The 71,808-nt window shown below is 44.8% G+C and overlaps 1 protein-coding gene across 6 annotated transcripts; it reads left to right on the top strand.

Moving 5' to 3' along the window:
* Positions 1-1,864: 1,864 nt before the first annotated feature.
* On the top strand, positions 1,865-53,350 carry TBC1D24 (TBC1 domain family member 24). 6 transcript variants are annotated; one of them, XM_090023862.1, is made up of 8 exons: positions 1,865-1,937; positions 30,319-31,353; positions 33,773-33,790; positions 38,837-38,995; positions 44,979-45,042; positions 46,756-46,851; positions 47,581-47,815; positions 49,193-53,350. In XM_090023862.1, the coding sequence occupies exons 2-8, from the start codon at positions 30,335-30,337 to the stop codon at positions 49,345-49,347; spliced, it is 1,746 nt and encodes a 581-aa protein (XP_089879988.1). In that variant the 5' UTR covers positions 1,865-1,937; positions 30,319-30,334; the 3' UTR covers positions 49,348-53,350. The 6 variants fall into 6 exon arrangements, with proteins under 6 accessions (XP_089879988.1, XP_089879987.1, XP_089879991.1 ...); XM_090023861.1 differs by having other exon boundaries at positions 1,879-1,971; XM_090023864.1 differs by having other exon boundaries at positions 1,894-1,912.
* Positions 53,351-71,808: the final 18,458 nt, after the last annotated feature.

Here is a 71,808-nt window from a genome sequence, read left to right on the forward strand (position 1 = left end):
CCCCGCCCATTGCCAAAGCAGCAAGCGCAGCCAGTCAGGGGGTGCACTTGCACTCTCAGGGGATGCACGTGCACCACCTACACATCACCACTGTGTCCAAGTTTCCACTTCTTATAAAGCCTCTTTTTGTGATTTAGTTTACTGAAGAGTTTCCTGCTAAGCCAAGCTGGTCTTCTGCCATACTTGCTAGTCTTCCTGCACATCAGGATAGTTTGCTTCTGCACTCTCAGTAAGACTTCTTTAAAGTACAGTCAGCTCTCCTGGACTCTTCTCCCCCTCAGACTGGCTTCCCAGGGGATCCTGCCCATGAGTTTCCTGAGCAAGTCAAAGTCTGCTTTTCTGAAGTCAAGGGTCCTTATTCTGCTGCTCTCCATCCTTCCTTTCCTCAGGATGTGTGGGTTGAATGGCAAGAGGTAGGGCAGGGTGGCACTTTAGAGACTATGCCTGAGGCACATCAGCTTTCCTAGGCAATAACCTACTTCATCAGATGCTATGACTTCAGACTAACATGGCCATCCACCTCTCTTGGCTTGGACGGACAATACATGAATGCTCAACGAGCTCCTATCCAGTGAACTGGGGAATGGAAAGGATGGTTGCCAAAGAGAGCACTTCAAGGACATTCTAAAGATGTGCTTGAATGAAAGAAACCTCATAGCTAACTCTCATGTGTTTTTAGCCATAGCGAGAGAAGATACAGGTCTTTTCTAACAGCAATATGTGCTTGCGTAAGAAAAGCCTGCAAGTCATCTGTGCCCTCACCCACTTGACTCATCTACTCCCAGTGCCACAGTCGTCCTTACCCATGGGGACTCACTCATCACAGTGATGAGAATGATGCATTTCTTAATAATCTTTAGTGGGGTGGTTACTTATCTACTTGTAAACAGAAAGAGATTGCCAAGTCAAGTAAAATAAGCGCTATGGGTATTCTTAATATTCAGTAGGAACTGGTTTCTGACCTAGCCATTTCAAACTAAAAAAATGTTACTGAATAGCAAGCAATCCCTAGAACAATCATTTTCACTAAAGTATTAGATATAATTATCACTGATGTGTATTTTTCCTTTCACTATTTCAAAGCAGTTTACAAGGTTGAATAAATATTATTCATTTTCCCATAAATATTATTAGCTCCATTTTAGGGCTATTACATAACACAATTAAGGATGCATCCTCTGGCACCCCCAGATCAGTGATGCTTGATGCCATGCAAGGTTTGAGAAGGGATAGACTACTTTAGACAACACCGTTTGCCACAGTTTAAAACAAGATGCTGGGCTCAATGGACTGCTGCCTGACACAGTTTGGCCCTTCTTGTGGACTCACTATCACAACTTCTCGAGGGGATAGTGAGAGAGACTAGAGGTCACACAGTAAGTCACTGCTGCAGCCGTGTGCCATACTGAGGCCTCTTCCCTCATTCTCCAGTGCCCCATGAATGCCCTGCAGCTGCTCTCAGGTGGCATCACTGCTCCTGCATGTGACACTTCTGAAGCACTGGAAGAGTTGCACGTCCTGGTCCCTCAGACAGGGGGTACAGAGGAGCAGACCTGCCTCTGGTAAAAGGGAACTACCCTAGTTGCTGCCCACAGGCAGGGAGAGAGGGCATGGAGGGAGAGGAGATCCCTTCCTGGCCCCAGTGCCCGCTGCCTCCTGCCCACAGGCAACCCACATCCTGCTCTGGGGTGAGCCCCCCCTGGAGCTGAGCGGGGCAGGACCGCAGCGCAGTGACGGCGAAAGCACCCCGGCTCCACACCCTGGCAAAACCACCACACCGTCGATTCTTCCCGCGCTCGCAAACCTCGCGCAGGCGCAGAAGGCTCCCCGCGGGGCCGTTCCTGTGCGCATGCGTGCGCGCGCCTGTTCTGTGGAGGGAAAAAACTGGCTGTCGCGCTGGTCCCGACAGGAGGTGTGTTTGCGCCTGCGCGGGCCTGGTAAGACGTAGACGCTGGTGTCCGAGCGGGGCGGGTAAGGGCGGGTAGCGGTGCTCGGCCTGGGGAGGGGCGGGTGGGGCAGTCAGCGCCCGGCCCGGGGCTGCGGGCGGGAGAGGCGGGGGCTGGGCCGGGCGGGGGGCAGCGCGGTGCTGGACGAGCAGCGGGGCTCGCGGTGGGCGCTGCCTGGAGGAAGACGAGCGGGGCGTACAGGGGCCGCCTGCTGCTCCAAGCTCGGACTGGGGGCTGCACAGCGGGGGTTAGCCCCGTTTTCGGGCCAGTGCCGGGTCTGTCGCGGCGGTGTGGGAAGATAGGGCAGCGCGGGCTCGGTTGAAGATGTGGTTACTGCTTTGGCCACTCCAGCAGTTGGCATGAGTGTTGACACCATAAGCAGTCTGAAATGTTAGTGATTACCGGGCGTTTGTTGTAGAAACACAAGTGACAAGCACAGGCTCAAACTGAATTCCCTATTTCTGTGTTTTTATGTGATCAGGGGGTTGTTTGATGTCGAATTAAAATTGTCTGTAGCTGATAGATGATGGAAACCACTTCGACAAAACTGAAGTGTGCTGGTTAGCTCCTTAACATGTTGGTTTTAAACCCTGTGAAAATTCCCTGGTGTGTGGACTCAAAATAGGACTAAAATGACATTAGGCTCCACATCTCTGATCTAGAAAGCTCTAATGTGAGATGTTAGCGGTGAAGTGTGTGAGGACTGTTTCCTCTTCCTCTGTTACAGCAGAGCTTCTTCATTCTCTTACGTTAGTAGATTTTTTTTTTATAGCGGCTGATTCAAATCATGAGCTACCAATTAAATTCTGGTTGACTCTTTTTCCAGCTCTGTTTTGATTATAAACATATTGTCCAATATCTAGATGTGCATACGAGACAAGGACCAAAATAAGTCCAGAAAAAAAATTGGATAATGATAACTGTTAAAGCATGACTTAGAGTTTCAGAAATGCAGCAGAATTTTGCTAAGTTCCACAGTGAGCCCTTTGGGCATTAGCATATTACCAAATTTTACAAATTAATAATATGCTTAATAAATAAAACAAAAACACGGTGATTTGCAGCATCAAATAAGTAGAGTACCTCTTATCAAATGCAGTTTATTTTATTTGATATCTCTCTAGATTCTGGTACAGTGCTTACAACACATAGTCAAGCTGCATGTTGTTATGAGATGGAGAATTTGTGCATATAAATTATGTGCTGAGACTTACAGATTTTTCTGATATACTTGTAAAATATAACCATTTCCATTAGTGGAATGTCAAAAAGTTAAATTTAAATAACATAATATGCCATTTCATTTTGGTTCATATTGTAGAAATGTCCCTTACACATGGTGACTGATGCACTTTTTCAAGACAGCATGGGAATTCTTGACCCTCCTTATCATGTCTATTCTCTGGCTCTATGGTTCCAGTGATCAAGGCAGATGGCACAGCACCTACACTTAATTTAACCTGGGAAAGTAAATTGAAGATCTCTTAAGATTTGACTGCATGGCTTTTCATTATGCCTTTCTTCACACATTAGCTACTTCATTTTCTTTAATGCCTATCAAAAGCTTTACACAAGCATGCAAAGTTTGCCATTTGTATTTGGAATCAAAGATGAGCTATAATGATTATATTCTTCCCTTGGGTATATCTTTTAATGATAGAATTTGCCAAAGAACCTATGTTAAGTGACTTTCAATTAGATTTTGGCATCAGTTTGTCCCATTGTGTCTAGATTTTGCAAGGCATTTACATAACCATTGTTGTCTCCTGTTATATTTAATTACAAGGTAGTGACCAATACTTGTGGTTCTCTGTGATTATGTCACAGTAATGTCTCAAAACAGATTTTAAGCCCTGTGGCTATTGATAACATTTAGTCCTAATCTTCCTTTTTCATGCCCATTTTGTCATATACACATGGCCCCATTAATTATTACATGAAGTACATGAAGAAACTGGTACCCAAAAGTTTTGATTTGCAGCTGATCCCTTCGCTGTTGTAAGAAGTAAAACAGGAATCTTGACCAGATTCTCTCTTAAATGTAGTAATGTAGATCCTCATGAGCTAAGGATTTATGGTCGTTTGTTACTGCAAACCTGTTTGTGGCTTTGGATTTCCATACTGCCCCTGGGTCCAGTATAACAGATTCAAGTGTGATGTGACCCCTTGCAGCAACTGGTCATGTCTGGGTCACCTTTGGCAGTCCCCTGTGCTGTGGAGGATACGGCATGCATGCTGGATAGCTGGTTTCTTTCCATGCTGAATATCCTAAAGGTTGTCTTAAGCAGAATACCAGTGTAGCAGTTTATGCCTTAAACCTTCCTTCATTTGCTTTGCCTGAACGCTGTCAGTAACAGTGAGGAGCCTGTCATTGCAATGGCCAGTGTAAAGCAGTGAGGACTCAAGTTGCACATTCTCCTTTTCATAGCACTGACCTTGCTCACTGGGGCTCCAGCAGTGTTTCACATTAGTACCTTGTCATTACCTATTTTCAGGTAGTACATGATATGCATATCCATTGTCCTTTACAAGAAGCCTGTGGATAATGTTTCACAGTAACTGTCCATGGGGCATCTTTGTACTGAATGCCTATTCTGTCATTAATATTTGAAAATGTACAGGTGCTTTAAGTTGCTAGAATCCAAATGAAAAGGAAAAGAGCTCTCTGCTTTTCATATAGTATCAATAATTAAAATAGTGATAAACAGTAACGTTTGTAAATGTTAGCTAGAGTCTGAACTAACTTCTTATACTCTTCCCATTTCATTCTCTTTCTTTGTTTGCCTTTGCATGTCTGCTTGTCCAGAAATTGCTTCCTCTCCTTTAAAAAAAAAAAAAAAAAAATCCCATTGAGTCCTTTAACTAAACTGTAGCTCCATATCTTGTATTTATGTTTTCTCTCAGATTGTAAACTTCACGCAACTGGGAATGTATCTTACTTTGTTTACCATTTGTCATTGTTATTTATGGCAACCTGTTCAAGGCTTTTTGATTTCTGTGGGATAGTCATTTTTTTTCTTTAACAGTTTTTTATGTATTGAGTTGTATTGAGGTAAGACAGGCAATGTGTTCAATAGCTGATTAATTTTTTTTTCTAATTCAACCTTTGATCTTTGCTCCATGACAAGCTATTCAGTTTGAGTTGACTGCATCTAATGTGTGGAAAGGGCTCAGGTTAAGGACTATATTTGAGAGATATGTCAATTTTGTGGTGAAGATGAGCCTTTATTGAGGTATGAGTGGCTTTTTCATTTTAGTTTCTGTTGCTTGGAGACAAGTAAGATTAAACTGAAAAAAGCCAATCCTGTACTGAAATAATTTTGTCTACATAGAGAAACAAATGCACACACAACGGCTACTTAAGGAATATTTCTCCATTGTTTTTCCTTAATTCTTTTCATACCTACTCACCTATCACAGTTTTTCTGCCCCAGTAAAATAGTATGACGCTCTTAAACCTTTGAATTTTAAATTCCGTCTTTCAGTGTTTGGGGGAATATAATTCAGTACTGCAGCTTACTTTGTTCTTACAAACATTAGCTATATTTTATCTGCAAAACTAAAGCGTCAAGGGAAATCGCAGCAAGAATCCAAGAGTTGTAAAGAATTGGCTCCAGATATGGCTTTTCTTACGTTCATATTCATTGGGATTTTGCTGGAACCAGTGTGCTGTCAGGTGGTATCGTCTCCACGTTTCAACAATTAGTTTTCATTAGTAGGGTTTAACTACAAACTGTGTTATAGGGTGAATTTGTAAACCATGCCACTGTTGCTAAAACGCATAGTCTGCATAAATAATATGTAATAATTTGGTGTAAAACTGTTTCTTTGACATCTTCTGATTTGTGTGCTGTAATCGCAAAGAGTGCAGCTGTGTTTAGGAGGTAATTGAGTCCTAACATCTTGAAACAAGTTTGTCACCTTTGCATGGGAACTGTGGATCAGTTGCACAAGACTAAAAAGATAAAGGGGTCTGTTTTTCAGTTTAAATTGAAAGCAACTGACAAGACAGATTAGAAGTTTAAAAGATCTTTTTTAATACAGAAAACTTGAAAACGTTATGGTTCCTGTAGAGGTGACAAGCAAGGGTCCAATGTGTGTGAAAGAGAGGAAAGCTGATATAAAGAACTAGGCCATTCTTCTGTATGTGTGAAGGAAACCAAATGTGTGTTGAAATTTTCTCCTTTTTTAAGTAGTATCACTTTTAATTTAACACTTGATCTTTCCTAATCTTATTAAAGAAATAGTTAAATGACTCAAGTGTGTTTTGAGAACATTTTTCAGCCTTTCATTGTAGAAGCAGAGGTTTTACAGAGACTATTTTAATTAATAAAAACAAACCAAAATGAATTTAAAATAGTCTTATTTCATTTCCTTGATATAACTAATGCGTGTAGTTTTCCCATGAACCATAGTGTTTTCCTAAAGTCTGCATTTCTAATGTAAAAGACATATTTCTGGTTCAGTGACAGTGTGGTGCCTTTTCAGGCATTCTTTTTGCAAACTCACAAAAAAGGACTACAACATCTTTTTGAAGGGTTGGCTCTCAAAGTTCTTCCCTGTCTTCACGCTCTCTGCTTTAAATAATCTTGCTCTCACTTATCTCTTTCTTGGCTACATATAGTAGGAACTGTTGCTTTCGCTCCATCTGCACAAGAAACTTCTACCAATCTTAAATCGCTTAGGGCACTTACACACGTGCAGGGAGGCTGCTCTGACATGCTGTAAATCCAGCACGTTGGAGCAGACTTGATTAACTGAGTTTGCTGGACTGCAGAAATTAACACATTCCAGCAGCTTCCAGCATCACATGTATTGGTGTCTCCATGCTGAAAAATGGCAGTGGGGCCCTTTGAATGAAAGCTCGTTGTATTAGCATCCCTATGCTCATTCATGTGATGCTCAGGCACTTCTAATTAGCGTGGCTTGCTAATCAAAGTGCCCCTGCCCCTCACCTCCTTGGAGCATGTCTATAGAAGGTTTATGGCTAGTGACAGAAATTACACAATATAAGTGATCAGAAACTGGTTCAAATTTCTAGCACGATAGAACACTTAAACCATTTTCAAAATGGCCAAAACAAGTTTAAAATAAACCTGGATTGATGTAGTATCAGACTTACCTGATCTAGCTTAAATCGATTTATTGACCTTTTCTCCCAGATCCCCTCCAGATTCAAGTTTACTCACAGTCCCCCTGCATCCCAGGATGCTTTGCATCTCCCCCATCCCCCACCCCCCTTTCCCAGGGTGAGCGGGCTAGCCTTGGCCCAAGCTGTCAGCTCCAGCGGAGCAGGGAGGCATGCTCTAGCGGCCTTCTGGCCTGGGCCACTGCAGGCATGTGGCTATGTTTCCTGAATCACGTGTGAATGTCTGTTCATTTGCTTATTGGTTCAATCTATACAGTTTAAACTAACCTGTGAAGATTAAATTGGTTCAGCCTTGGGTTTTTTGACTGTCTGTACTTAGCAAAGTTACACCTTTTTTTAAGGCTTTGTTTTATAATGGTCAAAACTCTATATAGATGCAGTTCTGTTAGCTAAAAAATATTATTGCCTTATTATCTCTTATCTCATCTGGGGAACTAGTTTAATAAACTATGCTGGCAAAATTACTGGTTTATCTATATAAGCTGTATGTACTAGCAGGGTTTGTTAGTTTTGCTATATAGGCAAATATATATATATTAATGTAGAATAAACCTTTGGCCTGATTCCATGCAATGGAAAATATAGAATGCAAACAATAAAGCATACTTAAAAAAATGTTACCTACATCTCATGTCTCTAGATTTTTTTCCTACCATCATACACATGGTTGGGTCACTTTGATTAGTCATTCTTCCCCAGAAATAAGGAGACTGCAAAGTAGCCACAGATTAAACAATGAAAGTAGTAAAAATAGAAAACCTGTTATGTGGTTAAGCTCTTAGAGAACCTTAACCTTAATTTCCATGTTAAATTTGCATGTTTTTAGGAAGCTGCTGTGCAAATCAGATAGGAGCCTTACAGCATAACGTGATAGGTGAAAATGAAATCATAGTAGAGGGTGTGCTTTTTGTAAATGCAAGAACAGGTAAGCAAACCAGTCTAGATTGTTTGTGTGTCTCAGTATGTCCAAAACCAAGGTGACTATTCTGATCATGCGACTATGGGGGTGTGTTTAGATAATAAGGGTGTCCTTGATTGCACCTCTGTCGAAGCTTGATGTAGTGGGGACAAGCAAGATACTGGCAGCAGAGCATAAAATAACCACGTGCTATGCCTGGCCATTTAAAATACTCATTACCCAGGTTGGACAGTGTTAGTCACCTATAAAAGGTGACTTTATGCTGGCTTTTAACTAGAATGGATCAAATCCCTAAAATTCTGTATCTTAAAGTTAGTGGAGTGTGAATTTTCCCAAACCAAATGCTTGAAGAAAGAGAAATGCAAATAATGCTATGAAAAAATAGAGTAGCTATTTGTTCTCCATGCACAGGCTTGTTCTGTGACTGAAGCATGAGGATGGCAAGGAAGAGTGCCTTTCATGAAACCCTGAAGCAAAGAGAATACTAAATTCCTGAAGCTGGGATTAAAGAAATACTTGTTCACATGGATCCCTTTACTGGCTAGTCCCACTATAATTCTTGATGTATGTGCCCAATAGTTTCTCTGTCTTTTAGTGTTAGTGCAACTGCAGTTTGAATAAGGAATGCTTGTGTTTGGCCTTGCAGTCTTGTTTTGTCCAGAAGGTCATATGACTGCATGCTATAAAACCAGATATAACTAATTACTTTATATCAATGATTGACTGACTTGGATCATGTGTGTTGAAGGGAGCATATAATGATGAAGACTTACTGTGGATTCAACTACTATTTTGAATTATTTGCAATGAGAAATGGAAACTACCTGCAGTCTTCATTCTCTTGGACTTTGTAACTTGATGTTTGTCATTCTCTTGGCTCTTTCTGCAGTTTAAACTAAGGGGCATAATTAGCATTTCATTAGTTGAGCTTTGGAATGATACTATTAAAGGCTAATAATAGCTGTTCAAAACTATTGTCCTGGGAAGAAGAGATCATGGACTAAGGACCTATCAGCATCACGGTCTTTGCTGGCATGGCTGTTTTAGCAGAATCCCCAGTTGATAATGCAGCATTTCCTAACAGAGAATAAAGCAACACTTCTCAGAATATTGAAAACAAAACATACAAAAGCAATATCAGCATAGATGCATTTATAGGAAGGTTGTTGGTTTATAGAAAGATGGTTATTTTATTTTTTTTTATTTTATTTTTTTTAGGAGTTTTTTCCGGCATAGTTTCATCATCTGAACAACTGACCTCACACTCCCAGCTAGTATAGCTGTGCCAGCAGAATGCAGGCCATTACAAAGTGGATCATCCTGTTAGAGGGTTTCCAAGGAAGAGAACAACTAAAAAAACATTAGTTCAGTCGAAATATGTTGCAATAGTGTCCTATTTCATCGTTTCAAAACAGAACTGAATCCAGTGGCAGTTAAAAAGGTGTCATTTTTTAAACCAGACTTTAGGTTGGGAGTGGGCAAAATGCGGCTTGCAGGCCGGATATGGTACACCAGGCCATTCTATTCTACATTCTAAAAATGTAGAAAATTAATATTTGTCTGCCTGCCATTCAGCCCTCGATGGCTTGCCAGAACTCAGTAAGCAGCTCTCCACCCAAAATAATTGCCCACCCCTGCTTTAGGTTGTATGTTGGGAGTGATGCATAGTTTTGACAGGTCTGCTGATGTGTAGCAACCTCACCATTTTCTTCATATGTCTTCTAGTTTCAGAGCTGGTAGCAACAAATCTGAAAAAAAAAAAAAAGAAAGAATTCAAAGCCTATCATCCAGGTAGTGAACACTTCTCGAGACAGTCCCAGAAGACAGAAGGAGCTCTATACTTCATATGTAATCTTGCGAGTTCTATACAGTTTTTAACAAGGCCAATATTTTGAATAGGATGGGGTGGAAAAAGCCTAGCATGGATCTGTGGTAAGAGGATATCAACGAAATTGTTTGTGATTTAGACTCTGTAATTTACAATGCTATTGTATGGTATATATACTTGTGTTCATATAGATTCAGAGTAAGCTACTTATTATAAAGTGACAGAAAGAGCAGGTAAACACCACACTACTATTACAAGAATCTTACATTTCTTCTTTGTGTTTTATTGTACTAAAAGTGCAGTTATCCTGGGCGGCTATAATCATGAACGACTAAAGCCATGAAGTGCAAGTACTTGGAGCTTTTTGCCAGGATTCTCAGACAGAACAGCATTATCAAGGATATCAGATTATTAACAGATAATCCTTCAAGGAGTAATTCCCAAATGGTAAGTGTCACAACAAAGTGGAGGAGGATCTCTTCTCATGAGAGAGATTAGGTACTGGCACCAAACCAATGGCAAGGTGCACCTTACTACTTTCTCTAACTGAGCTACATTGTAGCTTTTAAAACTGTACAATTATTCCTTGTGAACAGAGCCAGATGCACAGCCTTTGAGACTGAGGGCACATCCATCCACAAACCATATGTGTATATACATAATATTCATACAGTGTTTGTTCTATTTAGTTGGTATGCCTCATATCTCATCTGAAGAACAAGTGCTAAGGATAAGCAGGTAATTAAATCCTTAGTCTCCTGTCACTCTGATTTATAATATTATGATAGCCGTTTTGGTGCTAGTGGAGTCAACCACAGACAGATTTTTACTTCAGGATAGTTAGTTTTAGGTCAACCCTGTACCCCCAACATTAATCGACCTTGCCCAACTATAGGGAAGCAAAATTCTATAACTCCTTGTTCCTGCTAGGATTTTACATCCCTATTGTTTATTTAATATTTAAATGACTCTTTGCTCCTTCATTTTCTGTGGCAATATCCATAAACATGTTCTTTTCAGTGATGGATTTGTTGGTTAAATACTGTGCACTTGTGTTTTCATTTCTGAAAGAACTGTAGCCTTTTTGCTTTTACATTGTTGTATAGTACTAAACTACAGCTTTACCAATGAAGCATAACTTTGGAAAAACTAGAGAAGTAAACACTGTAATATGGCAGTTTATTGCTCCAGAAGTATTTGTGTGCAGTGTTTGGCATGCATCTTGAGATTACACTGAGAGAAGGAAGTAAGGAACATCTTGCCACTGGTTTGGTGCCTGTACCTGCTCACGCTCTCTCACGTAAAGAAATCATCCACCTTTTTATTGTGACACTTGCTGTTTGGGAATTACTCCTTTCAGTAAAGGGATTGTGTTAATAATTTGATACCCTTGATAATGCTGCTCTTTCTGAGAATCCTGGCCAAAAAAAATCTCACTGGATTTTGTTACTTTTTTTTGGCAGGGGGTGGAGGGGAAGGGAGGAATACATCTGTCTGTAAAATAATAACTTTGGTTTTTAAGTGAGCATGCAAGGTGCACTACTATCAACCAGCTTCTGTTTCACAGGAAAACTTGCAGACTCTTGGCACCAAATTTAGGGAAGAATAAAGTAGTCCTAAATTGACATTACATTGCTCCTTGCCCAGTTCCATTTTCCTGCATGTTATACTAACATAGATGTCCTCTAGATGCCCTGCTTAGGCTGTCATATTAAGGCTGTATCCACGCACACACACACACGGCACTCTTAATTGATTCAAACATAGATGGAATCAAGTTTACTGAAGCTTTATATTGACTTAGACAGGTGTTTTGCATTGGTTTAATCAGTTTAAAAATACACTTAGTAAACCCATACAAATTGTTACATAAAAAGACCATGTACAGAATTGAGGTTGAACTTGAACTTGGCTTGATGAATCTTATTTCCTTTTTATGACCATGTGACCTATCACCTGGACAAGGGAGAGGAGATTGATGTAATATATCTTGACTTTAAAAAAGCCTTCAATCTGGTATCCTATGATCACCTCTTGGCAAAACTGGCCAGCTGTGGCCTCAGGTCCACCACGATTCGCTGGCTGTGGAACTGGCCCCATGGTTGGACCCAGAGGGTGGTGGTTGACGCAAGTCAATCGGCATGGTGCCTTGTGACCAGTGGGTTCCCTCAAGGCTCTGTCCTTGGGCCTATATTATTCAACATCTTCATTAATGATGTGGACATTGGTGTCAGAAGTGAATTGGCCAAGTTCACCGATGACACCAAACTTTGGAGTAAAGCATCCACACCTGAGGACAGGAAATGGGTGGATGAGAACCTGATGGTGTTTAACACTGAAAAATGCAAGATTCTCCACCTTGGGAAGAAAAACCCACAGCATGCTTATAGGCTACGCTGGCTAGCACTATGGATGAAAGGGACTTGGGGGTCATGATTGACCACAAGGTGAACATGAGCCTTCAATGTGATGCTGCTGCTAGTAAATCGAGCAAAATGCTGGCTTGTATCCATAAATGCTTCTCAAGCAAATCCCAGGACATCATTCTCCCCTTGTACTTGGCCTTGGTGAGGCCACAACTGGAGTACTGTGTCCAGTTTTGGGCTTCACAATTCAAAAAGGATGTGAAGAAGCTCAAGAGAGTCCAGAAAAGAGCCACATGCATGATCAGAGGTCAGGAAAACAAACCTTATGACAAGAGGCTGAGAGCTATGAGACTCTTTAGCCTGGAAAAACTCAGGCTCAGGGGTGATCTGATGGCCACCTATATATTTATCGGGGGTGACCACCAGTATTTGGGGGAACATTTGTTCACCAGAGTGCCCCAAGGGATGACAAGGTCAAACTGTTATAAACTACTGCAAGACCATTTCACCTTCTTCTGTCCATCTGAGCCAGAAGCTACACAAATGTAGAAATCCTTTTCTAGTACTCCTTATTAAGAGAGCTAAAGGAATTTGAGAACAAGTCTTAGTTTACCTCCTTGCTCATTTTATCTGAGTTTCCCTTTGAGTTTGTAACTTGAGCATGTATTATAACACTTTTGTATTGGGGCAGAACAAGAAATTGAAGAACATTTGCTTGTAATTTTTTTTTTGTCTGTGTTTTTGTTTGGTGAATAACAGAGGGTGGGGAAGGAATGTGGTGGGGGGGTGTGCAGATCGAGGTCCCCATGGTGAGGGAGGGAGTAGGGCTGGGGCAGAGGCAGGGCCTGAGGCAAGCGCTGCCCAGCCATGGTGGGGTGGGGTGGAGCGCAGGATGGAACTGGTTCATCTGGGGGGCATGGGGAGGGTGGGGCAGCTCCCACTGTTGCACATACTGTGGGAGGTCATGGGGGGGGTCCCCTGTTACCAGTCAGGGCTTCCCATGTTGCCTAGGTTCCCTTGGGGAAATGGTGGGTTTCCTCTTACAGGCAGGCAGTGTTTCAGCCAGAAGGAGCCACTGCTACCAGGTCTGCTGTAAAACGGAGCCTGACTGCTGCATGGCCCCAGCCCTGCTGCACATCCAGGGGCGGCAGGAGCAGCCACACAAGCCACAGCCTGAGCTGCTTCCCACACCTGGGCTGGGTGGGACCAAGGGACCCGCCACAGGCCAAACAAAATCCTTTGGTGAACTGGCTGCAGCCCACGGGCCATTATTTTGCCCACCCCTGTTCTGGGCTGTGGGTACTAGTCCCCCTCCTCCCTCCTGCCTGCCCTGCTGCCTTCTGGTTTCTGGGGTACTGTGCCGCTTCCTTTCCCCTCCAGACTGCACCCCACACTAAGCAGTAACCGGTAATGCATTAAACAAATATACTTATCTTTTAAACATTTAACCTTTCACATCCCTAGTCTTGGCCAAATCATGTAGATCAGCTTTAGTTTTCTCCATTGCCAGTCTGTACAAGTAGCCATTATTGGTGTTGAGGCAATCCACTTACATTTCTGGGACCCAAATGTGTTGGGATTTTGTGAATTTTAGTGTTCAGAGTGATTATGCAGGTACTTCGTTTTCTAAAAGCTCGTCTGTAATAGATGGTGAGCACTTTTAGAGAAATGATGCCTATTTCTGTTATTGAGTTCTTGGGGTTTTGGGATTGAATGTAATGGTATAAGTACCTGCTGCATTTCCGACTACATGTTAATCAATGGAAAGAGCGGATTCAGTAGGTCTGCACCTGCACAGGTGCAACATTATTATTAATGTCTGAGCATGCTAATGGACACAGTGCTTAGTGGTGTCTTATAGTCATTGTCTGTACATGCTAGCATTCTAAGTCATTCGAGCACTGTTTTCAGACATTGCTGATTTATCTTACTGGTTAATGGTTTAAGTTCTCCAGAGCTTGAAGACTGATTACCATTACCTACTCATCTCCCCACCTAGTAGAATTTCTATATTTGCTTCTGATAAAGCGATTGACTGCTGTTGTCCCTTTTCTGGATATAATGAAACTCCACATTTGCAGATAATAGTAAAATGAAGTAGCATGAACACCTGTCAAGGCAGAAAATAATGCAATGGGAGCTGGAGGGGTTGGCTAAAAGAATGAGATTTGAAATTCAGCCTAAATAAACGTAAGCAGAATATCTTGGAGGGATGGCAGTGGGGTGGAGAGGAGAGTAATCATAAGTACAGACATTTTAATGGAAAGAAACATGCTTATGGTTAGTAATGGACAAAGAGACCTAACAATGATAATAGACACTGGGATGCAGGCAAACTTGCAGTGTAATAGGGCAGTAAATCGGCTCCTCTTCTCTTTTTTGTAGTGATTGTGCCATTACATAATAGAGATTGGAGCTAGTGGCTACATCCTATAGGACATTAACAAGACTGCCTACAATACTGTATTTGTTCTGTGCAGCTGAATGTCAGTAAGAAGGTGACACACTGTGGGGAGTTGAAGGAAGAACAAAAATGGTCTAATGGGATAAAGACTGATTCCATGATGAGGAAAAAATAAAGGCTGAATCAACAACATTTGGTTAAGAGAGACTTGCCTGTCTCTAAGTATGTGTATATTCAGAACCAAGGAAGAAAGAATTATTCATGCCATTGTTCATCAAATGAATTTTAGTTGAAGCTCCCTGCCACCATCTTGAAGCACAGGCGTGCTGATGCATGAGACATTGTGGCGCTTTAATTAGAGCAGCTCTCAGAGCCACACTAATTAAAGCACCATCTCCTCTCCTCCCCACCCCAAGCCCCGGAGTACGTATAAAAGTGTCCATAGAAAATTAGGGTTAAAAGGGACCTCAGGAGGTTATCTAGTCCAACCCCCTGCTCAAAGCAGAACCATCCCCAACTAGATTATTTCAGCCAGGGATTTGTCAGACTGGGCCTTGACATCTCCATCTTTGGAGGTTTTTATCACCACCTCTCTGTTAGCCTGTTCTAGTGCTTCACCTCTCTTCTAGTGAGAGAGTTTTTCATAATATCCAACCTAAACCTTCCTCGCTGCAACCTGAGACATTTGTTCCTTGTTCTGTCATCTTTCACCACTGAGAAAAGTCTAGCTCCGTCCTCTTTGGAACCCCACCCCCCCTTCCAGAAAAGGAAATAGTATTTACTTACCTAAGTAAGAAAACTGCTTTGCAACTAATGCAAGTTATGTTTGTCCAACTGGAGACTTTAACTCCTGGTTTTTCTTTGCATTTGGCTGTAATTAAATGCATTATAGATGGATCACAGTTGATATGCAGCTGCAGTTTAATGCCATAATTCTCCCCTATGAATTGAAACACTGAGTCCTAATGCCAGTTTGCTTTGACCATTCTTCATCTGCAACTGTGGTCCCCCAAGATAAATTATTAAGTGTTATGACTCAGCTCACCCTTCTGTCGGTTTGTCAAGATCCATTAACTACCTTTTAAAAGCGAGATGTGGAAACTACCAGTGTTAGTGCATAGCAGGCTTCTAGATTTTAAAGGGCTCTGTCCCAAAGAATAAAGAAAGCCAGAGTGGGAAGCAATTAACCAATTCTCAAGGTACTTTATAAATTAGCATCAGGTTATTGCTTAAATCTGTATTGGCAAAGCTGGTTCAGTAGCTCAGTTTAACTGGTGAGAGAAGTCATTGCTGCTGCGAACAAAGCCTGGGGCAATTTATAGAGAGATTGAACTACATTTAACCTCATTAAGGAAATCCATTGAACTCTGTGCAACACTATTGAAAGAGATCTCCGTTCTAAAACATGCCAGCCATAGGTGCTGACTTCTATTTTTGCCAGGGAGTTGGGGTCTAAGATGATGCTTCATACCAACCCCCTCCCCCATGGCTCTGCCAGAGCAGAGCCAATGGTTGGGGGGAGAGAGGGGCAGATATGGGCTGCCTGCTTCAGGCTTGGGGCTCCCCGCCCTGCTGCCACTGGGGCTGGGCGAAGCTTCAGTCCCTGGTTCAATTAGACAGAGGTTCGGCCCAATTTGGTGGCCGAATCTCCGAATTGAATCGGAGGACCCTTTAATCTTGGGTCAGAACCCCAAATCAAATCAGAACCCTCCAAATCAATTCATAGAGATTCAGACAGATTTGGCAATTCGGACATAAATACAGCTTAAAATGTTTTTTCTACATACCTCTAGGTAGGAGGGTCTCTGAATGCTGCAATGCTGGGGCAGAAGCACAGGGGGCTCCCCAGCACACTCAGCAGCAGACCCAGAAGTGGACCAGAAGCACTTCCAGTCCACTTCCTGGTCCACTGGGGGAGAGCACGGGGAGGATCCAGTGTGCCCCACCCCCACCCCTGGCTCAGCGACTGGTGCCTCCTGGGTCTAGCGGGGGCGCACCCAGGGTTGCCCTGCAGCGGATTGCTGAGCCACAGGGTATGGGGGGACCCCCCCTCCCCCCCCAGCGTGCTTCCAGGCAGATACAGAAGTAGACCTGAAGTACTTCTGGTCCACTTCCGGGTTTGCTGCCAAGCACCCTGGAGAGCCCCTCGTGCTCCTGTGGGACACTCCATGTGCCCCAGCACTGCAGCAATCACGAGCTGTGCTGCTACCTCAGGGTACGTAGAAGAAAACTTTCAAAGCTGTGCCTGTGTCCAAATCACTGATTCCCCGAATCGGCATCGAATCTTCAGATTCAGCTGAATTGAATCAGGGTCAGTGATCCAAATCAATGGATCGAATCACTGTCCCCAATTTGGGCTGAATCTGAATCAAATACAGCCCATTTTGCACAGCCCTAGCTGCCATCCCCCCAGCAGTTGGGGGGCACAACTCTACACTGCCATCTCTGCTGCTGCTGCTGAGCAGGCAGGGGGCACCTTGCCATGGCAGTGCAGCTGGGGGCGGATGCAAGCTGCCTGCCACCTCTCACACAGATCTGTGGGACATGTGCCCCCACCCCTATTCCCCCCTTCCTAGGAGTGCATGCAGAGGCAGGGAGCCTCTTATCTGTGTGCCCAAAGATGGTTGATGAGGCCTATCCAGGATTGATAGACTCTACTGAAGCTTGGACAAGTGTTTCCATGTGGAATGGGTAGTGCTGGATTCTTCATCTGGTCCATGATGCACTCTTTCTGCCGGTCACAGTTTTCTATCTCCTGTTGTTGTCATAAGATTTCAAAGTCCTGAGATCCTTGCAACAAATTCTTCCTGCATTTGGGGCAGCCCTAGGCAGTAGTCTCCCACAAGTTGACATTGATGTTGCATTTTTTTAAATTTGGCCTAGAGGATGTCCCTGAAGCTATTTGTCTGCCTTTCTCTTGAGTTGTATGCCTTGGCTGAGCTGGGAAAATAAAACTTGCTTGGGAAGTCTGGAGTAGGACATCTGGATGATGTGGCCAACCCAACAAAGTTGATGTTGGATGGTCATCACTTCTACTCCTGGTATAGGAGGACACTAACATTGGCGCATCCGTCTTTCTGCTAGATTCGGAGGATCTTCTGCAAGCAGCACTGATGGTACTTCTCCAACCACTTTAGATGTCTCCTGTGCGTTGTCCATATCTCTCATCTGTATAGTAAGATGGGGATCACAACTGCTTGATTAAACCATAAACTTGGTTTTGGATCTGATATTGCAGTCTTCAAACATCCATTTCTTCAGGTGTTCAAAGCTTGCACTTGCACATTTGAGGCAATGTTGGATCTTTTTGGTTGATGTCAGCTTTCTGCGAGAGATGGCTTCCAGGGTACAGGAAATACTCAACGTTCTCCAGAGTCTCATTGTGAATCTGGATTACAGGAGCTGAGGACTGTTCTTTAAGAGCTTGTTGGTGGAGGATCTTAATCTTCTGAATGTTAAGTGTCAGCCCCATTTTCTTGTATGCCTTGGCAAAGACTGACAATTGCCTGAAGGTCTACTTCCAAGTGAGCACATGCTACAGCATCATCAGTGTACTGGAGCTCAGTGATTGACGTCAGGGTGGTCTTGGTGGTCAGGGTGGTTTTGGTTTTGGCATGGAATTGACTGAGGCTAAACAGCTTACTTTAGACAGTTTAGCTCTATTATGGAGCTAAACTGGAAGCTTATTGATGGTCAGAGGTAGCATTGCGGCAAGGAATATTGAGAAGAGAGTTGAAGTGATGATGCAGTCTTGCTTAACTCCCATTTTAACCTCAGAGGGGTCTGTGATAGATCCATTACTGAGAACCACTGCTCATGTACTGTCATGGAGCAAGCAGGGAATGGTGACAAATCTTGGGCAACCCTACTTCAAAAGGATCCTCTACAACAGTGGTCTCCAAAGTGGGGTTTGCAAAACGATCCATTGGGATGCGGGAAGAAAATATTAGCACTTCTATTTATATTTATATAAATATACATATTGGGGGTTCATGCTCAAACATTTTTTACTGATAGGGGTGCACAATCAAAAAAAAAGTTTGGAGACCACTGCTCTACAACATCACTTGGCTGACACAGTTGAAAGCTTTAATGAGGTCAAAGAAGGCTGTGTAGAGAGGCTTCTGTTGTTCCTGGCATTTCTCCTGCAGCTGGTGAGCTGTGAAGATCATGTCAGTTGTGTCTTGATGCCTGAAACCCATACTGAGATTCTGGGAGGAGCATTTCAGTAAGTGGAAGGAGATGGTTCAGGAGGGCTCTCACAATGATATCATCTATGGTGGATAGCAAGGTGATCCCTCTGTAGTTTCCACAGTCAAACTTGTCTCCTTTCTTGGCAACTGTCACAATTATGGCGTCTCTGAGGTCATCTGGGATTTTTTTCATCATTCCAGATCCTTCAGATGAGGGCATGAAGCTGTGACGTGAACTCCTCTCCCCCTGCGTGAAGATTTCTGTGGGGATTCCATCTGCTCGAGATGCCTTGTCATTCTTCATCTGCTTGATTGCTTTCCTCACCTCATCAAGGGTTGGAGGGATTCTGAGAGAATCTCTGACTGGGTTTTGCAGGATGGAGTTGAGCACTCTCATCAACAACAGAATCTTGATTGAGAAGGTTTTCAAAACACTTCTTCCAATGAGCATTGATGGTTCCTCTTTCCTTGGTCAGGTCTCCTCTATCCTTAGGTCTCAAGGGAGTTGGTCCCTGAGTGCTCAGACCATAGATAGCTTTGGTGGCACTGGAGAAACTGTGCATATCATGGATGTCAGTAAGATGTTGAATCTACTTAGCCTTGTCTTCCCACCATTTGTTCTTCATATCATGGGTCTTTGTTTGGACCTCTGTTTTGGCTTCTTGGAGATTCAGTTTCTTTTGCTTGGACTTGGTGTTGTGTTGCCAAATACCAAAGACCTTGTGCTTGAGCTCAGTCAACTCTTGGACCTCCGGTCATTCTTATCAAACCAGACTTGATGTTTCCTGGTCAGGTCTGTCCCTAGTGGCGGTGTGAGCTGGGCCAACCGCCCCAGGCTGTGCACTTTTTTTAAATCCGCCATTGACTCCTCCGTGTCCGGGGGCAGGGCCCTGCACAGGCTGATTTGCCCTGGGCCCGGCACCCTGCTCAGGTCATCCCTATTCCTGGTAGAGAATCAAAGTGTCTCTTCCCAAGTGCTGATGACTGTAGTTTTAAGGGCCCCCCACATGCTGCTGACATTCTTCCATTATTGATTGGAATTCACCAGTCTTTCATTGAGGTGCTGTTAGAAGAAGTCTCACTTACTTGCATCCTTAAGTCCTTCAACGTCACTCTTCCATTGGTATTGCTTCTGCTGCAGCCATCGTTTCAGAGTCAGTTTGTCAGTGATCAGTCCAGCAGTCATCAGCTCTTAACATAGCTTGGATGATGCGGATATCTTTGCAATCCCAGACACAGACAGTGACATAGGCAATCAAGTGCCAATGCTTAGACCATGAGTGTTGCCATGATGTCTTATGCCTGTTTTTCTGGCAGAACAGGGTGTTGGTGATGGTAAGTCCATGTTTTGCACGTTTGGTCAAGAGGAGGATGCTTTGGAGTTGACCTTTCCTACTCCTTCCTTGCCAGTGGTTCCATTCCAGAGGTTAGAATCCTTTCCGAATCTGGCAGTAAAATCACCAAAAAAAAAAAAAAAAAAGTTTATCTCCCTCGGAACATCGGAAAGGACTTAGTTAAGAGTGAAATAGAATTCCTTCTTGGTTTTATTGGCAGTATTAAGACTTAAGGCATATATGCACTGATGACAGTGGGATTTTGACTCCCTGCCAGGTTAAGATGGAGAGTTGAGGTGATCATTAATTCTGCTAGGAAACTCATTGGGTTGGTTTATGAGTTTATTCTTAATGGCAAAGCCAGCTCTGTGAAATCATTGTTCTCCTTCCTGTTTACCCTTCCAGAAGATGTAGTAGCCACCTCCATGTTCTTTGAGCTGCCCATCTCCCACTTGTTGGGCCTCGCTCAGTGCAGGTACATCGATGTTGTCACCTGAGTTCTCAGGCCGTGATTGCAGTGCAGTGCTCTAGGCATTCACTATTAAGGTTGTCCATGAGGGTCCTGATGTTCCAGGTCCTGAAAATAGTGTCTTCACTGATATTTTCAACTGCAATAAAGGGGATCCCAGTGGACACAGTTATCCAGTCAGGCAGAAGGTATACAGGCTATGTTTAGGGCACCTTTTTTAGTCCCCTCCCCAAGTGAGGTGAGCAGAGCGGATCCTGATGAGGGCTGGTTAGTGACAGTTACAGCTGCTGAATCATACTCCTGTCTTATCCAAGTGCTAGACAACCTTCTTATAATTGCCGCTTCATGCCAGTTCACGACTAGGAGCTTCCAGACCTCACAATCCTGCTCCCATTGCCAATAGCTGTTTGCCAAAGGGCTCAAGGAAAGTGCTGAAAACGCATACCTGTGCATGACTTCTTTGTGGAGAAGCTGCTGCACATCAGCTTCTACACGGCCCTTGACAGAACGGGACCTTGATCCAATGGCAAGGAGGCCAAGACAACTGGGGATCTCGTTCTGCTGCTGCCTGCATTTGCCTTCACAGCCGTTGACATTCTAGTATCTTCTTCCGCCTGTTCCAGCATTGAGGACTTGCAGATCCGTGGCTGCAAGCTGGGCAGGCTTATTATAGTGGCAACCTGTACTTGCCATGTCACAGCACTATCGAAGGATATATGTGGCTTTTCAGGAAGGAAAGCATTGCTATCTGCTGTCCTTGCCACATCCTGGTGGTACTGCTGCTGTTTGGTCAGTGACTGCTTATTTGGCAGTTACCCCTGCTTATTTCGCAGCTAACCTTCCCTGAAGGTCATTCCACCGTCTGCCACCTGTGGATGTACTGGGTAGCAGTACAGCTGTTCCCCACAGAAGTTGGCTGTAGTGTTAATATGGCATACTGTTAGTGCAAATATTTGTGTGCTCACATAAAGAAGCAAGCTAACACCAAAGGTGTTGCTTGCATTTCTTTTAAAAATACCTGCTTCTGGGATATGGTGACTTCTCTTGTTGGGTATTGAAGTAGGCTGGTACAAATGTCGCCTTGCGGAAGAAACTGGAGAAGAAATAAAGGTGCCCTGCACAGATTGAAAAGGGAAGAGCATAATTATGTACTAGATGACCTCCATGTCTTCTATAATATCTTTGTGCCATAAGGAGATCATTGTGTTCACATCTAAGTCATAGACCGCTTGGTGTATAAAACATCAACATCGTAGTCGTAGAGTTCACAAATGTAAGATTATGTCTACTACAAGTAGTGGGCTATTAATGTTTGTTGTTGGTTTGAGGTTTTTGTTTTGTTTTTAATTGGAGTGGTAATTAATAACCAGTAGTTTTGAAGGCAGTGGTTTTCATAACCTGCTCACATGCCTACTAAAATCTCAGCATAACTGGAACGCACAGAAAGCAGATGTTAGTAATGCTTCAACAAGACGGAAGTCATCTTGACTAGTATTACCAGTGAGAGCTAGGGAATGGCTCTGCATTACAGCATCATCAGGAGGTTAGTAGTGGTTTTGATTTGGACAGCAAAAGAAATTCTTTGCTTTCTGTTAGAATGCTATACAGTATGTTATAGAAATAGGCACCACAGTTGAATTTGGCAACTGCTTAACAATCCTTGTAGAATAGATAGTAGTATAACTGTAGAGAAGATGCTTGGGAAGGTAGGGAGAGTTAACTGTCAGTTAAGCTCATGTAATGTTGCTCATTACAGTGAAAAAATGTTGATTCTAAACATTGATGCCTTGCTAAGCCATAAGTGTGCAGGATGTAGGTAAAGTGTCAGCCTCATCAAATGCCATTAATCTTAATTCCAAACATTTAATAAGCAATCAACGAGATTCCTAAACAGAGTAAGGAACAAAGTTATCCAGAGTACCTATAATAAACTCTTTTCTTGGTCCATTTTCATGACTCTTTAGCCTGTGGTAGTTATAGTAGAAACAACAAAATTCTGTTGTTTCAAACTGTAAAAACAGCTGAGATCAACTTTTAGAAATCACAAACATATTAAAACTTCATTGAAAACTAGTGGGTTTTCTGCATTTTGTATCTTCCTCTCTAGTTTTGTAATTCAGATATTTCCTTTTTTCCCCTCAGTTCCTGTGTATGAAGAAAGAATTCCTATAAGTAAAAAGTTTTGGCCTATAGTAACCTTTTCTGAAGATGTGAAAAGAAACACTTTCTTTCTGTTCACTGTAAGAAAGCTGTTCAAAGTGACCCAAGTGATAAAACAAATAACTAAAAGCAGATAAAGTTCATTATCTTTATGGAATGGAGATGTGGTAAGACTAATAAAGTTTTCTTCTGGATGTTAAATTGACACCATTTCCATATAAAAACTACCCCTATTCACTCCATGGTTCATAACCATAAAATTCTTTATACAGTCTCCTTTATACTCTCTAATAATAGAAATTAAACCTAGAAACACTTCCAGCCTGTCCTGCAACCAGTGCAAAATTTATTTCCATATTTTTCTACTACTTTTACAGGACTGGAAGGGACCTATAGGCCAGAAAAAAGCCCTGCACTTGCTGGCTGCAGCAAGGGCTATGGGGGTTCTGAGGCCTTCTGGCAGAGCCACCCATATAGCCCCTGCTTCCTGATCACCCTGCCTCTGATGGCCCCCCCACCCAGCCCCAGCAATCCAGGAATCAAAAAAATAACCAAAACACACTCACCGACAGTAACAGCAGCTGTGGGGCCTCTGGGGCCACATGGCAGAGCCCCCCCCGCCTCAAGTGGCTGCTCTGCCTGGCCCCAGCATCCCAGCAATTGGGGGGAGAGCCCCACGTTCACTGGCTACAGCAGCAGGGATCACAGCCTCTGAGGGCTTGTGGCAGAGACACCACCGCCCCCCCCAACCACACACAGCACAGGGCATTGGGAGGCAGCAGGGATGGCCTGCCTGGCACCCGTGCCACAGCTGCTCCCAGACAGCATGCAGCACCCTGCTGAGTTGCGCTGCATCTACATCATGGGGCAACTGCAGTGTGGGTGCCAAGTGGGGGTGTGATCCCTGCTGCCCCAGGGTGTGTAGGGGGGGCTCTGACACAAGCACCAAGAGGCCCCCAATCACCACTCCTGCAGCTGGTGAGTACGGGGCTTTTTTAAATTGCCTGGATGCTGGGGCCATGCAGGGCAGCCATCAGGGTTAGGACTGGGCAGGGGGCGGGGAATCGGGGAGCGGGGTCTGTGTCGGGGGATCTGCCACATGGTCCCAGAGCTTCCACAGCTGCTGCTACAGCTGGTGAATGTGGGGCTTTTTTTTTTCTTTGCTTTTTTTTAAGTGCCAGGAGGCTGGAGCTGGGTAGGGCAGCCATGGGCGCCTAAGCCTGCCTCCACTCGGCGGATCTGAATCTCAGTATTTTTTCCAAATAGATTTGGAGGCCTCGGATTTAATTCAGACCTTTTAATGGGTCTCCCAATATGACGTGGAAATTTGGCCACCGAATCAGGTCAAATTTCCTCTGAGTTGAATGGGCGATAGAAGCTTTGCACAGCCACAGCATGCAAAAAGCCAGGAGCACAGCCTGGCAGTTTGGAGACCAGCATCTGACTAGTAAGTCTGGTGTGGGGGAAGGGAGGAAAGGGGTGTGGGGGGACAGATATAGGCCCCCGGGGTGAGGGAGTGTGTGGGGTTGGGGCATGGCAGGGCAGAGCGGATGCAGGATGGAGCCATAAGCAGCTCTTCGGAGCTGGGGGTGGTGTTCCTGCTGCTGTGCGAGGACATGGGGGCAGTGTGCCCCTGGATCTGCACAGGGTGGGATGGGGTGGAGCAGCCTGGGGCCAGGGGTTGTGCCAGGCTCTTCCTGGTAGGGGCTGGGCCAGGCTATGCTGCAAGCAAGGTGCACAACAGTGGTGCTGGGAAAGGCCTATAGGGGGGCCTATAGTGAATTTTGTGGTGGCTGCAACCCCAACCATAGCACCCTCCCAGCACCATCACCTACCCCAAGCACAGCACAGTCCAGGCCAGCCCCTGCCAGGAAGAGCTTGTCGCTGCCTCACCCCACAGCAGCATCCCGCCCTAGCCTGCTCTGCCCTATAGAGATCTAGGGGCACCCCCCCCCATGCACTCCCAGGTTGCCTGCAGGGCAGAAGCCCCCCTGTTATCCCCAGGTGAGCCACTTGCAGCTCTGTCCCGCACCAGCTGTGCAGCGCCTGCCTCTGCCTCCCTCCCTCACCGTGAGGGGCCTCAACTGTTCCCCCATGCCCCTTCCCTTCCCCCACACCAGACTTACCAGCCCAACCCTGGTCTCCAAGCTGCCCAGCTGCATATTGGAATCAGATCGGTATCAGCTGATACGGCTCCTTAAAAATTGGCCATCAGTATTGACCCAAAAAATCTCTATCGGTACACCCCTAATTTACATCTCAGAATATAATTTAGCCTTAAATAGCTGTTTCTTACTTGTAAAGCTAAAGGGCCCTTTAAATTGCTTTATTGTCAAATGAAAGGATCTACATGGATATCTAATGACCTTAGTCACACACTGATACCATGCCTTTAGTCAGTTTGTCTTAAATTTCCTGCAGATCTCCATGTAGGTGAGCTCTTAGCTTTCCTCATTCCTCCTGTAGTAGTAATACCAGACAGCATGTTGGTAGTCTTTCTCTACTCAAACACAGGACTTAAGTGTAGTTGCTTCTTCAAGTCAGGCTCAGATAATAGTCTGGTCTCAGTTTTCTTTCCCCTCTCTGCCTTTGAAGGATTGGCTTTTTAACATGTGCAGCCAGGCCTGTATGCACACTAGTAGATGCATCCACGCTGAGCTATGTGTAGTCTTTTGACCCCCTGTTCTGAAGCCATTTGACATCAATGAGTATTTTGTACTGACTTCATTGGCATATGGATTAGGGCTTTGGTGTGCCTGCCAACAAAGAGAAAACAAAGGACAGTGTGCAGAGAAGAAAACAGCGAATGGGGACAAAAATGGCCAAGCCTTAAATTTTGTACATTTTATGTAATGCTTAGCATGATGTGGCACTGACATAAATGGCCTCCTGGCACTACCACAACATTAGAGGCAGCAGATTTCAAAGGATGACACCAGAGAGACACTCCACTGTAGAGGAGAGATTCCAGCCGGGCAGACTGAGACCCCCATGGTGAGGGAGGGAGTAGGGTTGGGGCAGGTGCTACCCAGCCTGAACGGGACACAGAACAGAGCTGTGGCTCATCCAGGGGGTGTGGCGGGCTCCCCCCCTGCATGCACCCTGGGAGAGCATGCCCCACTCCACACACAGATCCAGGGGCACACCCCCCATGCCCTCCCAAGGTGTGTGCAGGGTGGGAGCCACCCTCCCTCCCCTACACCCCCTGGGTGAGCCAGTTGCAGCCCTCAATCTGCTCCCCCCCACCCCCCACGCTTCTTCCTTTCCCCTACACCAGACTTAACGAGCCAGAAGCTGGTCTGCAAGCTGCTGAGCTGCACTCCTGGCTATTTGCATGCTGTGGCTGTGCGCTTGCACGGGGCATTTACTGGCCACATTATCAGCCACATCGGGCAACAAAAGCCGATTTCCAGTACTTTCAATATGCCCTACATTTGTGACAATCCAGTAAGGGACTGATGTATTGGTGCACCTCTAGTTGCAGTAAGAGGGAATTGTACTTCCCTGTATTAGGAGGAGGGACGCTTTGAGGACAGTTCAGTATTTAAAAGTCTCTGGGTTCTTCAGATGGACGGTAATGGGAAAATGTGGAGTGTCCTTAAATTTGGATGTAAACGTTTCCTCATTTATAAAATGGGGTCTTCCATGGACCGATATTCTATATAGTCCTCCTTGTGCACGCTGCAGAAACCCCAAAGCAGAACCTCAGGACAACCTTCTAATATTAACTGCAAACAAATGCATTACAAGAAATCCATCTTTCAGAACTGAGGTGGGAACAAGGGGTCACACCCTTCAGTTGGATTCTGAACATTTGGTTTCAGAAATAGGAGGATGGGATTCAACCCAAAAAGTGGGCATACACCAGTGGTTTCGCACCTTTTGTGGCCAGCAGACTGCCATCATCCCTCAACAGTTTCCACTCTTACCTGTACACAAGTATGTAGGCTGCTCCAATGCTCTGTAATTATAGTGTGTTGGAGCAAACTTGATTAATCGTCTGCTGGAGTATAGCAATTGCTGTGCTCCGGCAGCCTCCTGCATCTTGTGTGTAAATGTCTGTGTGCCTCAAAAAATCAAATGAGCTTTAGTTCAAGCACCCCCACCACCACCATTTTGACACGCAGGGGTGCTCATACATGAGCCACTGTGGTGCTTTAGAGTGGCTCTCAGAGCCACTGTAATTAAAGTGCTGTCTCCCCCCTCCCCCCCCACACACACACACGTGCACAGTGTCAGGTGCCTAATTAAAACCCCAGCCCACAGAGTCAAATGCCCTTGTTAAATTCTTCATAGAAAAGGAAGGGGAGGGGAGCACACCGTCTGCAGATCTATCAGGGCCTTAGGCATCAGCATGGTAGAATTGCTGTTCTGTGCTGTTCTTCCTCCCACCTCTCAAGTCTGCGCATTACAAAAAAATGAAAGCAGATATTCTAAACCAAGAATTGTTGCTCCCCTCATTTATTTTCTAGGCAGCTTACAAAGTCAGTTTAACTTGTGCTTGCCTTATTTTCAAATATATCTCATTTATTTATAAAATGTGCATCTGTTTTCAAAATACACTAATTTAATATTCAACTACTGTCTAGCACTATCTGGATCAGAGTTACCACTATCCTAACTCTGGTATATTTATGAATTTATTTTGCCTTTGATAGGCAAAGGTTTGTGTTTTCCTCCAAACTGAAGCAAACCAGGAAGAAAACAACTCTGTATATACAGTAGGGCTGTCAATTAATTACCATTAATGTGCACAATTAATGCAACCAGTTAACACCTTAATTTTTTTTAACACATTAATTGCATATGTGGTTTTGGAGCCTGCACCTGGGCTGCCCTGCCCCAGTGCCATTACTACCGCCTCCAGGCTGCCCTGCGGGACAGTGGTGGCAGTGCAGAGGAGCCGTGGAACAGTCCAGGTGCAGGCTCTGGTCAGCTGAAGCAGGAAGTGGGGGAGGGGGAATGTACCCACCCACGCAACCATCCACAACATCCCCGTTCCCGCCCCCCCACCATGCATCCCCAGTCTGGGTCCCCAGGGAGTGGTGGCGACAATGACCCTGTGCCCCCTCAGAGGCAGCCACTGCCAGCAGGTAGGGGTAGGATTCCTGCGGAGCCACATGCCCAGCCCTAGCCCAGCGCCAGTTGGAGCCCGAGCCATGCACAGCACCACTGACACTCTCCTCTGCATGTCTCCCGGGCTACCGCCAGGACCTGCACAGAGCTGCTAGTCCTGGCAGGAGCCCAGGTGGCACAGGCAGGAAAGCAGCCTGTGGCGGCACTGGTCATGGCTTGGGCTCTGGCAGCACTGAACTGGGGCTGGGCATGGGGTGCATGCTTAGAGGGCTGCAGGAGATGGATCTGTGGGAGTCCTGCCTCCACCCGCTGGCACCAGCTGCCTCCCTGGGGCCACCATCACCACTGCTTCCTGGGGGCCTGGACCTGGGATGCATGGGGACCTGCAGGCCTGGAGGTGGCTCATGCCAGAGGTCCCAGGTGGTCCCAACCTGCCCCAAGTTTGAGCCATGGAGCCTGAGGGTGCCCCACAGCAGCAGCTCTGCAGGTTCTAGTGGGATGTGGACTTCAGGTGGCTGCAGCAGGAAGGTAGGGAGGACACCCAACCACCCCCGTCCAGGGCCCCAAGCAGCAGGGCTGGCAGCGCCAGGGGTTCAGGGAAGGCAACGCTGGGCCACAAGTAGAGCTGCCTGGTATCTTCAGGCCCAGCGCAAATCAGGACTGCCTGAGACCCACTGAGCAAGTAAGCAGGGAAATCTGGGTTGGGGCTGGGGCTGGTGCCAGGGCCGGAGTAACTGCCCCCAGCCTGGGCTGCCTGTGGCTGCTGCTTCTCAGACAAGAGTAGGGTGAGCCCCTTGCTGCTGGAGCTGTGCTTGGGCAGGGGCGCATCATGAGTCAGACAGCTCTGCAGAGACCCTGCTCAGATTGGGCATCCTGTCGGAGTATTCAGGGGTTCCCCCTTCCCGGGCTCCAGGCCCCCCTGCAGGCCTCCAGGCTCCAAACCTCACACAGACACCCACACCCCCTACACCTTCACATATCCTTCCCCCATGCACACACTCACCCCACACCCACCCCCACCCATACAAAGTACCTGCATAATTTTGCATTATTTTGAGTTTTTCTGCACATAACTTTGAGTTTTTCTCTGTGCAATTAATCATGATTAGTTGCTACTGATTTGTTTAATTGTGCAATGAATCACAATAAGATTTTTTAATCATTTGATAACCTTAACATAGAATATATAACTTACAAGTTTCAAAGCATTTTTTATATATACTGTTGTCAGAAAAGAACTTGCCTGTAAATGGTTAACTTTGAAATGCTCTCTGGCTAGTTGGCATGCACCTATTGGTTTTTTTTAAAACGCTCAAAATAATCTTTACTATCATATAACGCTCCTGCACAGCACCTTAACTGTACCTAATGCAGAGGGGGGGAGGGCCTCTTGAATGTGATAAACGCCTTTGCCTTAGAGTATATCTGTACTGCAGTCAAAAGTATGATTTGCACCTCATGTAGATCTGTACCTGCTGACTTAAATTTAGCTGAACAGATGCCAATAAGAGTGAAAATGCAGCAGCATTAATTTTAGCATTGCTTGTACTGAGTTTCTGGGTTCATATTTAGGTGGCTGACATGCACTGCAGCCTGTGTTGCCATACTCTCACTATTGTGGATACCCATGCTAGCTAGCTAAATTTAAAATTAGCATGTGTATACCTACCAGTGCTGCAGTCACACCTTGCCTGCAGTGGATATGGACCTTCATCTAGATATGATTGGTAGCATCTGACAAAGAAAGGTGTTGTCTACAAAAGTGAACGCCTCTGAACCAGTTAGTTTCTAAGGTGCCAAATGTGCCTTTGGATCCAGTGAAAATCATGAATGTATGCACAGTCTCCTGGGGGTTAAAAACCCTGTCCTTTCAGCTCTTGCTCATGAGAGAGGCTTGCATTTTTTTAGAAGAGATTTTCTGATGTTAATGGTAGCAGGTCTCTCTCTGTGGGACAGCCCTAAGCAGTGATTCAGTGACAGAAGTGCACACAAGCCCATGAACTCACAAGGCCAGTGCATTACACTGGGTGCTTATAGTCCAGATGGTACACATTTTTCATGAAGAGAATGCTGCATTTTGAGCAAAGCTTACAGTAGCTATCTTTGAATATATAGGATGTTAACATCCTCTTTATCACAAAGTTAACACAGTCATAAGTTGAGCACGTTCAAATGTGCAGAGATGTCTGTTGCCAGAATAATTATTGTGGGGAACTCTTCCACACTTTTAAATGTGTTCAGAATTTACATTTGGGTTTATTTCTGCCATGCTAGTTAAATGTCGATTAACATAATAAACACTGTCTGCTTGTGTGAACAGAATTGAAATTTCATCTGAACTTATTCATGACAGGAAGGAGTTTCTTGCCAGCGCAGGCCAAACTGAATGTCTGTTTCTAAGGGGGCTAAGGAATGGTCTCTTACAACGAATCTCTAAATATTCTTCCTCTTTTTTTTTTTTTCCCCCCTTGTAGGAAAAAGTATGCATCCATGAAAGGCCCAGTGAAGTCTTTATCTCCCTGTCCTTCTGTAAGAACAATTTGTGCAGGTATGGATGAGTACAGCCGCTTTGTGGATTGGGACAAGATGGATGCCAGCATCCAGAACCAGGACCCAAAGGAGTTAACTTGCACAGAGTTCCAGGAACTGAAACATCTGGCCCGACAGGGCTACTGGGCCAAGAACCACTCTTTGCGAGCCAAAGTATACCACAGACTCATTAGTGACATTCCATGCCGCACAGTAACACCAGATGCAAATGTGTACCGTGACATTGTTGTGAAGATAGTTGGCAAACGTAATAGTGGCACCCTCCCACTGCCAGAGTTTGTGGATAATAGCCTGGTTCCCACTTATTGCTTGAATGCTGAAGGCATTGTGGGTGTCAGGAAGATAATTTCCTGCATTGCTAATCAATTCCCTGACATATCGTTCTGCCCAGCACTGCCTTCTGTAGTTGCTCTGCTACTCCACTACAGCCAGGATGAGGCAGAGTGTTTTGAGAAGGTGTGTCGCATCCTTGCTTGCAATGATCCCTCCAAGCACCTCATTGATCAGACTTTCCTGGCTTTCGAGTCCTCCTGTATGACCTTTGGTGACTTGGTTAACAAGTATTGTCAGGCAGCACACAAGCTGATGGTAGCAGTATCTGAGGATGTGCTAGAAGTGTACTCTGACTGGCAACGGTGGCTCTTTGGAGAACTGCCCATGGTATATATTGCTCGGGTCTTCGATGTATTTCTGGTGGAGGGCTACAAGGTGCTCTACCGGGTTGCACTGGCCCTTCTCAAATTCTTTCATAAAGTAAGAGCTGGGCAACCTATGGAGTCAGACAATATACAACAGGACATTCGCACTTTTGTGAGGGACATTGCCAAGTCAGTGTCTCCTGAGAAGCTCCTGGAGAAAGCCTTTGCCATACGACTTTTTTCCAGGAAGGAAATCCAGCTTCTACAGATGGCCAATGAGAAGGCCTTGCAGCAGAAAGGCATCACAGTCAAACAGAAGAGGTAAGGCCTCTAGATACTATATTTACTCTATTTGGAGTTACCATTAGAGTTACTATTAGTCTTACCCACTGGACTCCATGGAAGTAGTGCTGGTGAGCTTTTCTATCTCTGAGGGAGCAGCCGTACTTGGTTAAGAGGGTGAAAGGGTCTAGTAACACATCATAGTATTTTCACTCTATCAGATTATTATTCTGAATAACCTGGCTGCTGTACTAAGCGAATGATTCTCAGCTAGGGTGCCACCAGATCCTTGGAAGGGTGCTTTGAAGTAAGGAGATAAGCACAGGTTCAGGCTTGGCCTGGCCGATTTCCCCCACCTGAACTACATGGCCCCTCTGCAAGGAGGTAGATACTGTAGTGAAAGCCACCCAGTTGCGATAAATTATACAGTTCACTAGTTATGGAGGGGTGCCTCAAGTCTGAAGAGGTTGAGACCCACTTAAACATTACTGAAATTGTAACAGGAAAAATATTCTAAATGTCAGAGCTTTGGAAATAAATCAGTATATCACCATTTGCTTAAACAGCGATGAATTTCCAACTATTTAGTACAGCTAGATGTTAAATTACTCCTGTGATGTAAAACTTGTATTGTTCCTGGCTTTAAGCTGGAAGACATCTTAGTGAAGTAGAAGCAGAAATTGGAAAATAGAGCTATATGGGGAGGGGTAGCACCTAAGCAAGTGTGAAAATGAATTTTTGCACTGGTGACTTCATTTTTATATTAAACAACAAATGCGTTATGTTTGCAGTTTTCAGTATTGGACAGCACTGTGTTGCAACGGAGGCAAACACTTAACAGAGCATTAATATGCTCAGAGCACAGCCCCCAGTACATTCATAGTAGATACAATAAAGAACTCCTAGGACTGGTGTTCCAGCTCTACCTATGGTAGCAATATTAGTAGCTGATGTATGTATCTCACATCAAACAAGCTAGGATATCAGAGGAAATAAGTGATGTATTAAATACAAGTATATTTAGATAAACAAATACAGGAATTCTGCAGTCACAGCAACATTCCCAAGGTCAGTTTGGTAAGTGAAACAAATCTCTTTCGAATGCTGTCTTTTGGCATTTAAACCTCTGAGGACTTCAAGGATTTGACTATCCCTTCTGGCCTTCACATGCTTGCAAATTCAGGAGTATATTATCTGGAACCAAGAGACCCAAAGATGATCTTCCATTCATTTTCTCTAAATATGAAGGATCAGGAGGTATCCATAACTAATGTACTTGTGTCTCTTTAAAGCCCGTTATGCAAAACACTGAGCTACAGTAAAAGTAGGCCTGGAAAACCTTTATTTGCAGTTACTGAAACAAGTACTGAGACATATCTTGTCCTATAAAATAACATCAGCTTGGCGTGCTGCTCTTATCCACAACTGCTCATCTCTAAAGCGGTTGTTCCTTTTTAGCTGTTTATTCCTGGAATCTCATATCATGTTTACACCCTGCCTGCATTGTGCCCTGCAGGCCTTGATATGTTGATGTTTCTTGTTCTGTCAGACCACTGTAAAAAGTCAGTACCTGCCTTTGGCAGACAATCTAAGTATCCCTTTCAAGGTCTCTGTCCACTGGGAGTATTAGTCAGAAACTGCAGGCATGACAGTTGCAGTGGTAACAGTAGCCTCCAGACCATTGCTTTCAGTGCACAGAACCGGAAGTGCTGACTTACTTGACAGTGTGGATATCTAACTTGCTTTCTTCTAAACAGAAGGCCAGAAGAGGTAAAATGTCCTCTGGGTATGCTTTTCAGCAAGAGAGCTGAGCGTAAAGGAGTAAAGAAAATAGACGCTGCTACTGGTTCAGAAGTGTCTTGTAGGGAGCGCTCGTGGGCAGAATAACAATAGGGCTGCTTTAGAGTCCCTCAAACTGGAGTACATTTATCGCCATCTTAAAGGAGCTGGCAGAATTGCCAACTAATAAAGAGCTTTTTTCCTTTATGTGATACTTGCTGAATCACACTAGAGTGATCTCCCTTGGAGTTCCACTGTGAAAGTAGATTTGATCCACAACTTTTATGCAGGCAAAGGTAAGTGCCACAAAAGTGCGCTCCCTCAGTGTTTGACAGTCTTGGCCGTCTTATTCAATCCTGTTTGGCCTGCATGAGAAGGCAAGTGGGTCACAAAATACATAGATCTGTCAGATAACAAGAAAGAAATAGAATTGAGCATAGGAAAAGAAAACTGATGCCAAACAAGAAATGTTAACCTGTCTTTTTCTTTTTCTCTTTTTTTTTTCTTAGTGGTCGTTTGATTCAAACCTCACTGTGTGTGTTTCTCTCCAGGCTCCTTTCCTTCGCTTTGTTGGGGATGTAGAAAATCACTGATCTCTTTTCCTGTCTTTTTTTTGTCTTTCTCCTCATATGTTCTCCTTCTGTCAATTCCATTACCACTGCACCCCTCCTGTCTGCAGTGTTACAGCTCCTAAAAGGTAGGTTTAAAAGCCTTGAATTTTTGGGCTTTGCTTACTACTTCCATCTTTGCTTGGCTGAGTCTTTAAAGGCTGTCTTCCCTGCTAGTGCTGGGGCAATTGTGCCAGTACTGATTGCAACATAATTAGTTCCTTTGTCCTCGCAGAGTTAGTACAGAGCACCCATAAAGTTGTTAAAATGAGGATTCATGGAATTGGCCTCCTGAAATACCATATTTGCAGTGTCACACAGGTTTCTTAAACTTCATTCTTGAATTAAGGAAATGTTAGTGTCTGGGCTGGAACCGCAAATGTTCTTGGTTGGATATTTAGCCTTCTCTACACTGGGAGGAAAAAAGATACCATGGCTGAAAATATCTCAGACATGTTCATAGTTCTTTCTGTGTACTTTACCAGCCACATCTGAGTCTTGGCCGGTAACGGGACTTCCTGGGCATCAGTACAATATACATAATTAGCATGTTCATACCAGCATAAAGTCAGGTTTATCACTATGTAAGATAAAACCTGGGCAGCCTGCTTAAAGGATTAACCACAACTACATAATATCTAACTGGGAGAACATTTTTCAGCATGACTTACTGATATTTATATCAGGCATTAAGTCATCTCCAAAATGTTTAAATAGAAATATTGGTCCAAAAAAATTAATATTCTGTCTTTCTCTCCATGTGGCTGTCATAGCTTCTTAGCCACTGGTTAATGAAGTCAGTCACTGAGGCTTTCTTGGCCTGAGAAGCACAAGAGTGGATGGTTTTCCCTGAGATACAAAGATACTAGGGAAGAAAAGAAATATCATCTTGTAAGCACTTAGAACCTTTCAGAGCCACAAATGTGTAGAATTCTAACTTGCAGTGTCTTCCAGAGGCTCCCATGGTTACCTCTACAGGCGTCCTGAGCTAACTTCAGAAAGTGGAAAAGACAGATAGATGGACTGATGCAGTGGTGTCCAACCTTTTTGTCCAACAGGCCGAATTGGCAGCGCCCAGCTCATCCACGGGCCAGCTGGTGCTCCCAATGTGGCACAGGCATGGCAGCCACCATCTGGTTGCATGGGGGAGGGCAAGCCAGCCCCAGCCCCAACCCCAATACAGCTCTGCAGTGCAAAAGAACATGCCCTGGCCCTGAAGAAAGGGAGAGTGTGTGGCCCAGTCCCAATCAAGAAGGAGGCAGGGGAAGTAGCCTGGCTCCACTGGGGAAGAGTACATCTACATCACTTGGTTCCAACTGGCTGTGCAGGGAATGGGGTTTGGGGATTTGGTGAGGGAAGGGTGGCCATATTAATGGCCACTACTCCCTCACTGCCAAATTTCTGGACCTGTGAGGAGCCCAACGGGCCAGATATGATGGTCCACAGGCAGGAGGCTGAGCACCCCTGGACTAATATATAAGATCAAAATCAGAATTAATTTCCTCATACCTTAAATGAAACCACTGCTTAAAGAACCCCATGAAAACTCAGATGTTATACAGAGTATTGGGGCTGGAACATCCAGCAACCAGTAAAGTCCTTATTCTAGTGAGTCAGATTTCATAGGAAGAATATATGTTTTGATGTACACCAGATGCAAGTCTTCCAGAAGCAAAACAAAGCCTTTATCCTGCCCTGAATTGCACAAGTTGCCTTAAGGCATCTTCTCCACCCTTCTGTCTCACGCAGTCAGGGTTTGAGTTCCTGGTGTATAAGGCTATATGTGATTTTGAGGCACAGGATCTCATTGTTGCTTACCCTCTCTCCAGGTACTGAAAGAGTTTAAAATGTCATGAGTTTAATAATTTGCAAAAATCCTAGGACTACCGACCCAAAACAAGAAATGGAGAAAGCGATCTAATTTCACTTCATGTTGGAACATCCCTTCCATTAATTACCTTGGAATACATATAAAGTATGCCTGTGCTGGTTGCTGATGATGATATATTAAATTTAAGTTAGCCAGATCTTCTTCTCAGTCCCTTGAATCTCTAAGTGAGCACAAATCCCCAGTATAATAGAAAAAAAATTGTAAAGTGTAAATATTTATTTAATTTGCTACATACATGATACAGTATGGAGGGTTCATTTCCTTCTGGAGAAGACAATGTGAATGAGGTTTGTTTTGTTTTTTATTTTTAATATGCACTAGACTGAAATTTTCAATAGTGGAAATTCCAGTAAATTTCTCTGAAGTATGGAGGGGGGGGAACCTTAATGAAGAATGAAAATCTTCAACCATGAAATGGACACAGCTCATCCAGTGCCAATTTCAACCAGCAGCCATTAAAATTGCATAGATAATCCATGTCCCATGGATTTTTTTCCAAACTACTGAGTCTTTCCACATAGAATTGGAAGGGATCTCCTCCACCATTAGGACCAGTCCCTTGTGTTCTTAGGCAGCAAAGATTTACCCAGAGATTCCTAAAAAAAAATGTCTAGATGACAGTTAGTGGTTCCTATTAATGAAATACCATGCGGTTCAGAATTAGCCGTATAGAATTAATTTTCAGCAAGGTATATCAGAGCCATCTGTGCTGCCTGCCCAAGTTGTTAATTTTGCTTTTACTTTGAAAAGCACCTGCTCTATTTGAGTAAAGTAAAAACAACTCTTTTCAATACCGAAACGCAAACATAACTCTTCTAGTATTCTATCCGGTCACTTCCAATTAGCAGTCTTTTATCTGAACAGCTTCTAATTCATCTTTGCTGGTCCAAGTTATTCAGTGACTTATTAATTAAATGGAAATCTGATAAAGGTAACTGCCAAGTGTCCAAGTATTCCAAGATTTGAATGCTTTTTTTTTTTTTTTTTCCTTTTAGAATGTGACTTCTACATGAGGGAGAGGTTGGATGATTGCAGAATGTATATAAGCATTAAACTTTAGGACGATTGCTAAGAGTAAGAATTCTATAAGAATGTTAGTGACACACAAGGTCAAACTGGAGTATGGATAGACAGGAGTCATTTATCCAGAACAGTTCAGGATAACCAGGCAAAGGAATAAAGGAGATAGAAGTAGCACTTTATATTCACAATCCTTGAGGAAATAGAGAAACTGAGCTCTGTGTGCCCCTCAATGCTTATTAGAGGTTTTGTAGATATCTTTCTACATAATGCCCTAATGATGATTCTTATTAACTTTAGGTTTATTTACCATTTTCCATCCAGATTCTACCATGGCAAACTAATTGACAGCCTTGTAAGATTTCCCTAAATGTGACATGTTTTATGAAGTTTCAAGATACTCTGAGCAGTGATCTTTCCCATGAATGGATAAAAAGCAACTACCCAGTTTTCTTGCATGGTGCTACTGTTTTAAATGAGTGACAAGGTGGAATAGGAAAGATATTTTAGTGGGCAGGAACTAGACTGAAATTCCAGAGACCTGGATTTAGTTTCCAGCTCCAGCACAGATTTTTCTCTGTAACCTTGGACAAGCCAATCTTCCCTGTTCCTCAGCTTCCAATCTGTAAAATAGGGCTACTTTCCTAATTCACAGAGGCCTAGCTGGGATAAAATTTGTTAATGACTGCATTCATTAATGAGGCTGTCCAGACAAGCATCTTGGTAATTGAGTATCTAGGCTGTAATGCATTTAGCCCATACACAATCATATGAGAAAGTTAGTGAGTTCTAAATCTTGACCTGTCACTAAAACAAAACAGCCTTCCCATTAGGAGTTCTGACCCCAGGGAGCTTAAAGGTGCTGTACTCACTATTGGAAAATTTGCCAACTGTAAACAGTTCCTGGTCTCTTCTAGCACACAGCGCTTTAAGGAATGATGCGAGTGCATGGCTGAATATTTGGGACTCTCAAGCGGGAATCTTCATAAAGTGATGTGGCAATGCTTGCTGTATGGAGAGCTCCTAACTATGCTAATATATCTAGTGCATTATTTGTGAGGGGTCTCTCTGCATGCTGTGAGGGAAAGAAAAGAACTAAAAATGAGTGAAATTAAAATACCATAAGGCCTAGCAAATGTTTGGAACCACTCTGCCCCCAACACCTTTATGGCATGCAGAGTAGATTCTCCAAAGCTTTGCCCAGCTAACTGCTGTCTAGTAGTTTAACACTTGATTTAAGCCATTGTGTATTTTAGCTTGACATACTAAGTTGTGGCACTTATAACTGGCTTTTCACTAGGAACATGGATGCAATAACACTTATTTATTTTCCACCCATCATGGGATTGGGTGGATTGTTTTATGTATCCTAGGTTAATAAAATTGGTTTGAATTTATTAATTCAAGTGTTTCTAGTCCAAGAGTACAAAAATAATGAGTTACCCTTCCTCCTATGAGTTACCCCTACCTATTATTGGTTTTCAACAACAATGACAAAAGTGGAAGTCTTATTTGCCCTCTGGTTCGTGAGCATTTTGTATGTGCTGAGTTGATATATTCAAGCTTTTTCTACAGCAATAAAGCCTATAAATATGTATTTAAAATGAAAGCAGAAGTTCTTAGTATTTGCATGACTCCAGGAACTGGAACTTTTGGAAAATGGCAGGTATCAGGAGACTCTGGATAAAATTGCAAGACTTGTAATCACTGTAAGTATAATGTGGCTGGGACACTTGCAGGAATTCTCTAATTCCATAAATACAAGCAGTGCTTAAGAAAGAAGAATTAGTCAGCATATCAGACTGGACTTGTTCTGTTCGCCCCATTTGGGTACATCTCTCCTTTATGTATTTTTTTTTTTGTGCTGTAATGCTAGAGCATCAGTGTGGGGCCACTTTAAAATGACAGATACAACTTTTGGGCTGTCACATTTTAACTAGATCATTCCCACTTCCTTGTTGCTTATCCTCTGCACATGCAGTGCCAGACCCTGATAGCATGGTGGAGGTATTTCTGTGGGGTTCTTTCTAGCAAAACCAAACCCTTAACTGACAGGGTTTCTACCAACTTTGGGTAGTGCACCCCTCTAGCAAACCATGGGCTGGAGTTCTGGGGAACAGAGCATGTGCCACATAGAAGTACCAGGCAGGTTTTGTTCTCATGTTCTGCTGTCTCCCTTGTGTGGGGCTTGCCCAGTAACTCTAACCCCTCAACTTGTTCACAGGCAAAATGTTCACTTGGCAGTTCATGCCGAGAACTTCAAGTCTGAAATAGTCAGTGTGAAAGAAATGAGAGATATCTGGTCATGGATCCCAGAGCGCTTTGCACTTTGTCAGCCCCTTTTGCTTTTCACCACTTTGGAGCATGGTTGCAGCCTGAACAGGTAACTTCTTTCCCTGAATCTGTTTCTGTTGTACAAGTAAAAACAAACAACCACAAATGCTAACTGAAGGCAGAAATCTTCCCGAAAGCAAAAAAAAAAGTGCAGCTACAATGTATTATGGGAGTGAGAAATTGCATATGCCAAGGAAGTTGCCCAGCTGTTACCAAAAAATAGCTTTCCAAATTGTCGTGTAAGGTTGTCTCCACACTATGAAAGTGTGCTAGTTCCTCTACCATCATTTAAATTGTTAGTCAAAGGAATTACAGCTGTATTTGTTACATCATGTCAAGTTTTGACAGGACTTTTTTTTTATTGCTGTTTTTTGCTTGTTTGATTATGCAAGCAGCCTTTGCAAAATTGTTAGAGTGTCAAAGAAGCTGAGGTTTCTTTCATCAGTAAATTTCCTGTAAGTTGGTGACCTGAAAAAAGTGGAAAAGTTAGTTAACGGTTTAGTTCTACCCCTTCCTCTCATGTGAACAGGTGTCAAAATGAATTCCTGCAAACTTTGCATAGTAGGGCAACCATTAATGGGAAGAAGGGTTGAGGTCTGTCTGAAGAGTAAACTGAGGCTCGACTTCTGAATAGTTTCATAGTTAGTAGGATCAGAAAAGACCTGAGCAGATCATCAAGTCCGACCCCCTGCCATGGCAGGAAAGAGTACTGGGGTCAAACGACCCCAGTAAGGTGATTGTCTAGCCTTGTCTTAAAGACCCCAAGGGTAGGAGCCAGCACCACTTCGCTTGGAAGTTGGTTCCAGATCCTAGCCACCCTGACAGTGAAGTACCGCCTCCTGAAGTCTAATCTGAATTTACGCTCTGCCCGCTTGTGACCATTATTTCTAGTCACTCCTGGTAGTGCTTGGGGGAACAGGGACGCTCCCAATGCCTGCTGGTCCCCTCTGACTAGTTTGTAACAGGCCACTAGATCCCCCCTCAGCCTTCTCTTGTGGAGGCTGAACAGGTTCAGGTCCCGCAGCCTCTCCTCTTAGGGCCTGCCCTGCTGTCCCCTGATCATACGAGTGGCCCTCCTCTGGACCCTCTCCATGTTGTCTGCATCCCTCTTGAAGTGTGGCGCCCAGAACTGGATGCAGTACTCCAGCTGCGGCCTGACCAGTGCCGCATAGAGGGGGAGGATCACCTCCTCAGATAGCTTTGTTAGCAATCTGCCAGGTCCTTTGGAGCAATGCTCATCCTGGGTCTCTGAAAGCTTCATCTTTCACACAATACCAACAAATGGATTGGCTGCTTTTTTAAAGAAGGAAGACAAAGGGTAATCTGAAAAGGGTATTTTAAGAGACAGTGTGAGACTGTCAGGAATTTCCTAGCAGTAAGAGGTTAGTGTCAGAAGGAAACTGTTGTGGATTTTAAAATCCAAATGTGTAGTTTCAAAACTAGTTGCAGCATAAAGAAGTTTTCACAGTGGCTTCCTGTGTAGTTCCCTTTACCCTTAAAAGTGTGTTAAAATGCTACAGGTTAGAACTGGTCAACATTTTCAGTTGGTCAAAATATGCTACAATTTAGCTATGTCTCCAAGGCAAAAAAATCTTTTACAATAATAACATCAGGTAAAAGGAGCAGAGCCAAGGATAACTACATTGTTTGCAAGAGTTACAAATATGACATAAGAATGGGAGCTATTAAGTGCATGCTTATCACTGAGAGAAACAAATAGTGGGTCCAGTGCGGAGCATGAACCATACTAGCAAGGCTTGCCCTTCAGTGTTCTTCAGCATTTCCTGGAGCAATTCATCATCAGGCAGAGTGTTATGATCAGGGATCCTGGTTTTCTCTGATTTAAAAATTGCAAATTCTCTGACTTAAAAACCCAAAATCCGTGATAAAAATTAAAGGCCCCCCACAGCCTCTCCCAGTGCTGCTGTTGCCCCTTGCAACAGCCCCCCAGACCCACAGACACTGACACCTACCCCAGCAGGTAAGTGTGGGGGGTGGGGGGGAAGGGGCAGAGCGGGGGGGGGAAGAGAAGGTGCTGGGGGAGTAGATCAAGAAAGGGGGGGGGGAATGTGCCCCTGTGCCCACTCCCAGGAGCAGGGCTGGGGGGTGAGGGCAGGGGGTGCTACTCTGTGGACCACACACGTGCCAGCTGGCCAGCTGGCCTGACAGGAGGTTCGCACACAGAGGCTGCCACCGCAACTCTGCCATTGCGCCCTGCACTACCATTCCACAGCCACCTGAACGGCTTTGTGGGCAAGTGACGCAGGGTGCGGCAGGAGCAGTGTGGTGGCAACCACTGTGTGCAGGCCACATATGTGCCACCCAGCCCGGGGGTGAAACAGAGGGGCTTGCATTCAGCTGCATGCCCTACAACCAGCTGCACAGCTCTGCAGTAGCATCTGCGTGCAGGGTAGGGGGGCTTTGCGGGCAAACACTGCTACCACGAAACCATGCCCTTCGCCCCTAGATCCTAGAGGTAAGTGGGGCTTGGGGGCTGTGGGACAGGGCTGGGGAAGATGGTTGAGGGCTGAGGGAGCAGGGGGGTGCCGCTGGCCCCATGCAGCGCATCACAGCTGGGAGCAGGGCCAGGGGGTAAGGGTAGAGGTGCCCCTCTGTGGGAGGCTTTGCTGGCAAGCAATGCAGGATGACGTGTGGTGGTGCCCACCATGTGCAGGCTGCACACATGCCACCTGGCCACCTGCCCGGGGGAGAGGGAGGCTGGCATGCGGCCGGAGCACAGCTCTGTGGCCGGCTCTGCAGCGGGGGATGGGGGTGCGCGGGGGCTTGGGCTTGCACACGGCACTGCTGCTTACCTGGAGGCCCATTACGGTGGTGATGGCCGCTGCCTCCAAAACCTCCTGCTACCACCATGGAGCCGTGCCTGGAGCTGTGTGGCCAGCGGCAGCGACGCACTGCTAGGTGGTGGTGGGGATGGCTGCGTGCCACCCGGCCACCACCACGTTGGTGCCCAGCAGCCAGCTGCACAGCTCTGAGCACGGCTCCACGGCAGCAGTGGGAGGTTTTGGAGGCAGTGGCTTTCACTACCATAACGGGCCTCCAGGTAAGCGGCAGTGCCGCGTGCAAGCCCAAGCCACCCCGCACCCCTATCCTTTGCTGCGGCTGCAGAGCCCTCACCACGGCAGCTTGGCTTCTCCCTGCCCTTCAGCCCTGTCCCACTCTCCCTTCCCCCCATTCCTCCCCACTGAGGAACAGGTCAGGCAGAGGGGGTAGGCCCACATAGCTTCCCCCCCCAACAAACTGCTCCCCCCTCCCCCATATTGTTGATGGGCAATTGGCTAGTTGTAAATATATCAATAAGACATTGTGTTCAAATAATCTCTCTCTCTGTATTTCATTTTAATCATGGAAAAACATGGATTTGGGGGTTTTTATGCAGAGAATTTGGGATTTTGTAATAGAGAAAACAAGGGTCCCTGGTTATAACACATGGAGCACAAGCTCTTGTGAACCCATGTTCACCTGCAGATGTGGTCTGAGGTGCTTGAGCCAGGCTCTTCCAGACAATGATGAATTTACATTTTAAGAGACCTGTAGTGAGAACACCTGGCTATTCAGGCTATGCAGGGAAGGACATTTAAGTGAGAGATGGTATCCTTGGGATGCATCTGAAAGGATGTGGATATTCTCATGATCATAAATGGTCATAAAAAAGACTCCTGGTCTGGTTAAAAAAAGAAAAAATGCCCCCCTTGGAAAGCAGGAAGTTGTGTACAAGTATGAGCTCCCTAGGAATTCAGTGCAAGTAAATGGCCAGATAAGAAACCATACTTAAGACTTGCTGTGAGAGCAAGTGTTTTGTTCTAAAGTTTCCTGGCCATAAAGTGTTTTGGTCTCTCCTCCAGCAAGCTGGGTATTTTGGCTGATGAGAAGTTGCAGGGAAGATACGAGGCAGGAGCTGCTTTCTGACCTGTTGCACTGAGTAAAAGGTGTATGATACAGAGTAAAATCAGATTATATTTCTTTTTGTTTGTTCATTCTTGTATCTGCCTATATTGCAAGATATAGCAATGGATTTCTTGTTTGCTCTTGTTTCTATAATAAATATTTTTGTTATAAAAGAGAACTTACTATTGTATATACTGAATACAAAATGACCCTGAATGTAAGCCAATCCCTCCCAGTAATTAGATTCTACGTATGGAAAATGTATAATTTAATTATAATTGTCCATGTATGGAATGTAATTATTGGAGGATCATCTGAAAACATCCCATCCCCCCAGCTGCTGCAGGTGATAAGGGGGTTAGTAATGAGAGAGGCAGTAGAGTGGGGGTGGGGGTCAGGCAGGTGTGGGGGGCAGAAATGGAGCAGGCAGTGGAGGACAGAGAGGGCTGTGTGGAGGTGGGGGGTGCAGGCAGCAAGAGGCAGGCAGCTTGCCCTTTATTACCTGCTGCCCCCACACACACTTATCTCCCATTGTGCCTGCACCTGCAGCCTCAGGCTGCCCTGACTTCCTCTTCCCCTGTTTACCCTTCCTGCCTCAACGCTGCTTCTGCCATCTGTAGCCTCAGGTCCCCCCTCAAAGTCTCTCCACCCTGTCCCTTACCTCTGCTACATGGCATGGGCTCTGTCCTTGCTGCAGCCTGGGGCATGGAGCAGGGCTTCAGTCTGGCCCTGTAGCAGCAGCACAGATCTGGCAATGTTGTTCCAGCTGGACCATGTATGCTGGCTCCCCACCTCTGCTGCTACAAGAGTGGCTGGAACAGCAGTGCCAGCTCTGCACCGATGCTGCTACAGAGCTGGGCTGGAGCCATGCTCTGTGCCCTAGGCTGGAGCAGGGACAGAGCCTGCCTGCAAGGAGCAAAGGTAAGGAGTGCAGCAAAGGGGAGAGAGAGAAGCAGTGCAGAGGAGGAGAGAGAGAGAGAGGTTAGATGGGAGTCTTTGTAGGAGAGGAGTGGCAGAACACGCAGAGGGAGTGGGGGTGGGAGCAAGCAGCAGCTGCCCTCCAGCTCTAGCCCCAGGGCCAGAGCTGCAGCAGCTTCCCTGTCCCAGTCACCTTGTGCTCAATTGTAAAGAAAAGGGCTTTTCCCGTGTTAAATGGGGGGAAGGGGTGTGGAAGGAATCTTCTTCTAATCAAGTAAATACAATAACAATATTGTCAGTGGTAAGTGTGATTTAAGTGTTTGGCCAGAGATTTTGGAGCATTTGACCATACAGGCAGGCCTTTTCTAAAGAAGGGCAAAATATTTTTGAGCATATAACCTGAAAAGCATGTAATTCTTCCACCTGGCAAAATCTCTGCCAAGAGTTGTCAGTTCCTAGGTGAGTCAGGTAAAGTTGAGGCACCATTGGTCAGGAAGATGACCTGAAGAGCATCTCGGTCTCTTCTCAGTGGTCAAGCAGAAGACAGCAGAGAGGGGTTCAGAGCTGAATGGCACTCCAGAAGGTGTGAGAACATCCTGGAGCATCTCAAAAGTACATCTGACAAAGTCCAGGGTGAGGATGTCATAGCAGTAACTAGTGCCCTAGATACATGTATATCACAGTGCCCCAAAGAGTTAGAATCAAAAGGTTACCCAGTAGTGACTTTAACAGCTGGAAATACTGGTATTTTTCTGCCCTTGTCTTCTAGCCCAGCATAGTGGGCCTGTGAGAAGAGGTGAGTGAGGGGTGGGGAATAAGCCTCATAAGAGACAGCATTCTGGGATCAACAACAGGGTTCAATTTTCCTTTGTTTCACGTAGTGTGAAGTGAGTAGAGACTGCCACTGTTGTCACTTGGTAGTGTCCTGCACCCATTTTACACAAGGATAAATTCCCATGCCAGGTGCTAAGCAGTAGCAAGTCAGGCCTCTAATCTTCATTAGAGATCTCTGCTATCATTTGAATTGTACTATTGGCGACATTTGCAATAGGTATTCTGCTCCAGCTATTGTTCTTCTGTACTAAAAAGCAATCCTGAGTTAGGAGAAATAGTGTGTCTAGCAACATAGACTGCATGTGGAATTAACAAACTAGTAACTTAGTGGCTTAGTTAACTAAGGAGCCATCTTTTTTATATGTGTATAACAGGTTTTATTCTCACATTGAGGGACATGAGCCAACTCTTCTCCTGATCAAGACGACAGCCAAAGAGGTGAGTGGAATGAAAGCCATGGACAGCAGTTTATAATGAAAAGGAGGAGACAGCTTACAAATGCATTTCATAAGGCCATATGCTTCAAACTCAGGTATCTAATGTGCTCTTCACTTATCATGGGATATCTCCTGTAAACCTTGTACAATTATAAACCCTAGAACCTTTGTTCAAGGCTGGCATCCCTTCTCTCGTAATCCTAATGTGATGGTGGTAGTGGTACAGGACTGCAGGCACTTCCACACACAATTCTGGTGACTACATTTTCATGTAAGCGTTCTGTTTGTAATGATGAAAAACAGTGAGAGGCTGTAGGATTGTACTGACCTGGATGTTCATACTTCATAGAAACTATTTTGCTCAAAGATGTCCTGCAGTTCTCAAAAGGATGGAAAGTATTAGATTTGATATTAAAAAATCACACTGCTGATCTCATGGTTGTGACAAAACCTTAATGAAATTCCATGGAGCTCTAAACTGCACCGTTGCACAGAAGCAGAAGTCATTTGGAGACACTGTGGGTCACATACTTCATAGCTCTTAAAAATTTGTTCACAGTGTTCACCTACCCATCCAGCCTGTAGGCTTCTGCCTCTGCTCATGTCCCTGCAGGATGGTTACAAAGACTTGTGGCACCATGGTTGACAACTTCCTGCTTTGTTACTCATTTGCAGCCACATTGTAAGCCATGGGATTCAGTTTCACTGAGTTTTCATGCATGCAAATAAAAGTAGAATTTGATCTATTGTTCCTAAAGCTAGAACCATATCAGCTAGATTAGTAGCCGATGTGATTTCCATTATATTAACGGAAAGGGGAGAGTACATCTGCCTTGATCAAGTGTCATTCTCTTCTTGATCTATAGAGCGCTAGTAAGTCAAAGTTCACAGCTGCTGCTGGTCCATCCAACCTCCCCCTCCCTCCCCCCATTAGATGCAAGACATGATGGAAAGAGGAGGACAAATATCAGTTACCTGAGAGGATGCCATCATCCCTTGTTAAGTACATTTTAAAATACTGAAAAAAATATTTTGCTGGCTTCTACACTGCCTCTTTTACAGAGCAGATTTAGGGATGAATATGAGTACTCTTTATTTTGCTTTTTATGTATGTTTAATCGGCAAAATTACTTGTTAGTACCAGGAGCTGTTCTCCCAGTGCTGTAGAAGGTTTATCTGCTAGCATAACCAAAAACAAACTTCTGAACCCATTTTTTGACTCTGCTTTTTGAAGAAATATGGAACCTTCTTTCCTGGACTATACTAATAAATACAGTTGTCTTCAGCTCAGCTGTGGGAAACTTTTTGCTAGTGTGCACAATGTAGTAGAAGGCAGCAAAAAATCTCGCGGCTCTCAGAGTCCATCACTTGTTGACAGGTGCTACACAGTGCTCATGTTATAATTTGAGTTGGTGTTCTTGATTTTAGGGGAGACAAAAACAAGGAAGCAGTGTTTCGGTTTTCGTAACTTTTTCTTGCTAGTAGCTAGGTCTAGGATATTTCTGTCTGTGGCACTTATGGCCCCTTGTATACCTGTAGTATGAACACTTCAGAATTCAGAAGCTAGTTTGTCTAAATAATTTGTGTTCTCTGGCTCTAGAGACTTTCAATTTTGGACTGTGTGAAACCGTTGGGTATGGGCTTTGTTGGAATCAATGGTTAAAATACCTTTTTCCTATAAGAACTGATGAAAGGCCTTACTGCATGTTTTTAGGTCTGTGGAGCATATTTATCAACAGACTGGAGTGAGCGCAGGCGAGGAGGAAATAAGCTGAGTTTTTTCGGGACAGGAGAGTGCTTTGTGTTCAGGGTAAGTAGTTACTGCTACTCAGTATTGAATGATAGTGACCAAACTTTAACAGCTATTTACTAGCACTATTTTGCACCTGGACTGGAATTGGTAGGTGAACAAGCTTCTAATCCAGTGCATGCTCTTGTGGCCTTAGTCATTGAGGCCCATTTTGAAAGGCTGTGGGAGATTTCTTTTTCAAGTTTGGGCTGAGACCCTGCCTCCTAAGTGCAAAATATTTTCTTGGGAGGCTAGGTGTAGGCACATGTAATAAAAATCCTTGCCTCTTACTCTTTGTAGGTTATACCTTTTATTGAACGAATTGTATAGTAAGGAACCTGTACCTCCCAGCATCCTTTCTTGTACTGTTGCTCTCCAGACAGCATATAGTATATAGTAAGGAACCTGTACCTCCCGGTATATGGGTTGGTCCAATAAAAGATACCACTTGTAAATCCTTGCTCTGCATTTGTTATGGACCATCACAGATACATTGTCACCCCAACATTAACGCACAAATAGTAAGATAATTCAAGAACCATCTCATACAGCCTAGTTTCCCTGTTCAACCATCTACAAAGCAAAAGCCTATCTGGCATCATTCCTGTCAGTTACACTCAAGGATATTGTCCAACTCCCTTGCCATGACATGCTGTTGGGGATACTTGATGGGCTCGAAGACTGGCTTGCGTTCAGAGCTTTTAGAGCAGTGGACTTCCACCAAGTAACTCTTTCTCTTCTCTTGCACAGTTGCAGCCAGAAGTGGAACGCTATGAATGGGTGATAATCAAACACCCAGAGCTGGCAATGGCTGGTTCTGAACGAGGGAGTCATTCCACACAGGCTTCCAATGCCACATCCTTCCGTTCTGTCCCCTCAGACCCATCAGATCGCCTTTCCCCCTTCCTAGCTGCTCGGCACTTCAACTTGCCTTCCAAAACGGCTTCTATGTTTATGGCTGGCAGTACCGAGTGTATCATCATAGGTAAGTCTCTATGGGATTTGTACAGACATTCTGACATCTCTCCTTAATGTTCACAGTAGATAGTGGTTCAAGCTATTTCTTGCTTTATTGTCACTCAGTATCACTGTAGCTGTAATGAGAAAAGTGGCTGAAAAATCCTGGTCTTCCAAATTTCCATCCAAAAATTGCATTTTTGAACTGAACATTTTAGTACTGATTCATTGTTGTGAATTTAGCAAGGTTTTTGAGTGTACTTTGGCTTTCCTCCTGCCTTGTATCTGATTACTAATTTTCTGTTCTAGGATTATTAGTAATGAGGTGTTGGATCATGAGAGAAATTAGAATACAGCAACACACTTGCTGCTGCAGTGTTGCATCTGCAGTGTTACTAAGGATGATCATAGCCTATAATAAAGTAGTCATCTACCTAAATTCCAGTAAAATGTGTAGAAAGGACCTGCTAAGATAGCTTCTCATCCAGTGGCTCCCAGATTAAGATGCCAGCTTGTGATACCTAGTGTCTACTAATTCCTGTTCAGTAATGAACGTGCCACCCCTGTGTGGGCTGGTCTTCTCCAGCATACAACCAGTTCACAATGCAAGCTCAGTTGGAGACTAGAATGTGTACTTACTTAAACTTAGAGATAATTGATGCTTACATCTCAGTCATCACAGAACTCTATAGTTAGGCGTAGCAGTGGCAGAGGAAAAAGTCCCGTGTCTTCACGTGGGTACATAGGAATTCCTATCTCATTCAGTCACCAGCACGGAACAAGACTTGCCACTGCACTTAATTCCTCAAGTGATATATATATTGTCTAACATCCTTTCTTGTACTGTTGCTCTCCAGACAGCATCTTTTCATTTAGTTTATGCCCTAAAGGTCTCTTACCTTTCTTCTCCTTCCCAACACCTCTCTTGATGAAGTTAAGTTTACTTTCAGGTCACTGAATTTCCTGTCCATCTAGGTTCTGTGGGCTATTCCAGCACTCAGATTAGTCCTAAATCAGTATCAGCTAATCTCATCAACGTGCAGTTTACTTTAGACTTTGTTTTACAACCATCTAGAAGATCATACTAGTGCCATTGCTATCATTTGTAGGACTCTACCCTCTCCCCCCAACCCTCCCACCTCCTTTCCCTCAACTCCTTTATTGCCCAGTATGTTCCCTGAGGGCTTTTTCTATCCCATATTCTTTCTCTTGTTACTGAAGTTGGTAGCTGCCTGGACGCTTCTTTAAAAACATCACAAAGGCAATCAAATGTTAAGACAAATCTTGGTTTTCTCAGCTCAACAACTCAACCAACACCCCGCAAAACTGCTCTTGGTTTTCTCATCTTTTCTATGAATTTGCATCTGTGAAATCAGTCTAACACTTGTTCTTCCTCTCTCTGCAGGAGGTGGTGATGGCCAAGCTCTCTACCTCGATGCAGACCTGAACCATGGGAGAACCAGCCACTGCAATACCTTCAATAATCAGCCACTGTGCTCTGAAAACTTCCAAATCTCTGTTTTGGAGGTATGGGGGTTCAAGGACACCTTGAGTGTCTGAGCCCCCAAACAAGCTTCCAATGTCTCAGAATTCTCAAGACAGACAAATAGTAAAGTAAGAGCCAAGCTAGCACAAGTTATCTTGGGCTCATTATCATTTAATACTGACTAAAGAGCATGCTAAATGCAGGGCTTAGCTGTTTACTTGTTGCATAGAAAGATGCAATAGTAAAGGGCTAGATGATGTAGCTGGTTAATTCCTTAGCTGTTTACCTCTAGAGACCTGGGTTCAAATACCACTTTCAGTAACAAGTGGGAATATGATGATTTCAGTCTGCTCCAAAGCAGAATTCTGTCCATATTGTAGAATCACCACACAAACCAATGCAGTTCAGGTCTAAGGCCCAGGACATGCTAAGTGGAACTGAGGTATGTTGGCAGAGCTCCATGGCACTTGTACGGTGCCTGACTTAAGCCAGTAATATCAAGCTTTCGACTTGCAGGAACACCCTACATAATATTTGAGACAAGGCGGTGGTTTATAAGATCAGTATCCTTCTACAAAGAGACTCTAACTGTAGTTCCTATAGCCAGGCAGGCTCAGGCGGTCCTTTTCATCACTTCTTCATGAACAAGTTAAAAAAAGCCCTCGACTTGTGAAAGGAACAGTGATTGCTAATTATGTTTTTCCTTGCATCTGATATCCGCTCGTGTTCTAGTTTCATTTTCCTGTGGAGTTTGCTTCTCTGTAAAAGGTATTGTCTGGACAATGGTTTCTCAGAGGGCTGACTTTGTTTACATTCTTATTCCATATCAGCATAATGACTTCAAATTATAATATGACTTGCAGGTCAGGCAGCTAAAATCAGCAGGGTATATGCAGTGTACAGATTCTCATCTGTTTTCATTTGTCATGGCAGCTAAGATGAGGCTTTGCACCAGGAAGTGATAACTGTCACAGTGGGACAAGTGGGGGGGTGGAAATTGAGGCAATGTTGAATACAGTACCTCAGTAATTTTTCTAAAGGGAAATTGATACGGTGAGGTGATTCTTCTTTTGATGCAGAAAACCAAGCATACTTATCAATATCAGTCTTATGCCTGGGATTGTACAAGTTCCTGAGAGAGGCTGTAGGGGATGCTGTTCCTCTATCCCATGCGTCTGCCAGGCGAGACTAATGCTTCATCTAGTTCCTCTTCCATGTGAAAGGCAAACTGCTTTGCTAGCAATGCCTTTTTGGTGCAGGTTAGACAAGGCAGAAAAGGCTTCTCTTGCTCCCTTAAGTTCTTCTGGGTCTCTTCCCCAACTCTGCTTTGTTATCTTGAGTGATTAAAAGTGATTTCCCATTGCATGAGATTTAATTAGCTGCCTGGATTTGGGACTGGTACGTACTAAGTAGCGGGGAGGACATTTCAATGCTCCATTGGGGACCACTATGAGCAAAAACATTGGGGAATTCTCTAAATAGCTCAGACAGCTCACCAGTAAGGTGGAGATCTCTAACTAAATGGAGGAAAGGGGGAATGCTATTTCTTCTGGAGATATACATCTAGATGACTGCACTAAACTGGGGATTCTTAATGGTTATTTTTTATGCTGGATTTCTTTCATAAAGCAAGATCAAAATGTGTAGTCCTAATCAGTGGCTCAGTGGGCTAAGCAAGGTCTTGTTAGAATCCAGTAGCCACAGAGGAGTCCAATTCAGCTGACTGGCTTGCTCAGTCTTCCTGCACACTGTAGATGCCTGATGCAAGCTGTATTGTGTGGAGCAAGCTTCTGGTACCTAGCCTTAGACCTGGCATATGTAGCTAGGAGTCCAGTGAGTGAAGTTATCGCCTTGCTTACATTAGTTCCCAGGTTTTAATTGACTAAACCAAGACTTTCTCCTCCAGGTAGTCTTAAAGCACAGGTTCACTCTTATAGTCTCAGGGTTCTGAAATGTCAGTATTCACTCCTTAATCCTACCAGAAGGAGTATAAGTTCAGCCGCACACTAACCAATAGGTTACAAAGGCAAGCAGTCATAGTCCATATTCCCTGCAAAAGTTGCGCACACAAATTTTGTGCATAGCTGCCTGCTATCAAATATGTCTTATTCAAAATACTGTTTCTTTTTGTGTCCAGCTTTTTGAGGAGGAAAACAGACCGTCCTGCTGGCAGTACAAGGAGCCACTTTGAAGACAGATTTCCACCCACTGAAATGGAGGGATCCTTGGAAATAGGAACAGGGAAGGTTCACTAGTTTAGTTCAGGCATAGTTTAGTTCAAGTCCCTAGTACAATATCCCAAATTTTTGTCTTGGGAGTAAATCATCTAGTTCCCAGATGGTTCCTGCCCAAGATGGTTAATTGCACTGATAGTTTGGAGGGCTCCAGTCCCTGAAATGAGATCTGGACTTCCTACCAAAGCGAAGGAGAAAATAACCAGGGTGACAGATTTATATTTAGTAGGTTGAGCTCCAGATGGCTCCTCTTCAGCCAGATCACTGTTCAGGTATCACTAGAAGGATTCCTAAACCTGCTGCTGCTCTCCAGTGATGCTGCTGAGTATAGCCTGGGAAAACAAGTGAGCACTGTGTTCCATAGGCAGTCATTTCATTAACTGCTCTGACATGGATAGATCATATCTCAGTAGTGGGCAATGTAAAAATCCCCTTGGTGCCTTTAACTCATGTCTGCTTCTCAAAATAAGACTTCTCCAGATTGGTACTTGGCCTGAAAAGGCAGTGGCCTGGAGGTGGTGCAGTGTGGTTAATGCATCTTTTGACAGAGCTGGGAGCAGCTGATACAATCCAACTGCACCTGTTACTATTGATGGAAAAGAGCCTTGACAATCATACAGTTTTTTACAAGCTCCTGGCAAGTGCTGCCTTCTGCCTGTCAGATATTGGAAAGTAAATGCCATATCGCTCTTTGTAACTTAATAATACCCTATCATCTTTGCTTGGGCAAAGGATTCATTCAGATATCTTTAGAGGGATCTTCTAAATATATTTTCCCTGGCCCTCGTCCTCCCAGATTGTCTACAGTTTGCTCTCTCCCTCCAGCTGTTTGTTGGCAAAAGCAAAGGAATTTTGCCTAAAGCAATTCACTTTACTTTATTCTGTCTGCAAAATATAGCCAGAGATCAGCAGAAGTGTTTTAATTTTTACTTCTCCCTCCCTCCCACCTCTACTGTACATAGCAATAGAGTTTGTGTCATAGTTACCTTGCTCCTCAAATCATGTCTGAAAAGTCCCTTCCCTCTCTTCCCTCAGAGTGTTTGGGTGGAAGCATGACCCATGAAAAAGCTGGAATAGAAGAAGCTGGTGTGACAAACCTGGTTTTAGAAATACTAGCATGATTTTTTCTTCCATAAAACCTGAAGGAGGTTAGGCATTCATTTCTACCAAAAATCTATGGGATTTAGGCACCTGATTCTCAGGCCCCTTAAAAAACCAGGGTAATAGCAGCTTCTAAACCCTCGCACATAATAAACCCTTAGAACATATATAGGTAGTCATTTGCAGAAAGATGGCAAGCTAAAATTAAGTCTCCATAAAGGAGGTCATTACAATGTGTGTTGGATGTCTGTGGCTAGTAGTTTCTAAGGAAACATCTTAGCAGTTGAAAAGGGAATATAAACGTTACCTTTTGGAGCACTTTTGTGGTGGGGGGAGGGAAGCCATTATATAGAGTGGGCCTTGTGCTGGGAAGGTCCTGTTACATGAATCCTGCTTTGGAAATGGTGGCTCACAAGCCTGTGAACTTGTCACAGAAGTAACTTCTGCCAGATGGATAGGGAAGCTGATCATATCTAATACTATATTTCTTTGTTCATATCAATACCATCAGCATCAGTTTGCAAGAGTTGGTGCTAAAAATGCTATTAAGGCAAGTATTTAAGAAAAAATCCTAAAAGACCAATTTAGTATTTGTGCATTCTGTGTCTGAACATTGCTCTTGCCGAGAAGCTGCAATAATCTATCACGGGACTGTACAAAGTTCTCTCTTTCATATGCTGCTTTTGTAATTGCTCAGTAAATGCTTGTGTGTGTGTGTGTGTGTGTGTGTGTGTGTGTGTGTGTACATAATGATATATATCATTCTCTTTAAATGGGGAGCCATAGCTCTGTAACCTGAGGGAATTTCTGGTGACAAAGTTGTCTGTGCAATTAAAGAGTAAAACAAATCTATCCCGGTTCATGGATCTTGGTGCAGTCATGGTCCATATGCCCCATGCAGAGCTCTTGACGCTGAGCTTACAGACCAGTTTTTGAGAAGACTGCTACAGTGGTGGCTTATCAGAGAATTGCAAGTATCCTAATGGCTCCTACTGTGAAGTCTGTTAACATTACAGTACTTCTGAATAGCTGCTGATAAGGTACACTCCTTCTGGGAAGAATACTCCTAATGGTATAGCAGGGGTGGTATTGAGTGCCATTTGACTATGCTGTTCATGTAAAGTCAAGGTTTTGGCTTTTGAGAAGTCATTACTGCCCTTCTGAAAGTGAATCTCCTGATTTCCTGAGGAACCATTTTTGCTCTATAATATTTTAGTAGCCAGGATGATTCCTGGGAGTAGGGAAAGCAGATAAGACTAGAAACCCTCAGACAGCTGAAAGTGGACTGAAGTTACTGTTACTAGCTTCTGAGTTGCTTCCAGTCCAGAGGCCAGCTTTTATCCAGTCCCGTGCGTCTGGCATTGGAGCCTCTTGGAAGTTAATTGTTTCCTGAATGATATATGTTGTTTGATTACTTTTCATCTTTTTCTCAATGGAATGGTGACACAAAAGGAAACTCTTCTGTTTAAACTCTTTTGCTATAGGACAAGATAAAATAGACTATTAAAGAATTAAACACATCAGCAGAATTCTGTTTAAGAGAAAAGAAAACATCTTGCATATCAATCAACTCCTGTGTGTGCGTGTGCATGTGTGTTTGTGTGTGTATCACCTTTCTGATCTCTCTGCATATGTTTTGAGTATGTGCATGTGGATTTAAATCCTATCTTTACCCCATTGGAATCTGCATCCTACTTTTGCTGAGGAATCTGTTTACACTGCCTTGGTGACAATGCAGTCTCCATGACAACAGTCCATGATGTTACAGCCAGTGGGGACCCAGACCCACCTGCAGCTAGGGCAAAGAAAAAGCTCGGCTGTTGCTATCACCATTTGGAATAGTCCAAGGAAATGGAGCACTGAGAGTTTTGGATGCTATCTCATCTTTATGTGATACTAGCTATGTTTCTGAGATTTATTTTTTTTTTTTACTAGTAGTCTGTCTATAGTTGATGTGACTGTAGATTTTTCTATATGTTGTTTTTTCTCAAGGTGATTGTAGTGTTGCCTGATTGTGACTTTTGAGGTTGTGCAGTTATGGCCCTCACTGTTGGTGTTGAATGTTTCTGTGTTTGTACAGAATTTGAATTGTACACAAAAATAAACATGAGAGCTTTTGGCTTCACCCTTTCAACACAGCTGTCTGGTATGGATTCCTTGTTCTAAAAGTAGGAGACCTTTCCATCACATTGTGAGAAATGGGATATCAGCACTTGCAGGCATTCCACAGAAAAGTTCACAGAGGGGCTTAACTGCTGCTTCTGAGCTATTTACAGCAGGACATGATGCCTGAACCAAGATCAAGGTTGCATCCTACTAGGTGCTGTTTGTGTGTATAGTAGACAGTCCCTGCCCCAGAGTTAGCACTCCAAATAGACAAAATGAGGGGTGAGAGAAAAAGCCTGTTGCATCCCTTTAACAGATGGGGAAATTGAGGCCTTGAGAGTTCAATTATTTGTTTTACAGGGTATCTGATGTATTTGGGGTCAGGATGACTCATTGGTGTCATAATTGCAAGAGACCATCCGTCCCATCCTTCTCTTTTGAAGTAGCCTTGTCTATGTCTAAGGTTCCCTTCAAAAAGTGTTCAGCACCAGGTGCTAGCAGTAGTTAAACTCCCTGGACAAGGCTTCTTAGTCGGACGGCGTTCTTGTGTATCAAGTCATTGCCAGTTAGTGGTGTTATGCAGGTCAAATCATGCTCTCTCACCTAACAACCTTATTTTCTTCAGATTGTTTCCAGGGATACAAGGGACCTTCTAAACGGGTTGGTACAAGGGTACAGTTATTAGTCAGTAGTTGCATAGGTGGTGCTGATTACATCATTTGGCCTTCAAAATATGTGTTGCTGATGTGTGAGTGGAAAGTGCCCAGTTGGAGACTCCCTACCTACTCTACAAACTCATTCTCATTCAGTTAGAAAAAACATCTTTGCCCATATTGTACAGAAATCAGACGCGCAGCATGGAGCCCTGCCATGCAGCTCTTACAAAGTCACCTCCTAAGGATACCTGTACTTTAACATATTGTAAGTAGGGGACGGAACTTCTGAGGAGTTGGTGTATTAGGCTGTCTGGATGCAGTGATGAATGTCTGTGTGTAAAGGATGTTTCTGACCACTAGGGGTTACCCTTCAGCTGGTCTCAGATGAGATAAGTTTGAATCAAGTTACAGCTCAACAGGAAACCACTCCTACTAGACAGCCCTACATTTATATAAGATCTTGGTCCTGTGACTACACCAAGGTCCAATGAAAAGTAAAAGTGAGACTAGGAATTGGACTGTGAACCAGGCTTCTTCCTAATGGGGGCCAGTAAGAGAGAAATTCTGTTCTGGAAATGAGCTGGCTTGGTGGCGAGCAGCAGGAAGTGTCACAAGCTTACAGCTCCTTTAGGGGAGGGTCTGTTTAAACTTAAATAACCTGGTACTAGCTAGCAAAGAAGAGCCTAATCATGGGCTCTTGAGCACTGCAGGGCTTTAGCTCTTCTAGCTACTTTAAGCTTAACTAGTGTTATTTTGGGGGCATGGGAAATGCTGCATGCTTGACTGGACAGTTTCAGGACATGGAGGATCAGAGTCTCCTACTGTGCCTCTTTGCCTCCCATGCCTGCAGGTCTTGGTACTGTGGGAAAGTAGATGTGATGCCTGACAGGAATGCTAATGTGTAATGGAGAATAATGGAGTTGAGGGAGTTTTCTTCTGCAGATTTCCTCCATTTTAAGCTGGTGATGCAGTAATAAAATCCTTTGAGTTTTGGAATGGCACATGCTCATTATGCCCACCTACCAACCCTCAGTATCTGCTCTGTCACAGCATGATGCTGTTCCTGCCCCCATCTCAGGTGCAAGCTACCAAAACCAGTCTTCCCAAATAAAGTAATCCCAAATTTTGTGAAAGCACAGGATAAAAGCTGTTTGCCTTCTTGGGGATTTCAGCTTCATTGCAAGATCAGTTTCTCACCCTTAGGTTAGCATGGGATTTTCCCTTTGTGGCTTACCTGTTCTCAGTTCCTTTCTTCTATTGCATTAAGCAGGATTTCAAACCCTACTATGGAAGTTGAGTACCAAATCCCCACAGCATTGCCAGTCTGAATTCTAGGCTGTCTCTTTCAGTAGCACAATTACTTGCTATTGACAACAGATGTCAGCTATGGGAGCAACTGAATCAGTGCTAAACATATTTAAATTACAAATGTAGTTAAGGACAGAACCCTACAATAGCATCCACTGCTGACTCGCTATGCAAGGTGTAGAGTTGCCTATGTAGACAAGTCTCTAGGGCTATGTCTTATATTGTCCACTTCTGCTAGCACAGATTCAGCTCTGCCACTAGTAGCAATGGTGAAAGCTTTCCTATAGACCAAACTAATTGGCTTTGCCCTTAGCTGCAGTGAGAGGGTAGTGCCAGCAAGGCTCAGGTGTTGCTTCAGCCAGTACTTCACCACTCAGTGCAAAAGCCACTATGCCATATGCAATGTATCAGTATTGCTGCTCTATTCCTCTTGACTTTTCCTTATCCTTTTCTTTCTCTGAATTATCTTCTTGAGTGTGGAATGGTGAGGGCCCCAGCCCCCTTCTCTGAAGTAACACGGTCTAATTCCAGTCGTGACTGCTTCCCCACAGCTAGCGGGCAAGGGGAAGCTGACTTCATGAATTTAGATAAGAGACTGGGAAGCCCATTGTTCTGAGAATCTGAACATCCTCCCATCCTGTGTGTGGCTGGACTTTGCCATACTGTAAACACGTTGGTATCCAAACTCTCAGAGCTGCTCCAGTCCAGCAGCTGCTTCAGTCCAGCCAACACCAGTGTTGGTTTGACCAGCTTGGCTGCAGGAGCTGGCTGGTAGCAGTGCATTCCTGCTTGCTGTGGGTTGGGGACCATGCATTTCTTGTCTATGTCAGTCTCTCTGCCTGCTATGAAATCCTGCATCCCTAATGGCTTCTGAATGAGTTTGGTGATCTCACTGTTGGGTCATTTGTGCTGCAAAACGGGTGTGCATGTTGCACTAAAGAGAAACCCGGAATTAAAACCACTGAGCTTCCTCAGGCCATGTTTTGAGATCTGTTGGTGGGATTGGGTGGAGGCATTTCTATCCAACATTAGCCCAGTGTTATTTTGTCTGTTCCCCAAATGCTGAAATGGACATGTTTGAATGAGAATCCTTGGCAGAGAAACACCACTAATTTGGGAGTGTCTGACACAAGCAACGCTAGAGACTGGAACACAGAGCATCAAGTAGCACAGTTCTTTGCACCACTATAAAGTTCCCTCTGTTTGAGCCATGGCAGTCAGCTGGTTCTGAGGTGATTCAGATTACAGTCTGCATGTTAATCAGTCATTTCCTGTTGTAGGGCACTCACAAAAGCTCTTCCTTTTACTTGCTTTGTCTTCAGCTGTGATTCAGGGGAAAAAAGTCACCCAGTCTAAATAAATGTATAGGAAGATGAGCCTTCCATTGCAACAGAACAGGAAAATCCATGCTTCGTTTTCAGAGTCCTGCTAACATCTGCAAGCATTTCAGGGGAATGACCCTAGCTTCACTTAGGAGTGCTTTGCCTGAAGATAGACTGTTGTGTGGATTCAAGTCTGATCTAAAGAGAGCTTCTGACTGATCATTCTTCATCTAATGGCAAAGACCTTAAAAGATAATATTGTGATGCTGCTGCTGAAGTTTGTGGATTAAGCACCCTTTAAGCTTTCATCAAAGCAAAAATATATTTGAACTGTCCCGCAGCTGCAGCTTCTGCCCCACTCCTGACTGGCAGAGGTGGACCTCTAGCAAAATCAGTGCTGCTTGCCAACCTTGCAGGCCTCCAGATGGATAAAAGTAAACTTCTTCACTGCTTGCACTAGTCTGGGTTTAGTTGCTAGGGCTGCAGTTGCCCTGGGAACTGCAGGGAGAGTTTGGTGTGGCAACTATGGGAGTGGTAACAATACCAGCCCACTGGGAGAAGAAGTGAAGTCACATGCTGCTACCACCCAGGCCACTGCCAGTCCCCAAATCAGCCTGAGCACCAGCCTCATAACTCATTCCTGCAGCCTTGTTCAATATCTATGACACTCTGACTGCCAAGGCAGGCAAGCGTTTGTTTAGTTAGCAAGAAAAATAGAGTTGCCCATAGCACCACTTGCTCCCAAAGAGCCTGTTCACCCGGGCAGCTGTTTGCCTCTATAGAAGTTTTGTCTTGATTGTGAAATGTCTAGCAAAAGGATGTTCAACCCTAGCGTGCTGGCCAAATTCCTGTGGGCTAATTGTATCCTGCCTCGCTAACATTTCCTCCTGCAATTCAAGTTACGGGCACTTGCTTCTCAACTTCCTGTCCTCCAAGGGTGCTGGGCACCATGACAGCTGCAGTATTCTGCAGAAGTGGCTGAATTATAAATCGCTGTTGATGCCTGCAGGGGGAAAGAAGCTGGGTTCAGGCAATATTGTCCAATGGACAGAGCATAGGGCTGAGTATCAGGAAACTACTGTGTGCCCTAAAAAATGTGCTTTCCCTTCCTGCACCTCTGTTCCCCTCCTAGCTTTTGTATGCCAGACCTGTTCAGGTGATAAATTCTGCCTAGCAGCACAGGCTGTTTCATAGTCTGTGTATCTAGCACAAAGGGGCTTCACCCTTAGTTGAGGCTTCCAGGAGCTATTGTAATACACAGGCAATACATTTCACTTTCAATATGCTGCTTTCCTCTGAAAGACCTATGCCCATCATCCTTTGAGGGCCTTTGCCCTGTTTAAAAAATCAGTTAACCCAGTGCCACAGGAACAAAGTTTGGTGCCTGGGGCAAGCCTGCAGTGGCAGCCCTCCCTTGCTCCACGCACATATCCAGGGGGCATATGCCCCCCCCCATGCTTGCCTGGGATTGTATGCAATGATGAGAGCTGCCCTCCCCCGTCCCCATACCATTTCTCGCCCCCCCCCTTCCCCCAGTGAGCTGCTTGCAGCTCTGTCCTGAGCTCTGCCCCAATTGGGTAGCGCCTGTTGGTGCCCCTTCGCTTTGGTGCCCATGGTGGTCACCTGCCCCCCCTGCTACAGCACTCAGTTAACCTTCACTTTTCTGGCATTTTACGGTCCACAAGAGAGCCTGTGTATCTGTGACACTTCATTCAGGGCAGAGTGTGGAGGTCAGGATGGGAAATGTCTGAGCTGCTGTTGCAGTCAGAATCTCCCTCACAGATAAATCTGCCTCCCCTCCCTCCTCATTTCTGACCATTTGGAATGAGCCCCACTCATGAAAGGTGTCTCTGAGGGGAGTGGACTAGCTGCTAGGACTTTCACGGCTACGCTCAGGGTAAGTCGGTGCTTCTGAGGCTGCAAGCCCATCCCAGACAACATCTCCTCTGATAAGCAATACTGTGCTTGTAACCAGTTTTCTGAAATTGGAGAAGTGGAAACTACAGGGGGAATAACTGACCCATGTAGGGAGGTTTGTAGTGTGCTTAAGGCCTGGCCAAGGTTGTAGGGTTTCCAAGGATGAGTCAAGCTGGTTATCTTTCCAGGAAGACTGTCTTTTGAGTCCTCCAACCCTCGAGCACTGCCTATAGCTCAGAGAACAGAAAATGTTTCAAGCAGTGAGGAAAGGCTCTGCCAGGGAGAGTGAGCATTTTAACCCCGTCCTTTCACAGACCACCAGTCAAGACCATCTCCAGTCAGTGTCTGCTGTTCCTATGCCCTGGTGTTGAGCTGTTGGGGAGGTTCCTGTGGCAGCCCAGAAGAGGGGAGGGGCAGGATCTTGGGCAGATAAAAATCCAAGTAAACAAGTCCTAAGCAGGAGCCTTTGTCCTGAATGATATAGTGTGACCTGCCAGCACTGATCCAGATCCCATGCAGCCAGAACCTACCTGCAGAGGCTGGCTCTCTGCTTTTCTTGTACACAAGGCAAAGGGAACACACACCCAGGGCAGCCCCTGCTAACCAGTTCCTGTCCTGCCTTTAGACTGGTTTTAGAGGACAAATTTGAAGGCTTAATATTTAATCTGTTTCCTGCCAACTAATGAACCTTCAGAGCTGAAGCCGGACAAGAAGACTGTGTTGCCTTTCAGGCACACATAGCTCAGAATTAAAGACCTGGTCAGCTGCTTTTGAACTTGTAAAAAGCAAATGGACATGAAATCTCAGGCAATCTCTAAGTTAGAGGAGCAATAATGCTCAGGGAAAGTCTGAGAAAAACTAACTAGTGACATGAGCATGAGAATGAATGAGCAAAACTAGAAATCAGCAGCTGTCTGTCTTAGTTTACGCAAAGTAAAGCAGATCCCTTGGTGACCTGTCATAGCCTCTGAGCACAGTGGAGGCAGCCTCCATGCAATAGGAAACCATGAAAGGATTGAAGCTTAACAGAAGCTCTAACACTTTTATAACATGGATTGAACAAAGGCATTGCCTCCCTCCTACTTTTCACATGTGACCTTGGAGACCATCCCAGTTGCAAGCTGGCTGTACAGGCAGTCCTCAACTTACAACATTTTACATTACAACATTTCACACTTACAATGTTTATAAATTGATGCCGTTTCAACTTTACAATGCGAGTTTCAACTTACAACACTTGATCCAATGCAATGCCATGCCAGCAAACAAGTTCACTGCATCACTCATCTCCCTGGAGAACATCTGTCCAAACTTCCTCGGACACTTTCTTTAAGAAAGCAGACAAGACTCCAGAAAAACCTGTAGCCAAGACTCCTGAGAAGACTCTAACCAAGACCACTTCAAAAAGTCCAACCAAGAGCCCTTCAAAAAGTCCAGCAAAGTCACGTCAAAGAAATCCTTTCATATCAGTATGATTGCTATTTACAATATAAATATATTAATGTAGCTATATTAGTCATCTATAATTGATTGAGTACAAAATTATGGGGTATTTTTGGTAAAAATAGGGTATTGGGCCTTGGTTCAGGAACCAATCCCCCATTTATAACATTGTTTCTTATGAGAAAATTGATTCCAAGTTACAACATTTAGACTTAAGATGCGGTTTTCAGGAACCAATTGTTTTGTAAGTCTGAGAACTGCCTGTACTTCTGTCTGACCTCTCTACACAAATCCCCTCCAGCCTTGTGTCTTTATCAGTCCTGGGTGGAGTTTCACAATTCATCCACACCCAGACCTGGGCTATAATACTGCATGTATCAACTATACATACCCAGTAGGTCAGACTGGGTTTTGTAGCTTGTAATTCCTCCCTTCCGGGAGTCTGTGACCAAGGCTGCATACCTTGACCAGAGAACCTTTTTAAACCAAGGCATTGTTCATCCTTGCAAAATTCAATGAAGAAAAGGAATTTTGATGTCCAGTCCATGCAGTTGCATCTTTCTTTCAAAGGCTTGCCATCATCTGGTGGTATACTAGACAAGCCTTGCTCCAGCAGGCACCCAGCACAGTTCCAGAATCAGTCTGATTTCCTCAAATGGCTTCCTAATTACCTGCTGCCTTGGAGAAAATTCCTTTTAATCCCTGCCAGAGTTCCTTTGGTTTCGTCAGTTCTTCCTTTGGCCATACTTGTCTGAACTGGTTTAGTAGCAGAAGTTCAAGCCTGTCTGCTCAGAGGCAATAGCTCTACCATTGCCCCAAAACAATCCTAGAGTGTTTGCTATGAAATGGCTCATCTTTAGTTCACCTTCTTCAATTCCCTTCTTGTTTTTCCTTACAGCTCCCTGTTAAACCAAACCACTATATTCATACTGCAAACATCCCAATAAACAAGTAATTCCAGAGCAGCTCTGTATCTCTCACATAAGCCACCCCACTTTCCAAGTGTTTTCAGTAGGGCTCAGTGCATCGGTAGAAAACTGCCTGGTTGGAGTCCTGCAAGAGGTAGTGGAAGCCCAAGTCTCATGCAGGGTCTCTATACAAAGGTGGATTTCATTCTGTAAAAGGCCTCTTAGCATAACTTAGCTGTTATTTAAGAACAGGCACCACCTTGTCCCTATACATTTCACATAGCAGCTGTTAAACAAGCCACAGTTTGTGGCTGGAGCAGATGTGACCTGAGAGAAGGTTCCAAACTCTCCCACTCCACCCTGCCTTTATAATGCTCGTGTGTGTCATGGAGCTTTCTGGGTCACTGTCCTAAAGTCAGCTGGCCAAGCTCTCTCTATGGGAAGCTGTTTGGTTTTCCACTCTCATTGTGGTCCTTCCTTCCAGCTAGTGTTTCCTCAGGTCCCTTGTAAGAGTTCCCATCCTGTTCCATGCTGCCCCCCGCCCCCAATGATTTAAGTGGCATCTTTATCATGACCTCCTATTCCCTCTCTGCTCCTCACCACCTCCTCTGCTCCAGAGAGAATGTGAAAGTTCTCTGCCAATTTTTCCCCATTAAGGCTCCATTGTGGTGTCCCACTCCAGTGCTTTGCTGGGGGCGATAGGATGGACATCCTTCTGATATCCTTCAGTGCTCTCAGCTGCCCAGGTGGGTGAGGTTCATGATTGTGTTTAGACTAGAAGAACAGACCAGTTCTTTCTGAGTCACTGGAAAGCCCCTAGCATGCAGTAGATGATACTGATAATAATGATAATAGTACTATCATTTAAATCTGGGTTCGTTACACTGCAGCCCTGGTTGCTACCACAAGCTGTGTTTGCCCTACTCTGCTTAATACTACAGGCCAATGTGCTTTCATATTGTCCCCCAATAAAGCAGTGCCAGCATAACGGAGGGAAGAATTTGCTTCCAAAATCTCTGAACAAGCATGTTGCAAAGAGACAGGCAACTCCTCAACAGGCTCAGGCAGCTGTCAGGGTGTCTCTGGCGTGCTGGGGGTCTTTGGCAGATGGTACACACTGGAAATCTCTGGACTGTTCACCCTATTTTATATATATTAGCAATAGCACCCACTCTAAAAATATATATCTATGGCATTCTTAAATAATGAGCTGTTTCCTGACACTCAGGCTATCCCCATGTGATCCTGACAGGTCACCTGATTGGAAAAAAACTGTCCTTACGGAAGAAACAACGCACTCCTGAAACTGGCCCAAAGATGCATTCATGTTTTACTCAAGCTGTTCCCCTTTTCACTCAGCTCATGGCAAGCTCTGTGTTCTAGCAGCGACTCCAGGGATACATCTAAGAGCAAAGGGGCCTTATCTATTTACACTTGCAAGCAAAACAAAGTGGAGAAAACCACACTCAAACTGGCCTGAGACCCATAAAACATAGCTGCTGTGTGATCTCTCACACTGATCTTCAGCAATAAGTTTGAACTTAATCATTATGGTCCTGTATCTGTTCTACATTATTGTCTCCTGCGGCTCCTTTCACAGGTTGTACAGATTCTAGAAAATGTCACACAAAAATTCCCACCAGTAAGAGCCCAAAAGTGGCCAAAGCTCTCGTGGTATTTTTAGCACTATGGTAGACAACCTTCCTGAAACAGGTTCCCAGCTATCTGGTCTACAGGTTTTTTCACATTTGGACCATCAAAAGGGAGCCAATGGCAAAAAAAACTATAGTCTGCATGATGCAGACTAAAAGTCAAAACACCCAAACTAGAAGCCAAGTAATGCGGGATCCATTGCTGGTTCTTCACAAGAGCTTTCACTCAGCTGAGCTTCTGTCTTCCCATCTGTGAAATTGAGATCCTGAAACTTCCATTCTTCTCTCAAAGGACTATTAGGATGAATTTAGTATGTTATGTGAAGCGTGCCCAAAAGGTCAGATGAAAGCCATGATGGATTTTGATACCATACTTTGAAAACACATTTCATTATCCATATAATTGTCTGAGCATCTAGAACAGCAGCTTGATGCAAATGGCCATAAACAAGAAGTTCTCTTTGAAATTAAGACTGTAACTCTCCCAGGCTGACTGCCTCATTGCATAAAGCACCATTTCCTCTTATCGCTGCACATTCATTGCCTTTTTATTTCTTCTATGCTTTTACTGGCTATAGTAATTAGAAGAACAAAGAAATGTCACCAGCTCTTTTTCTAATTATTCCCATTTCTAGGCTAACTACCAGGAATTCTGTATAATTTTTGTCACAAGTAAACTCTATGGTGATTGTCCTCCTCCTTTGAAACCTGTTCTCTGTTGTCTCTCTCTTAAAACAAAGGGACTAGGATACTGATAAACTTCTTCCCTGGGTAAAGAAGTCCAAGTTCAAGATGTTACTTATCAGCCAGGTGCCATTCTCCTGCCCATCTCCCTCAGATAAGAATGAAACCTGCCAACCAGGTTAGGAAAGCTGATTTCAGCAAACTCAGGCGATTAGTGAAGGATGCACTGCAGAGTAGTAGTTTTGAAACGATGGGAGCCCAAGAAGGGTGGCTGTGCCTTAAGGAAGCTATCCTTCTCGCACAAAGCGAGACAATCCCCGTGCGAGGTAAAAGAGGGAAAGGGGCCAGGAGGCTTCCCTGGCTGACCAGAGAAATCCTGGGCAGACTAAGGGCCAAAAGGGGAGTACATAAAAAGTGGAAACAGGGAGAGATCACCAAAGAGGAATATACCTCTTCTGCTCGTGCTTGTAGGGAGGCAGTTAGACAGGCCAAAGCTACCATGGAGCTGAGGATGGCAACCCAAGTAAAAGACAATAAGAAATTGTTTTTTAGATATATAGGGAGTAAAAGGAAGGCCCAGGGAGGAATAGGACCCTGCTAAATGGGCAGAAACAATTGGTGACGGACAGAGGGGACAAGGCTGAACTCCTCAATGAGTTCTTCGCCTCAGTGTTCCTAAGCGAGAGGCATGACAAGTCTCTCACTGGGAGTGTAGGGAGGCAGCAGCAAGGCACCAGACTTCCATGCGTGGACCCTGAGGTGGTGCAGGGTCACTTGGAGGAACTGGATGCCTTTAAGTCGGCAGGCCCGGATGAGCTCCATCCGAGGGTACTGAAGGCACTGGCCGACATCATTGCAGAGCCACTGGCGGGAATATTTGAACGCTCGTGGCGCACGGGTCAAGTCCCGGAGGACTGGAAAAGGGCCAATGTGGTTCCCATTTTCAAGAAGGGGAGGAAGGAGGACCCGGGTAACTATAGGCCAGTCAGTCTCACCTCCATCCTTGGCAAAATCTTTGAGAAAATTATCAAGGCTCACATTTGTGAGAGCCCGGCAGGACAAATTATGCTGAGGGGAAACCAGCACGGGTTCGTGGCAGGTAGATCGTGCCTGACCAATCTAGTCTCTTTTTATGACCAGGTCACAAAACGCCTCGACGCAGGAGGAGGGGTGGATGTCGTATACTTGGACTTCAGGAAGGCCTTTGACACGGTATCCCACCCCATACTGGTGAACAAGTTAAGGGGCTGTGACTTGGATGACTGCACAGTCCGGTGGGTGGAGAATTGGCTGGAGGGTCGCACCCAGAGAGTTGTGGTGGATGGGTCGGTTTCGACCTGGAAGAGTGTGGGCAGTGGGGTCCCGCAGGGCTCGGTGCTTGGACCGATACTCTTTAATGTCTTCATCAGCGACTTGGATGAGGGGGTGAAATGTACTCTGTCCAAGTTTGCAGATGACACTAAGCTATGGGGCGAAGTGGACACGCTGGAGGGCAGGGAACAGCTGCAAGCAGACTTGGACAGGTTAGACAAGTGGGCAGAAAACAACAGAATGCAGTTCAACAAGAAGAAATGCAAAGTGCTGCATCTAGGGAGGAAAAATGTCCAGCACACCTACAGCCTAGGAAATGACCTGCTGGGTGGCACGGAAGTGGAAAGGGATCTTGGAGTCCTAGTGGACTCCAAGATGAACATGAGTCGGCAGTGTGACGAAACCATCAGAAAAGCCAATGGCACTTTATCGTGCATCAGCAGATGCATGACAAATAGGTCCAAGGAGGTGATACTTCCCCTCTATCGGGCGCTGGTCAGACCGCAGCTGGAGTACTGTGTGCAATTCTGGGCGCCGCACTTCAAGAAGGATGCGGATAACCTGGAGAGGGTCCAGAGAAGGGCCACTCGTATGGTTAAGGGCCTGCAGGCCAAGCCCTACGAGGAGAGATTAGAGAAACTGGACCTTTTCAGCCTCCGCAAGAGAAGGTTGAGAGGCGACCTGGTGGCTGCCTATAAGTTCGTCAGGGGGGCACAGAAGGGAATTGGTGAGTATTTATTCACCAAGGCGCCCCCGGGGGTTACAAGAAATAATGGCCACAAGCTGGAGGAGAGCAGATTTAGATTAGATATTAGGAGGAACTTCTTCACAGTTCGAGTGGCCAAGGTCTGGAACGGGCTCCCAAGGGAGGTGGTGCTCTCCCCTACCCTGGGGGTATTCAAGAGAAGGTTGGATGTGTATCTAGCTGGGGTAATGTAGGCCCAGCACTCTTTCCTGCTTATGCAGGGGGTCGGACTCGATGATCTATTGAGGTCCCTTCCGACCCTAGCATCTATGAATCTATGAAACCAGGTTCCATCTGCCAAAAGAACACGGTACCTGCTTCTAAAACAAACCAAGCAGGCGGAGTCGTATGCCCTCCTGCCACCAGATCACCAGACAGCATTATGGATTCAGGTTGGGGTGAACATCCTATGTGAAGGAAATACAGGGGCTATCCTTTGCCCACTCTGTGGGGCTGTCCATCAGCTCTTAAGGGGTCTAGCTTCCCTCCTGTAAAGGACTGTGGGATATGGTCACTACTATGCTGATATTTTAGCTTTTGGTGAGTTGCAGACCCCATCTCCATGGTATCTGAGAACGTCACAGTCTTTGATGTATTTATCCTCATCATGAGATTGAGCAGGTAAGGCAGTGATAGTTTCCCCATTTCCTGGCCAGGGAATTGCCACACGCTGACTCGTCTAAAGTTGCACAGAAAGTCCATGGCAAAGCAGGCACTCAGATTTTGTCTGCCTGCGTGCTACACCACCTTCCTGCCCCAAGGCCCAGGCTTTCTCTCTGCTGTGAGTTGTGGTTCTGGACTAAAGGATCCCAGATCAAACTGTTTGCTGAGGCAGGGATGAAAGGGGTGCAAGAGTTGGAGTATGGTTTTGTAGAAAGCATCACTATTAACTCCTTCAGAGAGCTGCATTCTGCATGAACATAATGTAGGCAACTTTGCCCTTGCGGTGGGCATCACAATTATGTAGCTTTGCTCAGAATAAGCAGATCAAACTGCCTATAACTGAAGGCAGAAGCTGAGGAGAGAAAGGAGCAGAGTGCTGATGACAGGAAGGAAATATTTGGGGGCAAGTTGTCAGCTACCTGCCATTAGAATTTTGTTCTTGCAACCTGCTCTCTGCATCAGAGACATGCTTCTGCCCATACCCTTCCTGAGTTAGCCACAGGGCAGCCAACATGCAAATGGCTAGCTGAAAAACAGAGGCTGCCAGTGAGGGCCTTCCACTACCATAGCTGCCCTGGTGTCTTGGTTAGGGTATGGAAATGAGGAAGAGGAGATCTGAGTTTAAATCTGGGTGACACCCCCAATTCTGCCTTTGTCCTCTGGTTAGTGATTGAATCTACCTGTGTCTCAGGCCCCTACCTGTAAGATGGAGATAAAAATCCCACTTACCTCCCACTCACTGTCTCTCTTGGCCATTTTCTAAATAAGCTTTTCAGGATGGGGAGTGCTTCTTGTAGTTGCTGCAGCACATAACACCGTAGCACAAGTGGGGCTTGATCTTAGCCTGGGCTTCTTGGAGAGGTAGATAACAAAATGATACCACCCTCTCTCCCTGCTGAAACTGAAGGTGAATTTTTCATGCTTGACTTCCCTTCAACCCTCCCACTTTATTCACAAAAACATCCTTCTTATGTCTATTGTCTGCCTCCTGGACTAAAATCTGTAAGATACCTTGCACAGTGAGATCTAAGGAAAATGTCTGAATGGCCACAATATGAACTTCCTGCAAAGATAATATTTGCTATAGGAGAATTTGTGTCCAGCAGGGTGTGGGGTGTATGAATGGGTATGAGGAGGAGGAAACTGTGATGCAACAAGTTCTCTTTTTTTTAGCTTGATCATTGGAAAATGATAATTTTACAAATGTTGCCACTCTCCAATAGCCTGTGGTGCAGTTTAGCCAACCCTACTATAAACTGGGGCACAGTACTGCCTACCTGGATTTCTCTCATATCTGCTCTGTCATGAGGCTATTTGGAATTAACCTGGCCCAGTTCAAATTGATATACAAATAGGGAACTGTAAGCTCCGATCCAGCCTGCCCTCCAGAATCAGCCTGCATTAGCAGGGAGTGATGAATATCCATGGTAAGAGCTGCATCCATTCCAGTGACCAGCATCCATGTTGGATCCAAACAAAGCCAACCAAAGCTCACTTTCCAAATCCAGAACAACTGGGGCTCCAGGACTCTCTTAGAATGCTTGTCTTGAAAGACTCCCTCCAACAAAAATGGCAGCAAGCTCACTAATCCTGGTGGGAGGACGACTCTTGCAAATTTAGTGCTGCCTGGACCCAAACCTGATCTGGATCTGATTCATCCCAAATAAGTGGAGAGCAGCACATCTTCACAGTAACCTCTGAAAGCAGAGTACCAAACAGCTGGGCTTCACCAGGCATGGCTGAAACCATCCATCTTTCAGAGCATCAGTGAGCTATAATAATCCTAGATCTTAAGAAAAAATAAGAAGAAAAAGATCAACATATGAAATATCATCTCAGGAAGTGAAGTTTGCACAATATTTCTTTTCATGATTGTTGCTTTGTCTACCACACAAGAGGAACAAAAACTCTGGGCTGCTGGTTGTGGTGAGGGAAACTGCCTGCTGAATGTTCCTCTAGATTTTTATTTTTTACTGTGCTGTGTATGTTTGAAACAATCACATTGAACCCTGCATCCCAGTGCCCCAACACGCAGTCATTAACGTATTGTGTGTATGGCTGTCCCCAGGCAAGCAAAGTGCTAAAAATACTTTTGAATGAGAAACATTGTAGGCAAGAGTCTTCTTTTCAGATCTACATGCAGATATTAGCTCTAATATCCTGTTTCCCTGCATGTGCTGATCTGCTGCTGGCATTGATAAGAAATATACATGGGCTGGAGGAAAGAATAGCCCAGGCAAAAGGCAGCACATGAAAAGCAGGCCCCACAGCCCTGATAAACAGATGTGAGCTTCTCCTGAGAGAATGTTCCTTTTGATTAACTAATAGTGCTGAAATATATTGGTGTGACACTTTGGGCACTAGCAGGATTGAGCAATCCTAATTCACCTCAGTGCACCGAGGTGGCTCGTACAGAGTTGCATAATGCCAGATGGGGCACTTATACACAATCTGGATTTTATTTGTCACTGTGTTGGAACTGTATCACCTTGTGCACCATTCCTGTCACAAGTACAATGGAGGAGGGGGTAGGGTCTCATCTTTTAGCCTAGGGCTCTCCAACTTCTGAGTGGCCAGGGCCATAAGCCCCACAGCCACATGCTGCATGGGCCAAATCCCATGCTATGTGTGTGCCCCTCCTTCCCACCCCTGCATTGTACCATAGCAGTGCCCTATTCTGTGCCTGTGCCAATGGATGACCCTGGCTACACCACACAGGGTCTCCAGGTCCCCTTCAGCCTCCCAGCCACCAGCTTCTTGAACCCTTCTGGCTACCCTGCCCTGCCCTGCCCTGCCCTGCCCTGCCTCCAGGGATGAGGACAGTCACTAGACTCTTGAGCTGAAAGGTGGGAGGGGAGACCCCTTCTCCTTTGACAACAAACTACCAACAGCCTAGTTTTCTACAACGAAGGTTTCAGGATTTACTCAGCTTTATGCAGCCCCAAGGCAACTGTACTCCTTCAGCAGAAGCTGAAGGGGTCTGGGAGGAGCCTGAAGACTGACAGCAACAGAAGAGCAGTAAGGGAAGCAGCACCCAGACTGGGAGCCCAAAGGCCACAGGTTAATTCCTCGGGGTCTCTTGTTGTCTGCAGGCTGCCATCTGGACAGCCCTGTTTTAGCTCAGTAGCCTAGTGGTTATAGCACCCTGGGAGCTACTGATTCAGGTTCTGGGCTTCCTTTCTACAGAAGGAGAACAGAACATTCATCTCCTGCTTCCCATCAAGCCATAAGAGGGGTGATGACCAGCCTCTCCCGAGCCATCCTCTTGCAGCTGCCCCATCACACCTTGCATTTTGCTGTCATAGGCCAATTGGTGGTTAGGACCCAGACCTGAGTGCAGGGGCAGTATCCATTGCACTGACCCTCTTTTACCAGGCCCGTATACCTTACCCTCCTGGCTCCCCTGTGCTCATTTAAAGAAGAGAATGTTCTGCCTACAAAGCCTAATGGATACAGCATTTTTCTAAGATGTGGGGGTACAGGTTCAATGTCCTCTAGCTGAGGGGAACTGGACCCTGGGTGTCCTGCTCCCTGGGCAAGAGCTCTAGTCATTTGACCAGTGATTCTCAGCTATGGTGCTGTGATATCGTGTTAAGGGTGCTTGGAGGTCTAAGGAGATAAACAGATACATGTAGGCTCAGGCTTGTCTCTACCTGGCCAATCTCCCACCCTCACTGTCTAGCAGAGGTGTAGAAGGGCAGCTCTGTGGTGCCTAGGGCAGTGCCACCTCCTGCTGATTGCAGAAATGTTATCAGCTGCTGATATGGCAGTGGCTGCTAATGTGTCCCCCACAATAGCAGTCCCTGGGGCTGCTGTCCTAGTCATCCCTACTCAGTTACACTCCTGCTCCCCAGCTCCTCTGTCACAAAAGTTATGGAGGGGTGCCTTGACTCCCATGAGGGATGCCTCAAGTCCAGAAAGGTTGAGAGCCACTGCTCTAAACTCTTGAGCTGAGAAGCAGGAGTCCCTTTCTCCTCCCCTGACAGCAGTAAACACTGCCAATTACATAGTTCTTTGCAAATACAGTTTTGGGATTTATGCAGCATTATGCATTGGGCCAAGCAATTCCAGTCTCAGGTATTTGCACAGCCATTGTGCAGCCTACTGAGAATGCTCAGTAGGCAAATGCAGGACAAATATGTCTAAGTGGAATCAAAAATGGGTGTGCTAAAAACTGCAGTTACACGTCTACATAAGGGCCACTTAGGTGCATGAAGGAGAAATAGGATTGAGCCCTTTGTACCTGGTCTTGTGTGCAGGGCATCATCTGAAGGTGAGAGCTGAAGCACAGGCAAATAGAGACATATCTATTAAAACAGCCAAAATTACTGCCGCCACCACCTTGTGCGTCAAATAGACCTACTGGCTCCTGCCAACAAACCATATAATAAGCCATACAATCTGAAACAGTATTAGAAGGGAAATGGAAAATCTTGTCCCAACAATTCTGTAGCACCTGTCTGGGAACCCACCCCTCATGTTCCT

This window comes from Crocodylus siamensis, chromosome 12 (assembly GCF_052110815.1).
Source record: "Crocodylus siamensis isolate JL-2025a chromosome 12, ASM5211081v1, whole genome shotgun sequence".
Taxonomy (NCBI): Eukaryota; Metazoa; Chordata; order Crocodylia; family Crocodylidae; genus Crocodylus; species Crocodylus siamensis.

Coding starts and splice junctions, on each gene's coding strand:
- TBC1D24 (XM_090023862.1), top strand. CDS start 30,335: ATGAAAGGCCCAGTGAAGTCTTTATCTCCCTGTCCTTCTGTAAGAACA. Junction 46,852..47,580: donor GAGAGTGCTTTGTGTTCAGG/GTAAGTAGTTAC, acceptor TCTCTTGCACAG/TTGCAGCCAGAAGTGGAACG. Junction 47,816..49,192: donor TACCGAGTGTATCATCATAG/GTAAGTCTCTAT, acceptor CTCTCTCTGCAG/GAGGTGGTGATGGCCAAGCT.